The sequence below is a fragment of the Lactuca virosa genome, chromosome 6, assembly GCF_052849685.1.
Source record: "Lactuca virosa cultivar CGN04683 chromosome 6, Lactuca_virosa_CGN04683_v6, whole genome shotgun sequence".
NCBI classification, from domain to species: domain Eukaryota; kingdom Viridiplantae; phylum Streptophyta; class Magnoliopsida; order Asterales; family Asteraceae; genus Lactuca; species Lactuca virosa.
The window spans coordinates 239,016,078-239,088,166 of record NC_136431.1 but is presented as its reverse complement, the minus strand read 5'-3'; positions in this window follow the sequence as shown (position 1 = coordinate 239,088,166).

Here is a 72,089-nt window from a genome sequence, read left to right as displayed (position 1 = left end):
CGGGAGTTTGTGTGACATAATCACATCTTAAAACTTAATATCTCTAGCTACAAGCCTTTTTAGCGACAATCGCGATACTTCTATTGATCGCTTTCATTTCAATCTTTTGGTTTAAGTCGGACGCTACATCAAACTTGGTTCTCTGAACCACGTAACCTACTTATCGTAGTCGAACTTAATTTGATATGACCACTAGGGTCGGAATAACAATCATCTTCGATGGTAACGACATACTCGAATTAAACGAAATCAATTACTAGCTTCTTGGTAAACTTGTGACTTTCCCTGATCCAAGCGTTAGTCCTGTGCTTCCGGTAGTATAGGCCTCTACTACCATTCACACCTACTCATACTCGTCCCAAGTAATGTCTCGCAGTTTTTCCAAGTTACCATACAAGAAAACCACACAATAACTTAACACATCAGATAACAAAACAAAGGTTTTATATTATTTCTTGAAATGATTACATAGGTGTTCAAGTTCACCCTAGACTATGCCTCTACTAGGCTACATCATACGAAACAATGGCTAGTGCATAATCCGATCTTCGGGTAAGAAGTCCTCATTCTTGATTCCTCGCGTTGTTGTCTGCTTCATCGAGGATCATTTGAAATGCTCTCGCCTTTGGCTTTGGCGACACATTTGGCTTTGTAGCCCATTCTCTCTTTGGGCAGTCTTGCTTGAAGTGACCTTCCTCGTTACATGCGTAACATACCCTTTTGTTGAATGTACAGTCGTTGGCGTAATGCCCATGCTTTCCACACTTGAAACAAGTCACCTTTTCACCGCATGTTCCAGAGTGTTTCTTTTTGCACTTCTCGCACCATCTTGCTTCACTTCCTCTTCCTCCTCCAGACTTCAGGAATTTGGTCTCCTTGTTGGACCTTGAAGATCCTTCAAACTTCCTCTTCTCGCCAACTTCAGCTTTCTCCAGACCCTTTTCCCTAATATGAGTCTCAACATTCCTGGCTGCCCAGATGGCGGCTTTCAAAGTGGTTGCTTGCTTGACCATTGGACCAAAGTCTGCTGGTAATCCATGGGAAAACTTGTTGACCTTGGAGAGCTTAGTTGGAACTAGGTAAGGAACAAGCTTCATCTTCTCCGTAAAACTTGCAGCATACTCAGTGACACTCATCCTTCCCTTCTTAAGATTTTGAAACTCATTGTTGATCTCTAGGAGATCCTGCTCAGAGCAGTACTGTATTTTCAGTTGCACCACAAAATCTTCCCAAGACATCTTGCTTGCTTCTCCCTTGGTCATCGTGTTAGCTAGTAGCTTCCACCAGCTTAGTACTCCAGACTTTAACAGAGGGATTGCGAGAGCGGTCTTCTGTTTGTTGCTACACTCGCAACTCTCAAACATTGTCTCCATCTTGGAGATCCAGTCCATAACTTCCACCGGTGTTGGGCTTCCAGAAAGACTTGGGGGTTTTGATGCCATGAAATCCTTGTACTTGCATCTACGTCCGTTATTTCCTCCATCCTGATTGTTTCGTCTAACTATCGGTGGGTCGGCTCGACCAACCGTCCCACTGTAGTTCCCTCCTTCTGACTGCCCATCACTGAGCTCGGGCTGTTCAATAGGCACCGTAAGTTCCTCTCGATTTTGTTGAAGTAAACGCCTTGTTTCCTCCATCTAAAGATCCAACATCATTTGGATCATCGCTTGTTCTCCGGCCATGGTTATTGGCTCAGCAGCGGCTACCACAACCGGTATTTGCTCAATCACTGGGGGTTGGTTTCTATTCTCATTAGCATTCTCCGCTCCACTGCGGGTTCTTGCCATTTTGATCTATACACCGAATAAGGTGAATCTAGATCTTTATTAAGGATAGTCGTTTAAATCGTCCTTATCACTCCAAAACGTTTACATGTTAGTTCTAATATCGTAGTCGTACGTTTAGAATCCTAAACGCATAAGGTTTCCAGATCCGGTCGGCAACAGACCATAGATCCGAACAAATAACAACATATGAGGCATAAATCATTTAGCACATAAAGCATATTAGGCATACTTTCCTAAATAAGCTAGTGCTCACATCTCACAATCATCGCTTAGCATTCTAAGTTTAAGTCTAGAAATAAATCCATATTCCTAGTTCGCTTAAACCAATGCTCTGATACCAACTGTGACATCCCCATTTTCACGGCCAGAAAAGACCGATTTTTGTTTATGCTTTATAAAAATCAGAGTACTTCTTTTAATAAAAATGTTGCGGAATTTGTTCCCAGAAAAACATGATAAATACGTTATCAAAGCATTTCCGAAGAAATGTATTTTTATTCATTTAAAACATTTGGGATGTCATCGTCAATACAGGAACATAAGCATAAACATAACTTACATTCATTTACACTAGTGATCTACATCTCTTTTAAATCTCTCAGTGCAAAGTAGCTTCGTATCGACAGCTGTGATACAAATAAGCTGGAGTGGGTCAGGTTGGGAAACCTGGTGAGTAAATAGGGTTTTCAACCCACAATAATATAATTATTATATTTAAACATCAAACAATCAACCCGATTACCCGTCCCCGTTATCTTCTTTAATATTCCTTAAAGAATTATCTTAAGGGTCATCTCTTATATCATATTTACGTCTCATCTTTCTACCTCACATTTCTTTATATGCTCGTTCCTAAGGCATGAATACGTAGTTACAACGTCGCCTAAACTCGTAATTCATAGTAAGGGTTAGAGTATCATCGCATGAATATAGAGTCACCACATCACCTGGACTCGTAATTCATCACCTACAGGTTATAAGTCTGCTGGTGTTTCCACGGGTTGTCTAGAATATTCCGTGGTCGCCATCTATACTCTAGTAGATGACTACATCTCCAAATTGTCGGACAAGGTTATAGTATCTTTCATCCTACATCACCGATTCATCATCACCTATCCATCACCTAATTATCATCACCTTCCTATCATCACCTATCTCTCATCATTTTATTTCATCACATACCAACTATTTCATCTACCCATGTTTTATCCCAACGTATTTGTAGATATACAATAAATATATATTTAAATCATTTAAAACATGTATAAAATCATTCATCCATCATAGACAGCAAGTATTCAGATAATATGCACACATAGCACGTAATTTATATAAAATACTTCATATCTATGTGTAAGATGAGAGGGACCATGCACTCACCTGTTAAAGTGATGATTCCAAACTCAGACAGCGCTTCGTTACTCTTAAAACAATTTCCTTCGACAAAACCTAGTATCAATACCACTAGGGTTTAGTCTAACGTTAACCGCGACTAATTAATAGTCTAGCTATTATTATTATTATTATTATTATTATTATTATTATTATTATTATTATATAAGCGTTAAACAACACTCTTATATAACTCATAATAATATCCCAAATAATTGTTTTAAGGTCCTAATAATGTTACTATAATTAATTAGAAGTTATATTAAAAATAGCGTAGGCGTAGCTCACTTACAACGAGTTTTTATTAAAAACCGGGCTTCGCTGGAGCAGCGTTTCCGAGCCGAAAGCTTTTCTTCTCGGAGCCGTCGGGCGCTCCGGGGATTTCTTCTCGTGCTAAGAAGGTTCCCTAAACTTGGGAGGGGTTTAGGGAGGTTAGAGAGAAGTTAGAGAGAGAAAGAAAGGTTTGAAGGTGTGAGGAAATTATGAAGAGTTCATCTCTTATTTATAGGAATTCTATAGTAAAGTAGTCTCCAAGCTTCGTCCGTAACTTTCGCATACGAGCTCCGTTTTTGTCTGTCTTTTTACCGTTGAGTTCCTATTAATGAGATCTTCAACTCTCATTTAGACCTCGTTGGCTAATTCTCATTCTATCTCGGATTTACAAAACTGTATCGAATTCGCCGCGCTCGAAAAGTAGAGACTAAGCTTCGTCCATAACTTGCGCATACGAGCTCCGTTTTTGTCTGTCTTTTTACCATTGAGTTCCTATTAATGAGATCTTCAACTCTCATTTAGGTCGCGTAAGCCAAAAACCGCTCGAACTAAAATTCGAGTTTCGGGCTGTACACTGCTAAGCCGAAATTTCGAAAAATCATAACTTCCTCATACGAAGTCAGATTTGGGCGTTCTTTTTATGGACGCTCTCGGTTTAACGTTTTCTACGAATTTTGTTTAGATCACTAAGGCTAAAAGTCGCTCCATCGTAAATTCACTATTTACGCTTCCCGGTGCCGTGCCGGTTTTGCCGTAAAACTTCGACGGGCCATAACTTCTTCGTTATAACTCGGATTTCGGAGTTCTTTATATGTACGAAAACCTTGAGAAATATTCTAAAACTTGGTTAAGATTATTTATTATAAATAATCTTTTGCCGAAAATTCGTTTTCGACACTCAATGCCTCTAAATTGACTAGCCCGGATCTACGGGCGTTACATGAAGTTAATGGGCTCAAACTACTCCACCCTTTCTTCTTGGTCCAAAATCTCGGCCCATGTACAAAACAAAAAAAAGGAAAAGAAGAGATTAAGGTGGGGTTGACTTTGGAGGTGCCACCTCTATAAAATCAAACATGCATCTAGGCTTTAAACCATCATGCAACCAAGCTAGTCACCTCACCCCTCTCTCTCCCCTCTCCTCTTCAATTCTCGGCCGAAGACAAACAAACACACACACACACACACTACACCAAATTCTCTCAAACACTCTCAAGGATCATCCTACTCCTTCCATCAAAAATCTCGAAATTTGGTTGTGTTTCAAGAAGGTTTTCACAAGACAATCATCACTTCTTGGTAAGTCTTTACACATCCAAGTTTATAACTCCATTCTCATGTTAGATCACTCTTTTAAGCAAAGTTTTTAGTGATCATACTCCTAGAAATCTTCTTAAGTTCGAGATCTACTCAAGGGAGTTTGCTAGGGCCAAAAATCACTTCATCTCTTTCCACTTCTTCTTCAAAAACCGAAACATCAAGCAAATGTGAGCTCATACCCCTTGTTTTCGGTTTTCATATGATTTTTGGGGGAGAATGCAAGTAAAATGTGTAGATCTATGTGTTATATGCATGTTTTGTGTGAATTCTTAGTTTGTTTGGTAATAATGGGTTAAATCTTAGCAAATATCGAAACTTTAAGTATTATTTAACAAAGATCTATGAACTATGACATGATACACATTACAATAACAAGCCAAAAGTGAATACATGTTTAAGATGCAAAAGAATTCAACAAAAACCTTGTAAAAGGTAAAAAATGTCAAGAAAACAAAAGATAAGGGTAAAAAGTGAAAAATATGTTTTTAAAGGGGCCAAACAGGTTCTACATGTATAAAAAGGTATTTTTATGCTAAACATACTTTTAAAAGAGCCAAAAATGCAAATTTTAGCTTAATGGGCCAAAACTTTAGGGCCTCACGGTTTTGGGCCCAATTTGCGAAGAAAATGAGTTTTGGGGTTTAAAAATGGCATTTTTCCAAAGTTTGAGTCATAAATGTAAATAAACCAAAATTTAGAGGTGAAATATCATTTATTTTCAAATTGGACCAAAAATGTAAAGTTTTCCAAAAATCGTGCCGAAAGTGTAATTTTTTACAAATAAGGGGCTGAAAATATATTTTTCTGCAAAACAGGGCTCTAAATGTGAAAATATAACATTCTGGGTTAATACCGTAAATTTATAGACATTTGGGACAAAATTGCAAACTTTTATAAATTTTGGACTAAAGTGTCATTTTTACAAAACTTTGGGCCTAATTTAAAATTTTGAGGATGATTGGCAAAAACGTCGTTTTTACAAAAAGAAGATTTTTATCACCAATCTATTGAACTTCGAGCTAAAACAAACAACGGAATAAAACAAAACGAACGAAATACAGCAATAACTATTTATTGGGCATAATATACATGTTACTTGGCCATTGGACCCTAAGGGCCCAATTAAGTGCATATTGAGCCCAATGTTTTTCCATGACGTGTTTATTGGGTCTTTTGACTCACTTACATGTTAAGTTGGGCCTTAGTTATGGATTACATGTTTATTGGGCTTTTGTGGCCCATTTACATGCCTATTGGGCCTAAATTACCATCTTACATGTTATTTGGCCTTTGTGGTCTAACTACATGCTAATAGGGCTTGGAATGGAAATTTCACATGTTAATATGACCGTAACTATACCTTTGCGAAAATCATTAAACGTCGTATACTTATATATGTACCTTGTGAATACAAAAACATACCACAAATACGTAAACATTAAACGTAGTAAAAAGGGGTTAAGAATCTAGTGAGACATGTCGGTTGGCACCTCTGAGTGTACAATCATAGTCTGTAGTTATAATCAGAGTTTCCTGGTAGGAAAGCGGGAGTTTGTGTATAGATATATACGGGGTGACCCCCTACACCTTAGCTGTTTGCTACAGCTAGACTAGGCCAGTCTAGGGCGACAACATCCTTAGCAAGACCGGCATTTGGAAAAATACCAAGACGGGCGACCTAGTCATTATCATGCATGGTTATAACGGCTCATATAGGGATTCAATACCAAAAGATAACCTTTTGAAGATAAACTCTTTAATTGTGTTAATGCAAAACGACTTATTTAACGATACAAGAATTTAGACGTTGTTATAAAACAGAAAATATCGGATTTTCTGGGGAAATTATTCATATACAATTATCATTTATTCAAAATACAATGAATCTAAACTACACTCATACAAGTTTTATCTATTAAATTCACACATGCATTTATACTCAATTTTCACATCATTTTCAAAACATTTTACAAAAAATATCGGATTTTCTGGGTTTTTATGAAAGATACAAAGACTTTTACTCAAATATACTTATGAACTCACCAACATTATATATGTTGACTGTTTTCAAAATAACTTGTATTCTCAGGTAATCGTTATGCTGGAAGATATGCAAGTGTGTATGGTTTTGTTTATGTAACATCACTTATCGTACTTTGAACAATTTGAACTTATGTACTTTGTTTATGCAAGTGTTAAGTGCTTTTGTTTAGACTCCATTGGCTAATTTTGAATTTATTTTTAAAGTTATATTTTAACTGACTTAGACAGTTAAAATCCGTTTAAAATTCATAAAATTTTCATCCGACGTCCATTTTCGACTATCTTTATATCATTGAGCTCCTATTAATCAGATCTTCAATTATCAATTAGGTTGTGTCGGCTAAAAATCGATCGATCTAAAATTCGATTTTCGGGCTATATACTGCTATGCTAAATCTTAGAAAAATCATAACTTCCTCATACGAAGTCAGATTTGGACGTTCTTTTTATGTACGCTCTTGGTTTAATGTATTCTACGACTTTCATTTAGATCACTAAGGCTAAAAAGTAGTTTCTCAAAAATTCAATTTTTACGATTCCCGATGTCATGCCGGTTTTGTCGTAAAACTTCGACAGGTCATAACTTCTGCGTTATAACTCGGATTTTAGCGTTCTTTATATGTACGGAACCCTTGTGATATACAATATAACTTAGTTAAGATTATTTGTTCTGAATAATCTTCTATCAAAAAGTCATTTTTGAGACTTATTGTCTCTAAATTGACTAGCTCGAATCTGCGGGCGTTACAATTATCTCCCCTTAGGATGATTACGTCACAGAATCATCAATGAAACAGGGCTTATATAATGACTCTATAAGTTATCTTTTCATCCTAGGTAATAACCGTAACTCCTATGATCCTTCGAATAAGTATCTAACTCTTGGACTTCTTGTCTGCAGGCAATGCTCCATCTTGCAACTGCTCTCCGTACTATGTTGGACTTTCAATCGTAACCATCAAGTTACAAAATCAATCCTTATTGGAGACTCCTTCTTCTTCTTAAAAAACTTTAGATAAGTTCTTTCCTTCGATTACCATAATAGATCGATGGGTCATGTTCTAATGACCTCTCACCGTATGATGCAACGCTTAGACTCATGTCTTTTAGAGTCAACTTCCAGAATTGAAGATAACTTCCTTCATGTTCTAATGTGATATAATCACATTCTAGCATGTAGCACTTCTAGCTACAAGCTCTTACAACGATCACGATACTTCTATTGATCATTTCGATCATCTTTCACTTCAATTGTCCGGCTTAAGTCAGATGCTACATCGATCTTGGTTCTCTGAACCACGTAGAATACATATCTTAGTCGGACTCGATAGATATGACGACTAGGGTCGGAATAATAATAATCTTCTTATTTATTACCAAAACGATGGTAACGACATACATGAATAAAACGAAATCAAATACTAGCGTCATGGTTACCGTATGACTTTCCATGATCCAAGTGCGAGTCCCGTGCTTCCGATAATATAGGCCTCTACTACCTTTCACACATACTCATACTTGTCCCAAGTATTGTCTCGCAGTCCCCAAGTTCTTATTTCCTAAAATCATAAAACGATTTAACACATAAAAATTTGTTCAAATAATCATAAAAAATTCCCTAAACTCTACTAGGAATTCTTCCATGCGTATCTGCAATCATCAATTCTACTTCAACTCGGTTGGTAGTTGAACTTCCAGACCATAAGATAACTTTATGGATTATACAAAAAATTCTTTCTTTCTGCCAATCGAAAGTGTACTTCTCCGTACCAGACGTATTATCTATTTAGACGTATTCTAAAGGCAAGATACCTCTCTTACGATATCTTCCGATAAGTATCATTTACTATCGTAAGTCTTCTCCATTCCTCCATTTACTCAATTCTCTACGAGTCTTCACCATGACATTATATTCACAGAAGCATACGTTTAGTGTATCGAGGTGAGAATATATAGAGAGAAAGTTTATACGTGCAATCCTCCTTATTACTCCAAAAGTTACAGGCCTGTTTTAATACCGTAATTAAACGTTTAGAAATCTGAACACATAAAATTTCCAGATCCGATCGGCAACAAACTATAGATCCGATCAAATAATGACATCATAAAGCATCATAAATCATTTAGCACATAAAAGTAGTTTAGGCATCTTTCCTAAAATAAGCTAGTGCTCGTGTCTATTTAGGCATACTTCCTAAATATAGAAGATACTCATCTCAAAATCATCGCTTAGCATTTCTAAGTTCAAGTCTAGAAATTTCCTATAAATTCCTAGTTCGCTTAAACTAATGCTTTGATACCAACTGTGACATCCCCATATTCACGGTCATTTTAAAAATTTTATTTATGCTTATTTGAAAATCAGAGTATCCATTTTAAAGAATAATATTGAGGAATTTGATCCTAGAAAACATGATAAATATATTATCATAGCATTTCCGAAGAAATGTATTTTGGTTATATTAAAACTTTGGGATGTCATCGTCAATACAGAAACATAAGCATAAACAGACCTTACATTCATTTACACTAGTGATTTACATCTCCTTTAATCTCTCAGTGTAATGTGTCTTAGTATCCCAATTACCCATCCCCATTATCTTCTTTATTTCTTAAGGATCTATCCTAAGAATCATCTATCAAACACTCATTCATTCCTAAGGATTGTCCTAAGGAATAGGCACGAAGTCCATCACTACCCAGGTTTATCTAATAGGCACTAAGTCCATAGCTGCCAATGTTATCTATTAGGCACAACTGCCAATATTATCTTTTGGGTGTAGTTGCCAGGGTTATGATGTTCTCTATTAGGCTCAGCTGCCGATATTATCCTTTAGGCGCAGCTGCCATGGTTATGATGTTCTATACTAGGTGCAGCTGCCGATATTATCCTTTAGGCGTAGCTGCCATGGTTATGATGTTCTCTACTAGGCGCAGTTGCCAATATTATCCTTTAGGAACATCTGATAGGTTGTTTAGAGTTCATCTTGTGGACATGTAGTTCAAAAACATCTACAGGTTGTGGCGCAACTGCCAATGTTCATCAATAGGACACTAAGTCCATTGCTGCCAATGTTCATCTATATTATCTTTCATCTCTCATCATTCATCTACCCATCTTTACCCAATATTTTTATAGGTATAAAATACATATATAGTTTAAATGAAATAAAACATCTATATTCGGTTCATCCAGCATAGATATCAAGAACACAGATAATATGCACACATAACACATAATTTATATTAAATACTTCATATCTATTTGTAAGGTGAAAGTAACTATGCACTCACTTGTTAAAGTGATGATTCCAAACTCGGGCAGCGCTTCGCTTCGAACAATTCTATTTTCCTTGGATGAAAGCTAGTATCATTACCACTACACTTTAGTCTAATATTTATTGCTACTAATTGTTAGTCTAGATTTACGAGTGATATTGTTTTATACGTGTTAAATAATACTTTTCAACCACAATGTACAGACAGGGGCCAAACATGAAGCACCGGAGGGCATGACCATTTTGGCATTATAGCACTTCTGAAATCCAACAACCCTATGCGGCCCTTCAAACTAGATTCCCCGTACCACGTGTAGTTAAAAGATATTATAATAACACTTTGTATACTTTATTCTATGATACATATATTGTTTATAAGTTCATAATAACGATATTGAACTTAAACATAAGCTATACTTAAAGTAGGGTAAGTATAACTCACTTACTAGGAGGTTTGGCTAGGAACCGGGCTCTGCGGGGGCAGAACTTCCGAGTCAAAAGCTCTTCTTCTCGGATCCTTCTGGTGCTCCGGGATTTGTTTGGGAAGTACTAGGGGTTGGGAGGGGTTTAGAGAGAAGTTTGAGAGAGAAACAATGGGAAAGGTGTGAGTTATTGGGGTGATTTGCTCCTCTATTTATAGGTTGAGTCCAGTTTGAACACGGAGTATTCCCTTGCTGAACGTTGGGCGATCGTGGCCAGGTGTCATCATCTGGTGCCAAGCCGTGGTGAGGAAGCAGTGGCTCAGATCGCACCACGTGTCGCTCGTTTGTTACTTCAAAAACTAATTATCGTCTAAAATCTGTAACTTTTGCATACGAGCTTCGTTTTTGAATTTATTTATATCCACACGTAGGTATCGACGAGATCTACAACTTTCGTTTAGACTCTGTCGGCTAATTTTGAATTTATTTTTAAAGTTCTATTTTAACAGAGTTAGACAGTTAAAATCCGTTAAAAAATCATAACTTTTTCATCCGCCGTCCATTTTCGACTATCTTTATATAGTTGAGATCCTATTAATGAGATATTCAATTCTCATTTAGGTTGTGTCGACTAAAAATCGATCAATCTAAATTCGATTTCCGGGTTGTGCATTGCTATGCTAAATCTTAGAAAAATCATAACTTCCTCATACGAAGTCAGATTTGGATGTTCTTTTTTATGCACGCTCTTGGTTTAACGTATACTATGACTTTAATTTAGATTGCTAAGGCTAAAAATTAATTTATCAAAAAATCACTTTTTACGATTCCCGGTGTCGTGCCGGTTTTGCCGTAAAACTTCGACAAGTCATAACTTCTTCGTTATAACTCGGATTTTAGCGTTCTTTATATGTATGGAACCCTTGTGACATATACTATAACTTAGTTAAGATTATTTATTCTAAATAATCTTCTTTCAAAAAGTCATTTTTGACACTTATTGTCTCTAAATTGACTAGCCGAATCTGTGGGCGTTACATAATCATAAGTCATTATTATGAACATGTAATTAAGAGTTATTAGTGATTCTAAGTTGTTATACTGATTGATCAACTTACGAGAATTATGTCTAGGATGGATTTTATGAGGTGGTTAAAGTGGGATTTCCAAACAATATACTTTATATACCAAACAGACCCTACCTCCGATAGAATCCTACCTGGTTATTCCTTATTTGATAGATCTTGATGTATACATTGAGATCGTCGAGGAATCTAAACCCTTAGGTTGATAGTTCATGAATTATGAAACTAGACTAAGATTTAGCGTTATGTACATCTAGGTCTTTTGGAAAAGAGTTACAACGAAGCGCTACCCTAACTTCGAGTCACCTACTTTGTCAGGTGAGTGGGTAGTTACTATCAAGAACATAATCTTAATTTAAAGTATTATTACTTAAAAGCGATATTAAATGTTTACATGTATTATCTGTGTTATGTGCTACATGTATAAATATAATTGTATCGTTGGGTTAGGAACTATATTTAATATAGATTGCCTTTAGCATATGTCTGGAATGGTTATAATAAGACTTGAAAGAGGTTTTTAGTTCCTAATAAATTGGACATTAGGTAGGTGTCGTTTTGGGGTAGAGTGTGAGATCAGATAGTAGAGTGTCATATTCCTCCTCTTTCTTGGATGACCAGAAATAGTGGGTCCATATCAGATAACTGGAAAGTATGTTTGGGTCATTGACCAGAGTAGATGACAGAACTAGACTATTCTAGGCAGTTTAGTGAATTACGTTGCTAGCATGGACTTATAACCCATGGACATAGATAAAATGGGATACTGTATTTATCAAATCTCTAAGCATTAGTTGCCTTACATATGACTTACACAAGCCAAGGACTCCCCAGGATGTATAGTCAAACAGATACTCAGACAGTTCATCAGGTAAGTTGATTCTTCCAAATGATTGTCGAACTAGGATATGTGAGGATAAGTTGGATTGGGTAGTTGGACTTAGGTCAGATCTTATATATATATATATATATATATATATATATATATATATATATACACACACACACACACACACACACACACACATATATATATATATATATATATATATATATATATATATATATATATATATATATAATTTGATATCATTGCTTGTAGGAATGATATTATTTGTTATCATTAAATTATTATGGGCTTTAAAACCCTACGCATCTCACCAGGTTTTCCTAAACCCGATACACTCATTTTAAGCATCACATGTAGCGGATGTAAGGCTGTCGTAGTCTAGTTAGGAAGCTGAGTGTAACATCCCAAAAATCGTAACAAATTTAAACTTTTAAAAACAACCCGTTGTCATGAAATGTTTACAAAAATCATTGTTTCCAAATTGTTTATCCATTTCAGAGTATACCAGAATCATAAAGCCATAAACAAAGGATGTGTACGGTCACACCTTCGCCTTCCCGCGATCATCAGAAGTACCTGAAACAACAACTAAAAACCGTAAGCCAAAGCTTAGTGAGTTCCCCAAAATACCACCATAACAACATGCATAACCGAGACTTCAACCTGATTGGACTGCCTCCCAGGCCCTACAACCTATCTGGATTGCTGCTGAGCCTTTGGCATGACTGGACCGCCTCACAGGGCCTACAACCTATCTGGACCGCTCGTCGGGCCTTCGGTCTGACTGGACCGCCTCGCAGGTCCTATAGTTTATCTGGACCGCCTCGGGTATCTTGGCCTTCAGCACAAAGCAGGACCACCTCAACCCAACCACACATAACATGTCGACATATACATAATAGATAAACATATAACCAGTCAACAGAAAAACAGGCAGATATACAGATCACTACCGCATGCTAACATTCCATATACCAGGATACCGATCTAACATATCACTATAGCATAACAACATCCTATATACCAGGATACAGATCTAACAGATCACTATAGCATAGAAACATACGATAAACCAGGATATCAATCCAATGGGCCGGCCATGGTGCCTTCGACCCGTAAGTACAGTGAGGAAAACTCACCTCACAGTCTGAATAATAGCTGATGCGGTCCCGACTCCGAATCTCTGCTCTAACCGTCACCTATTCATGCAAATGACGAATTCTCAAACACCATTCAAAATACCTAAAGTGAAAGTCAAACTGGTCAAAGTCGACTGAGTTAACTGAGTCAACCAAACTGAGTCAACCCAGCCGAGTCAACACAGAGAGCGTACGCGGGGCGTACTGAAGCGTTGCCTACCATTGGGGTGGTGTACCTCGTAAACGATGTGTACTCCAGGTATGTGGGGCGTACTCCCAGATTTCCCAAACGCTCATTAAGAGCTTAATGGCTTATGCTCTCACATCCATCTTTATGATCCAAGGCTAAAATACCGTCAAGAGTCATAAAGTTTCAAACTTTATGACTTTGCATGTCCATTAAGTGCTTAACTCAACTTCTTTATCCTTTAAGACCTTCTAAAGAATGCATGGAGCAAAACCAACCATTTAGACCCCATTTTTATGACTTATGTAACACCCTTAAAATTCAAGCCAATTTGAAACTTTTTAAAACATTCAAAAACCAAGAATTATTACAAATTGTTTTCAAAATAGTTTCATGTCAGAGTATCCCAGAAATCAAATCAAAAAAACATAAGGAGGTGCACGATCACGCCTTCGCCTTCCTACGATCATCTGAAGTACCTGAAACAAAATCAACAACTGTAAGCCCGAAACTTAGTAAATTCCCCTAAAAAACCAACGCCATACAAACCATATCCATATCATACAAACAACATGCATAATGAGCCATCAACCTGACTGGTCCGCCTCGCAGGGCCATTAGTCTATCTGGACCGCTCTCCGAGCCATCGACATGTCTGGACCGCCTCGCAGGGCCTTCGGCCTATCTGGACCGCTCGCCGGGCCTTCGGCCTGACTAGTACCCCCTTACAAGTTTTGTAGTCTATCCGGGCCGCCCTGGGTATGTTGGCATATTGCACAAAGTAGGACTGCCTCAACCCAACCCCCAATCAAACAATCATATGCACATAAATATCATACGTTAGCTAGCATGTACAAATAATCAATCAAATCTAACAGATCACTAATCGTAGCATCATTCTATATACCATGATATCGATATAACAGATCACTAACATAGTATCATCATATAACCAGGAGATAAAGCATAAAGGGCCAACCTTGGTGCCTTAGACCCTTTTGATATAATGAGAAGAACTCACCTCTCAATGTCGATCGGAACTGAAATATCAAACTCCCAAAACACAGTTCCAAACACCAACACCTACATCTACCAATGATCCACTTCAATAAATTCCCAAATTACTAAAATACCCCCAAAAATCAAACTAGTCAACCCTTGGTCAAAGTCAAAGTCAACAGTCAAGGTCAACAGTCCATGTTAACCCCACTCGTCGAGTGTAGCTTACTGACTCGTCGAGTTCCTTCAGAACTCAAAAAATCGTGAAAACCCCAGTCGACTCGCCGAGCTTCCAGACAACTCGTCGAGTCTATGCAGTGTCCAAAATGCCGGGAAAACCCTAACCAACTCGTCGAGTTACCTTTATAACTCGTCGAGTTCATGCAAAATCCAGAAAATGGGAAACCCTCATCCAACTCGTCGAGTTGACAATGCAACTCGTCGAGTTCCTTCAGTCCATTTCTTATTCAGACGCTTTTAGGCAAAACCAAAACTCCAAACTATAGATCTAGGCTCCTAGAGTGTAGTTATAACGTAAAGTTGCTAACTTTACGTGCATGCAGGGCTCCAAGAAGCTAAAACACTCATAACTATCCTTATGAAGAGGTTTAGCACATGGAAAAGGGCTAGGGGTAGATAAAGTCGATAACTTTATGTTCATGAGGCCTAGGGGAGTCCATATATGAAACCACATTCTCATGACAAGCTAAAACCCGATCATGAGCCTCTTTTTGCACCAAAATGCCCATATACTAACATACAAAGAGATCTAGGAAATGGAAAGCCAAGGTAAAGACTTTTTACCTTCTATTGGATGTTAACACGATGTAGATACTGGATCTACAAGCTTCTTCCCGTTCCAAGCCTCTTGAAGGAATGCACCAAAATACACACTTAGTCTCTCACACACTCAAAAATAGGGTTATATCTATTAGGGTTTGCTTCTGGACGTCAAAAGTGGCAAGGGTGGATGTGGGAAAGGACTTAAGTTCCTTTAAATAGGGTGCAAACCCTACAACTTAGGGGTTTCATGAACAACCTCTAGTTGTCGAGTTGGGGTCCTCCAACTCGTTGAGTAGATGCCATAAACCATGCATGCTGACCAGGTTCTACACGATGAGTTGGGGCCTTCAACTCGCCGAGTTTCCACAATAATATGATTATAAAGCTTTAAAATTTATACCTAGGAGTCGGGATGTTACAATTCTCCCCCATTTGAACTAGACTTCGGCCTCGAAGTCTGCTGCGGTAAACAACTCCGGATAATGCTCCTGCATCTATGCTTCCGACTCCCAAGTCCACTCGGATCCCCTCTGATGCTCTCATTGTACCTTTACCAAAGGTACTTCCTTGTTTCGTAGAACCTTCACTTTCCTCTACAGAATGGCCGCTGGCCTCTCCACGTAATTAAGGAGCTCGTCCACCTTAATGTCATCCAATGACACGACCACATCCTCTTATAATATGCCCTTTTGCAACTGTGAAACGTAGAAAGTGTTGTGAATCTGACTGAGCTCCTATGGGAGATCCAGCCTATACGCCACCTTGCCAACCCTGGCACTAGTCCTGAATGGCCGAATATATTAGGGACCCAACTTCCCCCTCTTCCTGAAGCGAATCACACTCATCCAGGGTGAGACCTTAAGGAGTACCATGTCACCAACCTGAAACTCTAACTCAGATCGGCGCCGGTCGGCGTAACTATTCTACCGATTCTAAGCAGTCTATAGCCTCCGTCTGATCTGCTGAATCATCTCGGTAGTCTGCAGAACTACCTCGGTCCGTCCCATCAACCTGTGACCAACTTCGCCCCAACAGACTGGGGTACGACATCTCCGTCCATACAAGAGCTCATAAAGCGGAGCACCAATGCTGGAGTGATTGTTGTTGTTGTAGGAGAACTCTGCAAGGGGTAGGTAGGAGTCCCAGCTCCCACCGAAGTCAATGACGCAAGCCCTCAACATATCCTCAAGGGTATGAATGGTCTGCTCGCTCTGGTCGTCTGTCTACGGATGATAGGTTGTACTGAAATACAACCACGTGCCCAGTTCCTCGTGGAACTTCTGCCGGAAACGGGAGGTGAACTGAACATCACGGTCTGAAATGATAGAGACCGGCAAGCTTTTCGGCCGATGAGCTCTCCCAGATGGGCAGAAAATGGGCACTCTTGGTCAATCGATCTACGATCACCCATATAGCGTCAAAACCCTTTGTCGTTCTCAATAATTTGGTGATGAAGTCCATCGTGATCTGCTCCCATTTCCACATGGGAATCTCTAGAGGTTGCAGCTTGCCATGCGGCCTCTGGTGCTCGGCCTTGACCATCCTGCAGGTCAAGCACCTATCGACGTACCAAGCAATCTCTCGCTTCATGCACGGCCGCCAATAACTCAAACTCAGATCCCGGTACATCTTGGTGGCCCCCGGGTGAATAGAGAAGCGAGACTTATGAGCCTCCTCTAATACCATCTGTATGACTCCACCAGACATCGGAACCCAGAGCCGACCGCAACGGGTCATCAATTCCCGATTATCCTGCACGAATCTGATGATCTCGCCCCTAATCCTTTCAAGCTTCCAGTTCTCCTGCAGTACACCCTCAGCCTGAGCTTCCTTGATCAAGCTCACAAGTGGAGAATCCACTGATATCCTCAAACATGTCGTTGGAGAAGAAGATCCAACCGACTTGCGGCTCAGGGCATCCACGACAATGTTCGATTTAATGGGATAGTAAAGGATCTCCCAGTCATAATCCTTGACTACGTCCAGCCACCTGCGCTGCCTCATGTTTAAGTTCGGCTGATCCATGATGTGTCTCAAACTTTTGTAGTCCGTGTATATGGTACAACGGACCCCGTAGATATAATGTCTCCAAATCTTGAGAGCGAATACCACCGCTCCCAACTCCAAATCGTGTGTGGGGTATCTCGTCTCAAGCAGCTTCAACTGTCGCGACGCGTAGGCGATCACTCGTCCTCTCTGCATGAGGACCACTCCTAGTCCTGTGATGGATGCATCACAAAACACTATGAAATCCTCAACTTCCTCCGGGAGAGTCAAGACTGGAGCATCACAAAGTCGCTATTCGAGGGTCTCAAATGCCCTGTGCTGCTCAGGGCCCCACCAGAAATCCACCCCCTTCCTCGTCAGATGAGTAAGGGGTACTGCAATCTTGGAGAAATCATGTATGAATCTCCGGTAGTACCTTGCCAATCCCAAGAAGCACCTGATATCCGAGGGAGATTTCGGAACCTCCCACTGCATAATGGCCTCAATCTCGGTCAGATCGACCAAAATCCCCTCCCGGTTAACGAGATGTCCAAGGAACAGAACCTCTCATAACCAAAACTCACACTTCGAAAACTTGGAATAAAGTCATTCTCGTCTCAAGACTCCTAATAGCTCTCGAAGATGCTCCTTGTGCCGCTCTCTGGTCTTGGAATACACCAAGATGTCATCTATAAACAAAATGTCAGTGCGATCGAGCATCGGTCTGCATACCCGATTCATCAGGTCCATAAATATAGTTGGCGCGTTGGTGAGCCCAAACAGCATCATCACGAACTCGTAGTTTCCATAACAAGTCCGGAGCGCGGTCTTCTCCACGTCCTCCTCCCGTACCTTGACCTGATGGTACCCAAACCTCAAATCTATCTTGGAGAACCAAGATGCTCCTTGCAACTGATCAAAAAGATCATTTATCCTCGGGAGTGGATAACGGTTCTTCACCGTCAACTTGTTCAACTCCCGGTAGTCAATGCACATCCGGTGTGAACCATCCTTTTTCTTCACGTAGAGAATCGGTGCTCCCCACGGAGAACTGCTCGGACGAATGAACTACTTGCCTAGCAGCTCCTGCAGCTGAGATGACAGCTCCTGCATCTCCGATGGTGCTAATCGGTATGATGCCTTGAGATGGGGGCCGCACCTGGCACAAGGTCGATCGTGAAATCGACCTGTCTCTCCGGAGGCACTCCGGGTAACTCCTTCGAAAACACGTCAGTGAACTACCTGACAATCAGAACGTCCGAAACTGAAACCTGATCCCTGACCCGCGTATCCACCATATACGCTAAGTAACCCGCACACCCGTGCTGAATATACTGCCGAGCCCTGGCAGCTGAGCAAAATCCTGAACCCACTCTAGTGCCCTCGCCGAAGGTAACCAGTTCTCCCCCACTTGGGGTTCGAACTACCACACGCTGACCCTCACAGTCGATCATGGCACCGAATCGACTCAGCCAGTCCATACCCACTATCACACAAACTTCCCCCATGGGAATCGAAATCAAATCAATCGGGAAGGACACCCCGAAGATCTCCAAAACGCAGCCCCGATAAACTGAAGAAGCAAAGATCCCGTGTTTGTTGGCAATGGAGACTCGCAACGGACACTCTAGCTCTCCTACAGGAAAACCGAACTCCCTACTGAATGATCGAGAGACAAATGACCGACTCGCCCCGGAGTCAAATAATACCAAAGTAGGTAAGGAGTTCACTAAGTATGTACCTAACATGGTACAATACATATAAGCATAAAACATATATCATCAGTAAGATAAAGGATAGAAACATACCAGCAACCACATCTGGTGCTGCCCTGGCCTCCTCGGCTGTAAGCTGGAAGGCGCATCCCAAAGCCATCGGGGCCCCTACTCTACCCTGACTCCCATCAGTAATCCTCAGTGTAGCCGGCGTTGGAGCCTATGCCGGCCTGGCAGCGAGCACTGTACAATTGGTCTTCACGTGACCAACATGATTGCAATGGTAGCAAATACTCATATCCTGAACCGGGGCCGGATGGCGACAATCCCTTGGAAAGTGCCCCTCTTTGCCTTATTTGTGGCACGCACTACCAGATCTACAAACTCCCAAATGGCTCTTCCCACACTTCTCACAAGTACGGCCCCGCTGGCCCCCACACCTCGAATCGGTGGTCTTGGGCCGCTTCGGCGCAGGCTGTGAATGCGCCGGGGCCTGCCTCTGCTCCCGTAACTGTAACTCGATCTCAATATCACGTCGCCTAGCGGGCTCCTGGAACTCCAGCAGTGTATCGCAACGCTGGGTAGCAACAAGTTGACGGATGTCAGTCTTGAGCATGCTCAGATAACGTGTCATCTCAGCCTGCTCGGAAGCAAACTCTCGGGCAGAACATCACCCTCTCAATGAACATACGGGTAATCTCAGTCACTGACTCCGCATCCTGCTCAAATCTAGAAACTCCTGTGCCAGCCGCTCGCGCTCAACTCGTGGAATGTAGTGAGCGCGAAACATATCCCTGAACTGCTTCCAAGTAACCTCAGCTCTCTGATCATCTGTATACGACCCGGTCATCAACCTCCACCAGTCCTTGACTACGGACCTTAGCAGGTTCAGAGCACACCTGACCTTCTAGTTAGTAGGACATGAACATATGAAGAAGCATCCCTCCACGTCAGATAGGCACCTCATTGATATGATAGGGTCCTGAGTCCCATCAAAAGTCCGGGGCTTCGTGTTATCAAAGTCCCGATACTGAAAAGCCCGAATGGTCCCACTACCAGCGGTTGCTACAGCTGTGGAGGCTGCAGAGGCAGCCGTCTCAGCAAGAGCTGCAGAGCGCTCATCGAAATACTCCACCATAGCGGTCTTGATAGACCCAAACATCTATGGTAGATGTGCCCGGAATAGTGTAGCAACCTCATCATGCAAGATCTCTCGATTCCTGGCGTCCAACTCATCCGCCTGTTGGATTAATGTCTAAGTCCATAACTATAATTGGTAAGACTTGACCCAACCTGGCATGGTCCATTTGGGTTGCATGGCATCATGCATTTGGATAGACTATAATGAGAGAAATAACACTTAAGGTTGGTTAATATATTATAAGTTCTAATATATTAATAAGGTTATTTAATTAGTATTGATCAAGAATTAATTTTGAATTAATTAAGTGATCAAAAGGAGACTAATTAAATATATGGGTTGATTGTGTAAATCATTCATTCTTATATATGTGGGCTTGTGATCCAAGATTCCTTATGTTGGACTAAGTCCATGGATACTCCATGGAGGTTAAAATCCATGGAGCATAAGGAATGGGTAAAGTTATGAGTTACATGGTGTAACCCTAATAGCCACCATATAAAAGAATCCCATGGCTCAAGAAATCGTGTACTAATGTGTGAATATGAGGGCTAGACGATTTCAAGGAGTGTTCCATTTCTCTCAAGTCATTCCATGTGAATTTGGTGTTGTGTGAACCATTTGAGTTGTCACACTTGGGGCACTAGGCACTCAAACTTCATGGAGACAAGCTACATCAAACAAAGGTATGTATTCTATCCATTTGATTACCCAAGTATCAAGTATTGTATGCTAGATAGGGTAATACCTTGGAAAGTTCATAATTGTATGTATAATAGAGAAAACATAGATCCAAGGTATTTAGGGTTGCATGTACACTTAGGAGTGTTAGAATGCTCAAAACCCATCAGTGGTATCAAAGCCAAGGCTTGTTTTCTTGTTATACTTGCAAAATTAGCTGAAAAATCGAATTGTATTAGTTTAAAAGTTATGCTAATTACTTGAAAAAAAAATTTGATGTGAATTATCTTTGTTCATATGAGTTTATTAGATTAATAGAAAAGTTAATTGATTATGTGTTTTCAATCCATTTTAATCTAAGAGTTGATTCTAAAATGTGTTTTTGTAACTTGTCCTCAAGTTATATGAAAAGTCACATTTAAGTTTCATAAAACTCATAAAACGTTGGCAATGGTTACAAAAATGAAGAGTCTTGTCCTCATTAAATGGTTTTATGACTCCATAACTTGTCCTCAAGTTATGGAGGTTCAAGAGTCACTTCATTAAATGATAAAATGTGTAACCTTAATTAGTTCCATAAGTTACAAAAATAAAGAAAAGTTACATTCTTTTATTAGTTTAAAGTCTTCCATAACTTGTCCTCAAGTTATGGAACTTGAAGAGTTTTTTTTAATTAAAACTACTTTAAACACATAAGTTATGAAATTAATTAGTTTTGAATATTTTCAAAACTTGCCCTCAAGTTTTGGAATTTGTAAAGTTTTCCCCATGAATACTTTAATTCCAAGTTAGCCCTTAGAATTTTAAAAGTTAAAATTCAACCCTTATACTTTATAGTATTATAAGTTAATAATAAATATATGTATAAGAGCAAGTCAGTTTTACCGTTAGTAGGCCTCATTCACGAAGCCGGTCTATAAGGGGGGTATAAGGTTACTGCCTATAAAATGGCAGTTTAATGGGTGTCCACTCTCACCCACCGCTTCCTTGACTGGTGGAGGGTCGTTAGCCGAACGGGTAGGAGAAGGACTATAATTCTCCCTTCATTAAAAGTATTAATGATAAATACTAAGTAACTAAACACTTATAAATTCCCAATCTTAGTTACTTAGGAAAATGTGAATAAGGTGCTAATCCATGAAATTACACTTTGCACTTTGTTTAAACCGTTAGTGGAGCGTGTGTGGTTAACCGGCACACTAACCTGGATTTAACAAAGTAGGCAAAGGGTAACTTAATATTTATCATAGTATCGGTGGAGCTCATGTGGTTAACCGGCACATCGATTGAGGGGTAAATATTAAGGGTACCAAGTATATTTGCATGGTAACTTCACACCTTGTTTTGTGATCCTCGTCATCCCAGTCACAAAACCTGAAGGGCACACTCGAGATTGAAACATGCCATTGAAAAGTTCAATGAATCTCAAAAGATCTAGGAGTTTCAAATCCAATTAAAAACCTAATTACATTATTTCGTTTTTCATGGTGGAAATTGGTAAATCGTCATTTACCTACCTTCAACTATTTTATAACTCGGATTACGGCATCCCTCTTCCAGTTATAAATAGGTTGTTGGATCCTAGCCTTAATATTTCATATTGGGTGTTATATTAAGGACTTTAGATCAACTATCTTGAATATCTCCTAAAAGATGTCTAGTTCAGACATCTATGATCTTCCCAAATCTCTTGGAACTTTACTTCCTCCACCTCCTCTAATTATTCTCCCTAACCCACAAGTTCAAAGGTCACTCAATCCCTATTGGCAAGCAAGGTCTATGTGTGATCACATCTTGGAGATGAAGTCACATATTGACAAGCCGGGAGAGTTGGGTGTCAAAGTCTTGAGAAAGTTGGATGTTCAATCACTTTCTAAGTCACATAGTGAGTTCCTTTGGGACTACTATGAAACAGACTATGACATGAACCTTAATGATCATATCTATTTGCTTGGTGCTGCTGAATCATCAATGATTTGGAACGATAGTAAAGCAAATTTGATTAGAAGATCAACTTCCCAAAAACTTTATGGACAGTGACAATGGTGACACTGGAAATCCAGAAAAAGCATTCTCTTCCCAATGGAAAGGGATTGGCCATAGTCAACTCGGTTGACCAAATGGTAAAGAGAAAGGCTAAGTCTGAGATAGTCCCATTACCAAAGGGTCCATATGTTTATTTAGCCAAAGGAAGGGGCGTTGATTGCAAAGCTGCCAAATTTACCTAAGGATGTTAAAGTCAATAAGTTTGACTCTACATCAGGTAGAGCCCATTATCTAACTCTGTTTAAGTTCTATTCTGAGATCCTCATTACATGATGTGACTGGGTCACCTGTTGATGTTTTAAGAATCACAGAATAGAGAGAAATCTTAAAGGAAGTATATGCTGATTCTGATCGCGAAGGTGGATTTCGATCGCATCAGAATTTTGAGCAGTTGCTTAAGAAGTTATGATATATTGCTAAGGAATAGATAACAACAATTTTCCATGTGGATTGTAAGGATAAGTTTTTCCGCAAAGTTTTAAAATAAAAGAAAATTGTTTAATTTTTATTTATTTGAAGTATCCTTACAATGGCATTTGTGGAAAATAGTTGCTTATATGATTCCACTGACAGCAATATTGGAAAATGGATTTGATTCTTTCATTTGTGGTAGTGTCTAAATTTACCAAATCAGGAAAGTTCCTCATCACCCAAGTTTCAATTGGACCGAAACTTGGAATCATGCAAGTTGAATAGTATGATGAATGAGAACTTTCAAGCATTGGAAAATCAAGACTAATTACTTGTTCACATGGATGTGTGAGTCAAGTGAAGGACTAAAGGGATTGAGTACACATTCTTGTGCACTGGTCATGTCCACCACAAAGCTCGTTAAGACTATTTGATTTACTAAAGTTTAGTAAATATGGTTATACTTACAAGTTTAAGTATAATTCTGAAACATTGGAAAAGTCTCAATGTATGGCAGAACGAATGGGAAGAAACAAATTAGGCAGAAAGATAAAAGTTTCTCAAATCTGAAAAGATGGGAGAGTACTTTAGTATCATGTTTGTGATCATCTTAATGATTTAGAAATCATATCACAATTAGTCCTCTAAAGGTCATCTTAGTGCATTCTTATTACTAAGAAGAGGAGTCATGAATTGTTGAAATGGTTAGATCAGGAAGATGAGTCATACTTCGTTCCAAAACAATTCTTAGAGTCATACTCCAAGATTGTAACTTGAGTGACATATCTTAAAGAAAGGTTTAAAACACTTGTCAAATGTAAGAGTAAAAGTGTCCTACTCTTGTACATTTGAAATTGGTAAGTTGTGATGTTTTGGATAAAACAAAGACCAACTAAGGCCAATTGTGTGAAGTGTTTGTCTTGATAAAGAATCCGCACTCTCTCTTGAATATTTGGCAAGATAGTGTTATATGTCAAGAGGATAGTGGGAGTCTTAAAGATCCTAAAAAGATTTTCAAGAACTAATCAAGAATAAAACCTGAGGTTCTTCACTAGCACACGACTTGAGGTTTATAACCTATCGTGTTGACATATTCTGTGCCCATTCCAGTTAAAGTTGCCTTTGCATAGGAGTTCTGAAAGTTCTCAATTGGTTGCATAACAACTTGTAAGCAATGGCAGGCCCTGTACTGCCAGGTGGCAAGAAGTTAAGATTGCATAAGTTCAGTCCATATGAGTTTGGATTTGTCATTATCCTTGTCTTGTGACCATGGTTTTGACGATTCACATGGATAAGAACACATACACCATAAAATCTAAGGGTCATAAGGTTTCTCTCCGATTCATGAAAATGATGGTGAGGAAACACTTCCACCAAGTAGATTTGAAGCAGATGGCAAAAGGTCTAAACAATTGAGACTATGTTTACGGCATCCCTTTTCATAGTTCTGAAATTGTTTAGACACACATGCATGCTATCTAAGGAAAGGTGTATGATTTTGATAAAGTTTTATCAAAGCATCTCGTATCAGAAATCTGAACTTTGGTAAGAAAGTCAATAAAGTATTGATTTCTAGAAGGCCAGCTGATTTCTGAGTACATGTCAAAGCTAGTGGGAGCATAAGTGTTATGCTAATAATCATCATGTTAGTGGGAGCATGATAATTATTGTTAGTGTTGCAAGTTAGCAATGTTAATTATAGAAAACAAAAGTTTCAATTCGTGAGGCTGCAGGGATTGAAAAAGTTGTTTTGCTATAATTAAGGGAGAGGATATACTTCATTTTAGTTCTAAAGGCTTAGATTGAGACCTTAATCATCTTTAGTCAAGAATATATATATGAATTTCATGTTGGATTGGTTCAACTTAAGGAAATTCTATATATTGCGTTCTCAAAATTCGATTATGATTACGGCATCCCTCTTCATAGTCAAATTTTGAAAACATGGCAAATAAAAAATATTGTAGCAAAAGACTGGTCTAAAATCATGTCTTTATGTGAGACATCATGAATCGTGTACCCTTTGCTTTGGGTACATGATCGATTGCATGTGCTATAATATTTGTCATTTCTAAATTTTTCCAAATGCCCAGAGGCATTAAGAAGGGAAAAGGTCTAGAATTGGATATGACTAAAATGATTAAGCAATTGTCGAGGATAATCTGAGGTTTACCAAAGATTGGTTGCTCAGGGACAGTTGGAAGTATAGTGCTAATTTTTGGAAGGACCATATTGACATATTCTGAAAAGAGGCATCTCTTATTCAGAAGTGATAGTCAAAATGAGAATATGGAGTTGTCTCCATAGGTGGAAGTTATCTGTGTAAGATTAGAAAACTTAATGCAAGAAGCATGTCCAAAGCAATGTACTTTGAATATGAGACTTAGTTTCCATGGAGTTGATCTCCATTGGAATACCTTATAATGACTGTTGACAAGTCTTTGTGACTTTGTACATATTCATTATAGGAGGGTCAGTGCATATAAGTTTAAAATCTAAACAGATTTCGATAAATGATAGGAATTTGAAATTCTCACATTTTTCGATAAGGATTTGGGAGTGTGAAATTAGAATCATTGAAATTATGTTCAATTGGTTTATTTCACAAAGTAAGGATCATAGACAAACATAGAGTGCATACTTGGTGTATGGCAAAGCTATTGTTTAAGAAAAACATAGTGTACATGCTTGGAGCATGGGACAACTAGTGTTTTTAATTCAAGTATAAAGTTGATAAAACCGAAACAATGAATAATGAGTAATCAGTATGGTGATAAATAAAAGTGTTTATTTATATTCATAGGGTTTGATACCATATTTGATTCATTTATTCTTGTGTTTCACTTTGCATGTTTTGACTTCCAGAATAACTAAGTCGCTCTTCCTGAATGATTAAGTTATTCACACCATCCACAGTCGGTCATATGTTGGAAGTAGATATGAATCAAGACTGTCATGGGTTGGTTTGTAGAGATCCAAGTTGGTGGACAAAGTGGTGCTACAACACTCATGAGTGCTCATAAGTTCTGAGTATTGGATTCAACCCACGCTCATTTGAATCACTTCATGGATTTTATCACGAGTGATCATGAGACGATAATATCTTATATTCTTCAAACCTAGAGATATGAGTTGTTACTATGAGTTGGTTATACATTGATTGCATGAAAAAGCATTGGTAACTCGATGTTATAAAACATGCCTTTGTGTATGATTCAACAAGTAGTAGAACAATCCATATGAGTCGAAGTTTATCCATTCCTTTTACCTTCGGGATAAAAGCGATATCTGTGGGCCCCTCGATGATTTAAAGATGATACATGTGAGTGCTTGGCCAAGCCAGGACTGATTTGATTTGTTCAATCAGTCAGTCATCATGAATCGGAAATCGGGAAACAACAAATAGACAGAGAGAATGATTGATAATCCATGTCTCAGTCCATATGATATCTAGAATGGAGGAATATATGATCCCTTATCTAATGGACAAGACATTGACAAAGGTCAGAGATCATCGGCAAGGTCAGAGTTCGACAGAAGCTTTTGAGAGCTACGATTGCCAGTCGGTTCTTGAAGTCATACGCAAGAATAGTTTTAGACTTATCCAAGTGGGAGACTGTTGGATTAATGTCTAAGTCCATAACTATAATTGGTAAGACTTGACCCGACCCGGCATGGTCCATTTGGGTTGCATGGCATCATGCATTTGGATAGACTATAATGAGAGAAATAACACTTAAGGTTGGTTAATATATTATAAGTTCTAATATATTAATAAGGTTATTTAATTAGTATTGATCAAGAATTAATTTGGAATTAATTAAGTGATCAAAAGGAGACTAATTAAATATATGGGTTGATTGTGTAAATCATTCATTCTTATATATGTGGGCTTGTGATCCAAGATTCCTTATGTTGGACTAAGTCCATGGATACTCCATGGAGGTTAAAATCCATGGAGCATAAGGAATGGGTAAAGTTATGAGTTACATGGTGTAACCCTAATAGCCACCATATAAAAGAATCCCATGGCTCAAGAAATCGTGTACTAATGTGTGAATATGAGGGCTAGACGATTTCAAGGAGTGTTCCATTTTTCTCAAGTCATTCCATGTGCATTTGGTGTTGTGTGAACCATTTGAGGTGTCACACTTGGGGCGCTAGGCACTCAAGCTTCATGGAGACAAGCTACATCAAACAAAGGTATGTATTCTATCCATTTGATTACCCAAGTATCAAGGATTGTATGCTAGATAGGGTAATACCTTGGAAAGTTCATAATTGCATGTATAATAGAGAAAACATAGATCCAAGGTATTTAGGGTTGCATGTACACTTAGGAGTGTTAGAATGCTCAAAACCCATCACCGCCCTCATCTGACCAATGACCTCGTGCACTGCCGGTCCACCCTCACCGCTATCTCCTGATCCTGATCCGGATCTAGTCACAAAGTGCCTCGTAACCACCATACTTAAAATATACGAGGAAGATATCAAACATTCCATACAATAATCGGGGAACCAACTCCCAACCAAGCCCTAGGGGTTGTGACTTCCTTGCTACGCATATGGGTCCTGTGCTTTCAGTAGTATGGGCCCATAAAACCTTCCACACCTACCCATATTTGTCTCAAGTATCATCACAACGCCCTAACAATATACATAAGCATAGGCGAGAGCTCAATTCTCACTCCTAGAGGAAGGCTACATATCTCATAACTGGCTGACTGACCCCGCACAACTTATCCATGAAACTTCCACCAACCCTGCAGCACTCGTGTATGCTAGCCATACACAACGCTGGACCCTATAGACATTCGAATTTCTGATCCTACTCTAAGCCCTTCATCAGACAAGAACAGGAAATAAGGCCAAACCAAACATTCTCAGGGTATAAGATCTTAGTTATATACAACCGTGATGCATACACTAAGCAATTATAGTAATGACGTCAATTTCATATAAAGAAAAACCATAGGCTATCAGGCATCATATAATCAGGAAATTCTATCATGCAATTCCTAAAGATCCCTAGCCTATCACTAGCATGCTGTTCTACGATATCACAATATCAAATAACCGTATGGTATTTTGGGGTCTACTTACTGGCTCCGGCTGATCGTACACTTCGCATCCTCCTTTAGTATTTTGAAAACCATTTGAAAATCATTTTGAAAATCTTTTCCTTAATTTGACACTGGATTCACACGACTGTTCCTCCAATTCACTCAAACCAAGGCTCTGATACCAACTTGTAACACCCATAAAATTCAAGCCAATTTAAAACTTTTTAAAACATTCAAAAACCAATAATTATTACAAATTGTTTTCAAAATAGTTTCATGTCAGAGTATCCCAGATATCAAATCACAAAAACATAAAGAGGTGCACGATCACGCCTTCACCTTCCCGCGATCATCTAAAGTACCTCAAACAAAATCAGCAACTGTAATCCCGAAGCTTAGTAAGTTGCCCCAAAATACCAATGCCATACAAACCATAACCATATCATACAAACAACATGCATAATGAGCCATCAGCCTGAATGCTCCACCTCATAGGGCCATCAGTCTATCTGGACCGCCTCGCAGGGCCTTCAGCATATCCGGACCGCTCGCCGGGCCTTCAGCCTGACTAGTACGCCCTTACCGGGTCTGCAGTCTATCCATGCCGCCCTGGGTTTGTTGGCATATTGCACAAAGCAGGACCGCCTCAACCCAACCCCCAATCAAACAATCATGTGCACAAAAATATCATACGCTAAGTAGCATGTACAGATAATCATACAGATCTAACAGATCACTAATCATAGCATCATCCCATACACCAGGATACCGATCTAAAATATCTCTAACATAACATCATCCTATAACCAGGATATAAACCATAAAGGGCCGACCTTGGTGCCTTAGACCCTGTTGATATAATGAGAAGAACTCACCTCTCAAGGTTGATTGGAACTGAAGTATCAAACTCCCGAAACACAGCTCGAAACACCAACACCTACATCCACAAATGATCCACTTCCATAAATTCCCAAATTACTAAAATACCCCCAAAAATCAAACTGGTCAACCCTTGGTCAAAGTCAAAGTCAACGGTCAAGGTCAACAGTGCATGTTGACCCAACTCGTCGAGTGTAGCTTACTGACTTGTCGAGTTCCTTCAGAACTCAAGAAATCATGAAAACCCCAATCGACTTGCCAAGTTTCCAGACAACTCGTCGAGTCTAAGCAGTGTCCAAAATGCCAGGAAAACCCTAATCAACTCCTCGAGTTACCTTTCTAACTCGCCGAGTTCATGTAGAATCCAGAAAATGGGAAACCCTCATCCAAATCGTTGAGTTGCCTATGCAATTCGTCGAGTTACTTCAGTCGATTTCTCATTCAGACGCTGTTACGCGAAACCAAAACTCCAAACTGTAGATCTAGGCTCCTAGGGTGTAGTTATAACGTAAAGTTGCTAACTTTACGTGCATGCAAGGATCCAAGAAGCCAAAAGACTCATAACGATCCTTAGGAAGAGGGCTAGATAAAGTCAAGAACTTTATGTTCATGAGGCCTAGGGGAGTCCAGATCTGAAACCACGTTCTCATGACAAGCTCAAACCCGAGCGTGACCCCCTTTTGCACCAAAATGCCCATATATTAACATACAAAGAGATCTAGGAAATGGAAAGCCAAGGTAAAGACTTTTTACCTTCTACTGGATACCAACACGATGTAGATACTGTATCTACAAGCTTCTTCCCATTCCAAGTCTCTAAATCTTCAAGCCTCTTCAAGGAATGAACCCAAATACACACTTAGTCTCTCTCACACACTCAAAAATAGGGTTAGATCTATTAGGGTTTGCTTCTGGACGTCAAAAGTGGCAAGGGTGACTGGGGGAAAGGACTTAAGGTCAATTAAATTGGTTGCAAACCTTAAAAATTAGGGTTTTCATGCACAGCTTCTACTCTTCGAGTTGGGGTCCTCCAACTCGTCGAGTAGATGCCATAAACCACGCAGGCTAACGAGGTTCTACGAGACGGGTTGGGGCCTCCAACTCGTCGAGTTTCCACAATAATATGAGTATAAAGCTTTACAATTTATACATGGGAGTCGGGATGTTACAACTTAAGACCATTCCTAAGGTTTGAAAGGACAAATTAATGGGTCAAGAACATGCCATGTTCATGAATCTCCACACTTGGGACAAAAAGGACAAAAAATCAACCCAACATAAGATCTAAATGAAACTTCACCAAGTTTGGGACTTTATACCTTCAAATGATGCCAAAAGGTGGTGTGATTCTGGATCTAAAGAGCTTCACTCCTCCAAGATGGTCTCTATTTCCTTCCTTCTTCTTCAAAAGCACAAAACACACACACTCAAGCTTAGAAATGCTTAACAAGGTGGATTAGCGTTGCAAAAACGTTTTAAGAGGATGGAGGCTGATGAAGTGAGGGGAAATGAGGCTATAATGGGGTTTAAATATGAGCCAACCCCAAAAAATTAGGGTTTGTATGTCTGGAATGTCCGCGTACACACGTACGCATGGTATACTCCCCTAAAACCCAAATTACAAAAATGCCACTAGGTCTGTCATTGCACTCTTTCTATTACTTAGGGTCCAAATTGAAATATAATTAAATTATAGGGTCAAAATTAGAAGTACCTCATCATCGGGATGTTACAATTCTCCCCCAGTTGACTTAGACTTTGTCCACGAAGTCTGCTGTAGCGAATAACTCAGGGTAATGGTCCCTCATTTTAGCCTCCGGCTCCCAGGTCTACTTGAAGTCTCTCCGATTCTGCCACTGAACCTTTACCAAAGGTATCTCCTTGTTGCGCAGGACGTTCACCTTTCTTTCCAAAATAGATACAGGCCTCTCGATATAATTCAAGAGCTCATCAAACTGAATATCATCCAAAGGAACCACTGTCGCGTTGTCCTGGATACACTTCCGCAACTGAGAGACATGGAAAGTGTTGTGGATTTAACTAAGCTCCCTTGGAAAATCCAACCGATAGGTCACCCTACCTACCCTGGGGATCACCAAGAAAGGTCCAATATACCGGGGGACCTAATTTGCCCTCTTCCTGAAGCGTATCACACCCTCCAGGGTGAGACCTTTAGGAGCACTATATCGCCGACCTGAAACTCCAACTCTGATCGGTGCCAGTCAATATAAGTCTTCTGTCGACTCTGAGCGGTCTTCAATCTCTTCCTGATCTACTGAATAAGCTCTATGGTTGGAAGGAGTACTTCGGTCCTTCCCATGACCCTATGACCAACCTCTCCCCAACAAACTCGGGTACGACATCTCCGACCATTCAAGAGCTCAAATGGTGGGGCACTAATGCTAGAGTGATAGTTGTTGTTTTAGGAGAACTCCGCAAGAGGTAGGTAGGAATCCAAACTCCCACCGAAATCAATAATACAGGCCCACAACATATTCTCAAGGGTCTGAATAGTTTGCTTACTATTGTTGTCAGTCTGCGGATGATATGAAGTGCTGGAATGTAATCTCGTGCCCAATTCCTCGTGGAACTTATGACAGAAAAAGGGAAGTGAACTGGACATCTAGGTATGAAACAATTGAGAATGGAACCCCATGACGAGCAACGATCTCCCGGACATACACATCGGCCAATGTTTTTCCAGAAGAGCTCTCCCGGATGGCCAAAAAGTGGGCACTCTTAGTCAATCGATCCACGATGAGCCATATAACATCAAAACCCTTGGCCGTCTTCAGCAACTTGGTGGTAAAATCCATGGTGATCTGTTCCCACTTCCACATGGGAACCTCTAGAGGCTGCAGCTTGGCATGCGGCCTCTGATGCTTAGCCTTGACCATCCTGCAGGTCAAGCGAATCTCGACACACCAGACTATATCCATCTTCATACACGGCCACCAATAACTCAATCTCAAATCCCGATACATCTTGGTGGCCCCCTGAGTGTATAGAAAAGTGAGACTTATGAGCCTCCTCCAACAATGTCTGCCTGATCCCACCAGAAACTGGAACCCAAACTCGATCACATCGGGTCAATAACCCTCGACTATGTGTGACAAACTTGTCGATCTCACCCCTGATCCTCTCCTATTTCCAGTTCTCTTTCCGAACTCCCTCTACCCGAGGCTCTTTGATCAAACCAAATAGCAGAGAATAAACGGATATCCTTATACACATCTCCCCAACTGAAGACCCGAACAAATTGTGGCTCAATGCATACAGTACTACATTTGCTTTACCGTGATGGTAAAGGATCTCGCAGTCATAATCCTTGATTATGTCTAGCCACCTGCGCTGCCTCATGTTAAGGTTCGGCTGATCCATAAGATATCTCAAATCCTTGTGATCCATGTGGACAGTACAACGGACCCCATAAAGATAATGTCTCCAAATCTTTAGGGCAAACACCACTGCCCCCAACTCTAGATTATGTGTGGGATATCACGTCTCATACGACTTTAAATGCCGCGAAGCACAAGTGATCAGTCGTCCTCTCACATAACCTCCTTTGCAGAGTCATAAACGCCAACTGCTGCTTAGGGCCCCATTGGATATACACTCCCTTCCTCGTCAGACGATTGAGGGGTAATGCAATCATGGAGAAATGCTTAATAAATCTCCAATAGTATACTGCCAAACCCAAGAAACTCCTGATCTCTGAGGGAGATTTCAGAACCTCCTTTACATCACAGCCTCGATCTTATCCGGATAGACCAAAATCCCATCCTGGTTAATGAGGTTCCCCAGGAACTGGACCTCTCATAACGAAAACTCACACTTCGAGAACTTGGCATAAAGCCGTTCCTATCTAAAAACTACTAGAAGTTCTCCAAGGTGCTCCCCATGCTACTCTCGGGTCTTAGAATATACCAATATATCATCAATAAACACAATGACAGGTCGGTCGAGCATCGTCCTGCACAACCAATTCATCACATCCATAAACACAACAGGCACATTGGTGAGCCCAAATCGCATCACCACAAACTCGTAATGACCATAACGAGTCCATAACATGGTCTTCTCCACATCCTCCTCTCTCACTCTCACCTGATGATACCTGGACCTCAGATCGATCTTGGAGAACCAAGATACACCCTGAAACTAATCAAAGAGCTCATCAATCCACGGAAGGGGATAACGGTTCTTCACCATTAACTTGTTCAATTCCCGGTAATCAATGCACATCCGGTGTAAACCATCCTTCTTTTTGACAAACAGTATCGACGCTCCCCACGGAGAACTGCTCGGTCTGATGAACTATTTCCCTAATAACTCCTAAAGCTGAGAGGACAACTCCTTTATCTCAGGCGGTGCCAAGCGTTACAGCGTCTTGACAATCGGAGCCGCACCTGGCACTAGATCAATTCTTAACTCATCGAGAGGCATACCGGGTAACTCCTCCTGGAAAACATCAGAAAACTCCCTGAAAATTGGTACCTCTGAAACTGAAGTATGCTCCCCAACCCGAGTATCAACCACATAAGCCAAATAACCCGCACACCCACACTGAATATACTGCTGATCCTTGGTTGCTGAATAAAACCCTGAACTAACCATGGTGCCCTCTCCATAGATAACCAGTTCTCCCCCACATGGGGTTCGAACTACCACTCGCTAGCCCTCATAATCGATCATGACACCTAACCTGATCAGCCAGTCCATACCCACTATCACGCATACATCCCCCATGGGGATAGGGATCAAATCAATCGGATAAGGCACCTCGAAGATCTGCAATACACAATCCTGATACATTATGGATGCAGAAACTCCGTGTTCGTTGGAGATAGAAAACCACAAAGGACACTCCAACTTACTAAGGGGCATGCCAAAATCCCTACAAAAAGATCGAGACACAAAAGACCAACTCGCGCCCGAGTCAAATAACACAAAAGTAGGCAAAGAGTTCACTAAGAACGTACCTATCATAAGCATAAACATAAGCATACCATAAAATGTAATTGACAGAACAATAAATAAAAACATACGGGTCACGACGTCTGGCGTTGCTCTGGCCTCCTCGACAGTGAGCTGGAAAGCATGCCTCGGAGCCCTTGGGGGCACCAACCTACCCTGGCGTCCATCGGTGATCCTAATAATGGATGGCACCGGGGCCTGCGCCGGCTTGGCGGTGAGTAATGGACAGTTGACCTTCATATGGCCAACTTGATCATAGTGGTAGAAAATCCTTGTACTTGATACTGAGGCCATCTGGCGACTAACCTTCAGATAGTGGCCATCCTTTCCAAATTTGTGGTATCCAAAAACAAGCCGACAAGAACCCTCAAGCACCTTGCCGCACTTACCACAAATGCGACCCCTAACATCAGCAGCCTTGAACCGCTTCGGCGCAGGCTGCGAATGCACTGGGGTCTGCCTCTGCTCCGTATTCTGGGGCTCCATCTCAATCTTACGCGTCTCGCGGCCTCCGGCAAATCAAGGAGTGATCCATAGCGCTGAGTAGATATGAACTGGAGGATGTTCGTCTTGAGCATGCTCAAGTACCGAGTCATCTGAGCTTGCTTAGATGAAGAAAACTCAGGGCAAAACATAGCTCTCTCTGTAAACATCTTGGTGATCTCTGTCATCGACTTGGTCCCCTGCCTCAAATCCAAGTACTCTTGGGCCAACCTCTCCAAATGGGACATATCTCGAGTGGAACATATCAGAGAACTGCTCCCATGAAGCTGCAACTCGCTGCTCTGGGGTGTAAGAACTATTAAACAACCTCCATAATTCCTTCGCTCCGGACCGAAGAAGGTTCAGAGCACACTTGACCTTCTTGTCAGCTGGGCAAGAGCACGTGAAGAAACATCCGTAAACGTCAGACAACCACCTCATGGCTATGATCGGATCCTAAACTCCGTTAAATAGCGGGGGATTCATATTGTCGAAGTTCCAATACTGGAAGGCTCTCCCAACGCCAATCACTGTGGTAGCAACGACCGCGAAGGCAGTATCAGCAACAGTCTCTGAAAGTGCAACATGTTGGTCGTTAAAGAACTACATCATAACGGTCTTGATAGATCCAAATAGCTCCGGTATCTGCTCCCGGATAATGGAAACAACCTCCTCCCGAATGATCTCACTGACCCGATCCTCAGTCCATCCCGACCTATCTTGGCCACCTGTCCCATCTCCTGATCCGGATCCCAACTCAAATCGCCTCATAACCACCATACTAAAAAATAAACCAGGGAGATATCGAATAAACTCATATCATACCGTGGGAACCAACTCCCCACAAAACCCTAGGGGTTGTGACTTCCCTGCTACGCGTACAGGTCCTGTGCTTCCAGTAGTACGAGACCATACTACCTTCCACACTTACCCGTATTTGTCTCAGAGGATCATCACAACCACCCTAACAACACTTCCTAGAGAAAGGCTAGACATTCCTCGACTAGTCGGCTGACCCCACATAACTCATCCATGAAACTTCCACCAACCATGCAGCACTCGTGTATGCTAATCATACATAATGCGGGGCCCTATAGACAATCGAATAACTGAATCTACCCTAAGCCCTTCATCAAACAAAAACGGGAAATAAGGCTAAAGCAAACATTCTCAGGCTATAGAATCTTAGTTATGTACAATTTTGATGCATACACTAAGCAACTACAGTAATGATGTCAATTCCATATAAGGAAAACCCTAGGATATCAGGCATCATATAATTGGGCAATTATATCATGCAATTCCTGATGATCCCTAGCCTATCATTAGCATGTTGTTCAAACATATCACAATATCAAATAACAATGTGGTAATCTGGGGTCTACTTACTGGCTCCGACTGATCGTACACATCACATCCTCTCTTGTTTATTTTGAAAACAATTTTGAAAATATTTCTTTTAAACTCTTTTCATTTACTTAGTTTGAGACTGGATTCACACGGGTGTTCCTCCAGTTCACTCAAACCAAGGCTCTGATAGCAACTTGTAACATCCCAAAAATATAACAACTTTAAACTTTTTAAAAACAACCTATAGTCATAAAAAGTTTACAAAAATCATTGTTTCCAAATTGTTTATCCATTTCAGAGTATCCCATAATCATAAATCCATAAACAGAGGATGTGTACGGTCACGCCTTCGCCTTCCCGCGATCATCAGACTTACCTAAAACAACAACTAAAAACCGTAAGCAAAAGCTTACTGAGTTCCCCCAAAGTACCACCATAACAACATATCAAACAACAACATGTATAACCGAGCCTTCAGCCTGACTGGACTGCCTCGTAGGGCTTACTGTCTATTTGGAAAGCTCCCGAGCCTTCGGCATGACTGGACCGCCTCGCAGGGTGTACAACCTATCCAGACCGCTCGCCGGGCCTTTGGCCTGACTGGACCGCCTCACAGGGCCTACAGTCTATCCGGACCACCCCAAATATCTTGGAGTTCAGCACAAAGCAGGACCGCCTTAACCCAACCACACATAACATGTCGAAGTATACATAACAGATAAACATATAACCAGTCAACAGACAAACAGGAAGATCAACAGATCACTACCGCATGCTAACATTCCATATACCAGGATACCGATCTAACAAATCACTATAGCATAACAAGATCCTATATACTAGGATACAGATCTAACAAATAACTACAACATAGTAACATACGATAAACCAGTATATCAATCCAAAGGGCCAGCCTTGGTGCCTTCGAACCGTAAGTGTAGTGAGGTAAACTTACCTCACAGTCTGAACAATAGCTTATGAGGTCCCGACACCGAATATCAGCTCTAACAGTCACCTATTCATCCAAATGACCAATTCTCAAACACCATTCAAAATACCCAAAATACCACTTCGTCAAACTTGGTCAAATTCAAAGTCAACCTGGTCAAAGATAACTGAGTCAACCCAACCGAGCCAACTCAACCGAGTCAATACAGAATGTGTACGCGAGGCGTACTCGAGCATTGACCACCATCAGGTTGGTTGACCTCGAACGCGATGCGTACTCTAGGTACGCAGGGCGTACTCCCAGATTTCGCAAACTCTCATTAAGAGCTTAATGGCTTAAGCTCTTACGTCCATCTTTCAGATCCAAGGTTAAAATACCCTCAAGAGTCATAAAGTTTCCAACTTTATGACTTTGCATGTCCATTAAGTGCTTAACTCAATATCTTAATCCATTAAGACCTTCTAAAGAATGCATGGAGCAAAACCAACCATTTAGACCCCATTTTTATGACTTATGACCCTTCCTAACGTCTGAAATGACAACTTAATGGGTCAAGAATATGCTATGTTCATGAATATCCACATTTGGGACAAAAAGGACAAAAAATCAACTCAACATAAGATCTATATGAAACTTCACCAAGTTTAGGACTTTATACCTCCAAATGATGCCAAAAGGTGGTGTGATTCTGGATCTAAAGAGCTTCACACCTCCAAGATGGCCTCCATTTCCTTCCTTCTTCCTCAAAAGCACAAAACACACACACTCAAGCTTAGAAAAGATTCACAAGGTGGATTAGGGTTGCAAAAACGTTTTAAGAGGATGGAGACTGATTAAGTGAGGGGAAATGAGGCTATAATAGGGTTTAAATATTAGCCAAACCCTAAAAATTTGGGTTTTCATGTCTGCACGTACGTCCTGTATACAGGTGTACGCCCAGCGTACTAGGGCGTGCCCTAGTACGCTCAGTGTACATACGTATGCATGGCGTAATCCCCCAAAACCAAATGATGAAAATGCCACTAGAGCCCTCATTGCCCTCTTTCTTTTACTTAGGGTCCAAATTGCAATATCATTAAATTATTGGGTCAAAATTAGAAGCACCTCATCATCGGGATCTTACACTAAGTGGATAAAGAGATATGCTTGTAATAAGTAGTTTCAGGATCTTTAATATTTATGTTGTAATGTTTGTTTGGATGTGAATGGTGAGATCTTGAAAGTTTCAAATAAATAAAATAACTATTGTTTTCTCAATAATGTTTTGTTTAACTGGGAATTCTCGCATCTCAATTTATAAAGAGTAAAGAAATATGTTGTAATTGGTTCTCAAAATGGGGGATCTCTCTCTGTCTCTCTCTCTCTCTCTCTATATATATATATATATATATATATATATATATATATATATATATATATATATATATATATATATATATATATATATTTTGGGAGGATGAAAAGAAAATACATAAACCTAAAAAACACTAGAAACCCTAGAAATATAAAAAATACTTTGAGATATCTAATCTATATTTGACTTCACAAACCTAAAAATTGCTACTTTTTATTCAAAATCGCTGAAAAAAATTAAAGGAAAAAAATAATTTTTTTTATAATTTGTTTTCAAATTTTTTTTTTCAATGAATTAATTGAAAAAGTTGCAATTTTTAGGTTTGTAAACTCAAAAAAAATAAAAAGATTAGATATCTCAAATAAATTTTTTTATTTCGAGGATTTCTACGGTTTTTTTATGCTTAATAAATTTTTTATTGATGATTCTTATATATATATATATATATATATATATATATATATATATATATATATATATATATATATATATATATATATATGGGTTCGCAAAAGTTCAACAAAAAAACTATTTTATGCTATAGAACCAAGGAAATCAGGAACATTGTGATCCATAGAATTTTATCATTTACGGTGGATATATATATATATATATATATATATATATATATATATATATATATATATATATATATATATATATATATATATATATATATATATATAACAAAAATTTACTCTTTTTTTGTTTAAACTTTATAACTAACGTTTTATCGAAAAAAAATACCGAATCTACTGAAATTCATAATTTTTTATCCTGTTTTCATACACATCCACATAGATATACAGAAAATCATTTTTTTCGTCATAAAAATCCACTTTGTTTTGTTAGTCCTTTTTTATTATTTATTATTTTTTATATTTAGCGTTATTTTTTATCGAAAAATAAAATAAATGTATCAGAGTTCATAATTTGAGTACACTTTAAATATACATTCATAATGATGTATAAAAAGTAATTTTTTTTCCTGAAATTTTAGCTTAGATTCACGCTCTGAATGCTGAATATGAAGTATATATAGGTTTAGATTCACAGTGTGAATAATAGTAAGTCAGATTCACATTTGATTAAACTAACACCCAACTAGTAAGTGTAACACCCGACTCAAATAAAGTACACCCAATTTTAAGTTTTTTTTATAAACAAACCGAGTGTACATTATATTTACCTAAGATATAATTCATTATCATACATATTAAAAGAAGATAAACAGGATCAAGCCGGGATTTACAAAATATCAAAAATATACCATTAAAGTTTAGTTATCAAAAGCTTATATGGCTACTACATCACGCTCTTTCCAGAAGTCTAAAGTAGGTTATGGATCTAAGTTAGCTCCTTGCTTCCTTGCACCAAAATGGAGTTCGTTCTCCCTCAAGTTTCACAAAATCAAGATAAGAAGCACATAAACCAAGTATAGAGGCTAGAGTTTGGGATGTTAATTTTCTCATAAGATGGGGGCTGCCAAATGAGGCAACCCTAGGAGTTAGAGCTTTAAATAGGCTCAAAACACCGGGTATAGGGTTTTGAACCCCATCCACTACCATGTCGTGGCCACTTAAATGACACGACCTATTAAATGTCGTGGTCGCGCAGTGGTGGTCCTCCATCATCATGACGCGGTCAGTCAAAATCCAAAAAACTTCAAGACTTAAAATAATTAACCCAAAAGAATAATACCTGAAAATCAGATGTTACAATTCTCCCCCACTTAAACTGGATTTGTCCTTTAAATCTTCCTTAGGAAGACATCTCAAGTGCAAGTCATACCATTCGAAAAAGGATAATCCAAACACACATGCCATTCCACCAAAAACTGACCACCCAAAGTCCATTCTAAATACCATTTCTTTGCAACGAAGAATTTTAATACATGAAAAGTGATCCCTTAGGAATCCAAAGTTAAGGCTATTCTGAGGTAGATGTAAGGCCCATTATTTATCAGGTATTGTATTGCTTTTATTCAAGTTTAATTTTTAAGTATTGGATTTTTGGGACAAAGTGTACGCTGGGCGTACAAGGTGTACGTGCGGCGTACACATATGAGGCGTGAATCGGGGGACTTCCATGCGTACGAGGGGCGTACTCGGGCATACGCTGGGCGTAAGGTGTCCAGATGCAAACCATAATTTTTAGGGTTTGCACCCTATTTAAACAAATTATGAGCTTCAAAACCCTAATCCTCTCAACCTCCCTTTGCCTCTCAGTGCCCCACTCGAATCCTTCCCTCATGTTTTCATTTGGAGCTTACTTTGAGCATCTTGGTGTTGTTTTGGTGATTTTGAAGAGAAAGAAGTTTGAAGGAGCAAAGACTTGAAGAGAGCTTGTAGATCCAGGGGATTAGCACCATTTCTGACTCATTTGAGGTACGCCGTGTGTACGCATACATAATGTCAAATATGGGCTTTTGGGCCCTATAGGATTGGGCCTGGATCGTTGGGCCTCATGGCCAACTGTGGAATAAGGCCTCTAGGCCTAGAACTGATATTTATAGTAATTGGCCTTTTTGGGCCATTGGAAATTATTTATTTTGGGCTAAGGGTATGTTGGACTTAAATTAAGGCCCATTTGAGGAGTTGTGCCCAATTGTGGAAAATTAGGCCATTGGCGGGCCACTAATGGGCTTGGAGAGACAATTTAGATTTGGGCCTTTCATGTTATGGTGTTGGGCCTTGGACATTAGCCAAATTAGATTAGGGGTAAAATGGTCATTTTACCCTAAGAAGGATTACTAGTTTTTGACTAAGTGTTATTGTGGTAATGATAGCTTGGGGAGTCGTCGGAGCAGCTGCTAGAGATTCTTGCCGTGATATTTTGCATCTAGCCTTACGAGGTGAGTTACCTTCCTATAGAAGTGGGTCGAAGGCACCAATGACGGCCCACTAGTAGCTGATTATAGTAGAGATGATTGTCTTTGTGATAATTGTCTGGTATGCCACTATCTGTTATGCTTTATGTGCTAGTATGCTATGATATTATGTGATAGTGGTAAGAGGGGTGGATTAGACCCCATAACCGGTCGAGCTTAACTGGAGTGTAGGTCGGGCACCCAGATATGCCTGACAGTATGTTTATGCTATGTTATTATGTGGTAGAGGTAGGGGTGAAATAGTCCCCTTAACTAGGTGAAATAAACCGGAGGGTAGGTCGGGCACCTAGGTATGCCTGGCAGGGGTAGGTCGGACACCCTGGTATGTCTGACGTTGGTAGGTTAAGCACCCATGTATGCTTAGCAGGGTAGGTCGGGCACCCAGATATGCCTCACAATATATTATTGTATGGTGTGTGGTATGATGGGTGAACTCACTAAGCTTCGTGCTTACGATTTTCAATTTTTGTTTCAGGTACATCTAGCTCGAAGGGGAAAGGGCCGACATGATCGTATCGCATCACATCATGGATTTTCCGCACTAGTGTTTTTGGCACTTGGACTCTGAAGATGATTTGATATGTATCATGAATTGCACAACTAAACTATTTTATGTTTTTATGGTTTTTGGGAAAAATGGAAAGGTTGTTTTATGATTGTTAAACTTAAAAAAAATGAAAATTTCGGATTGTGAATTTAAGGGTGTTACAAGTTGGTATATGAGCCTTGGTTTCAGGGATTCGGACACACCTTCGGGGGTGTCTGAACTCAAATCGAGGGTTTGAAAGATTTTTACAAGAAAAATAATTTTTCTAAAATTTAAAATAAGGATTTTGAATAAAGAACAAGGTGTGTGATGCGTGCAATTAGCCGAGCTCAAGTAAGTTTCCCCAAGATACCCATACATGTTTGATATGATATATGATATGATTATGAGAATTGCATGCTAGATTAGGGCTAAGGATCTAGGAAGGATGCCTTATATGCCTACTATATGTGTATGAGAACTGCATGCTAGATTAGGGCTAAGGATCTAGGAATGATGCCTTGTATGCCTATTATCTGAGCTTATTGAACTGCATGATAGTGCTGATTAAGTAGTGATATGATGGCATGATTAGGATATTCTTGGTGTTGGGTACTTTACGCTCGAATGATGCTTCCTTTGTGCTTTTAGGAGTCTTAGTTATCTTTAATTAACTAGTTAACAAATACGTTAAGTTACATATTACGAGGACTACATAATTTAAGAAGGTTAGGTCTAGCCCTATTTCGCAGCTCTTTTTTGAGTCCAACCATTGTAGGGTAGGACCTCTCATTCGAAAAATTATCTGGTCTTAGTAATATGTAATGGTATTCGCAAGCTAGTTAGGGAGAGGTAGCAACGACTTCTTATGCAGCTGATGGCGAAGAGTGGGTCGGAGATTACCCTAGGGTAAGCTTAGGATGAGGTGGGCATGGGAAGCAGTAGTAGTAGAAGGGACTTGGTGAAGTCGAAACAATCCTTGAGGAAAGTACGGATAGATGTGGAAGGTAGTATGGGCCCGTACTACAGAAAGCAGAGGATCCGTACTCGATTCAAGGAGGCTAAGATACAACCAGGGAACTTGTAGTGTGTGTGAAACCTCTCGAGGTTATGTATGACCCTAACGATTGTTTGTTTTGTTTTAGAATGGTGGTGACATGTCACTGAGCAGGAGGTTCAGTGTCTGGGTCAGGTTCGGGTATGGGTTCCGAACCTGTCGATGATGGATTGCGCGAGTTCATAGCATCCGAGATTACGAGAGGCATCCTTGAGGCGACCCCGATGATTTTCAGGTCGATCAAGGAGGTAATCATTGAGCTTATGGAGGATCGCCTTAGGGCATTCAGGAGCGACATGGCACCTAGCCAGTCGGGGACTCGCACACTCTCCTTCGAGGACTTTAGGGTAAGTCGAGCACCAGACTTGAACGGGGTGAAGGACCCCATTGTGGCCAGGAGATGGATTGCAGACATCGAGTCTGCACAGTTGATGAGCTTCTGCCCTGAGGGGTCGAAGGTCACGTATGATGTTGGGTGTTTGAGTGAGAGAGAGAGAGAGAGAGCAAGAGACTGGTGGGAGGCAGTCAGTGACACTTTGGGAGCCCAAACCATTGATGTTATGACATGGTCGGAATTTGTGACCAGATTCCAGGCCGAATTTGTGCCATCTGTGGAGATCCAGTAGCTAGCCAGGGAGTTCTTGGATATGAGACAGGCTACTGAGACAGTGGCGGAGATTACCGCCAAGTTCAGGGAGAGGGCCTTGTTGGTGACTCAATACGCGGGTGATGAGGAGAAGAAGAAAACCCGGTACCATGAAATGTTGAGAGCTGACATTCGGAAACATGTCAGTTACTCGACATGCCCGACTCTGGATGACAAGATAGCCAGGGCGCGCGAGAGGGAGATTGGTATAGAGCACATCCGGAAGAGGAAGGCGGAGACTGGGCAGACGACTGGGGTTTCGGAAAAGAAACCAAATGGATTCGAGTCGAGGTCGAAGGGCCACCGAGGCCGGAGCCGCTGTGGGAAATGCGACAGGCCATACGAGGGAGTTTGCAGAGCTGGGGGATCGGGCTGCTATAAGTGCGGCAAGACTGGGCACTTTGGAAGGGAATGTACTGCCCCTACCCCCAACATTCAGACATCAGACCTGATTTGCTTCCATTGAAATCAGAAGGGACATAAAAAGGCCAACTGCCTGAGTTTGGTATCAGGAGCGCCAGTGGTGGCGCCAGCTCCAGCGACCCTGCGGATCACAGATGGCCGACAGTGCAAGCCAGATGCTCCGGTGGTGAGGAGCCGATCCTTCCAGCTGACCGCCTAGGAGGCGCGTGTCGCACCGGATGTGGTGACGGGTATGTTGTTGGATAAGGTGTCTAAGTCCATAACTATTTCTGGTATGCACTTGACCCGACCCTGCATGGTCCATTTGGGTTGCATGGCATCATGCAATTGGATAGACTAAAATGAGAGAAATAACACTTATGGTTTATTAATATATTATAAGTTCTAATATATTAATAATATTATTTAATTAGTATTGATCAAGAATTAATCTAGAACTAATTAAGTGATTATCTAGTTGGGCTAAGGTCCATAGGATGCTTCATGGATGCTCCATGGGAGTTACAAACCCATGGGTCATGGAAATGAAGAGCCATGTTACATTAGGGTTTACATGGTGTAACCCTAATGCAACATACTATATAAGCATACCTATAGCAACCAAAATCGGCTACACTAGTGAGACAAGAGGGAAAGCCGAATTTCAAGTGTTATACATTCTCTCAGAGTTTATTCCAAGAGCATTTGGTGTTGTGTGAACAATTTGAGGCATCACACTTGGGGTGCTAGGCTCTCATGGTTTACAAGGAATCAAATCAACAACAATGTATGTAATTCTAGCCATCTTTTATGTTTAAAGTTCCCCATGTATGCTAGATAGGATTATGAACCTTGGAAAAAGTATTTTGCATGTATTTTAGACAAACATAGATCCAAGGTTTTCTAGCGTTGCATGTACACTTAGGAGTGTTAGAATTCTCAAAACCCATCAGTGGTATCAGAGCCTAAACTTGTTTGTTTGATACTTGATACAAAATTGTGAAAAAAAATCGTTTATTATGCATTCTGCAGCATGAACTCGCCGAGTCCATGGGGGGACTCGACGAGTCCATGACCAAACTCATCCTACTCGTCGAGTAGGTTCTTGCCCTCGACGAGTAGGAGCCCCTGAATGCAGTTTTTCGAGTTTTGCTGCTGGAAATGGACTACTAACATTACCCTAAACTGTTTTGGTGTTTTAAAACTTGTTTTAGATGGTGTAATGGTTGGTCTAATCCATTTTCAATGGCTAATGTCAAAATTACATGATTATATGTGTTCATATGTTCTTGAAATTTTGATATGTTGATTCATGTTCTTATGAGTTCTTGATAGATCATAGGAATTACTTGTTTAATGCTTAATTCATGATCTTTATGTGTTTTAATGGAGTCCATAACTTGTCCTCAAGTTATGGATAACCAAAAGTCACTTTGTATTAATTCCATTAAAAAAACACATAAGTTACAAAAATGAAGAGTCTTCATTTTAATATCTCATAAGTTATGAATTGAAAGGTTTTGTAAAGTTACAAAACTTGCCCTCAAGTTTTGGAACATGTAAAGTCATCTAATAAACTTTAGTTCCAACCCCTAGAATTTTAAAAGTTAAAATTCAACCCTTATACTTTATAATATTATAAGTTTAATAATATATATATATATATATATATATATATATATATATATATATATATATATATATATATATATATATATATAAGATCAAGTTGTTTTACCATTAGTAAGCCTCATTCACGAAGCCGGTCTATAAGGGGGGTATAAGGTTGTTGCCTATAAAATGGAAGCTTAATGGGTGTTCACTCTCACCCACCGCTTCCTTGACTGGTGGAGGGTCGTTAGCCGAACGGGTAGGACAATGACTTAAAATTCTCATTAAAAGTATAATGATTATTACAAAGTAACTAAATGTTTTTATAAATTCCCAATCTTAGTTACTTTAGGAAAATGTGAATAAGATGCTAACCCATGAAATTACACTTTGCACTTTGATTAGGTCGTTAGTGGAGCTGTGTGGTTAACCGGCACACTAACTTGGACTTAACAAGGTAGGAAAAGGGTGACTTAAGGTTTTTCATAGGTCGGTGGAGCACGTGTGGTTAAACGCCACATCGATTAAGTGAAAAAACGTTAAGGGTACCAAGTAATTTGCATGGTTACTTCACACCTTGTTTTGTGATCCTCGGTATCACAGTCACAAAACATGAAGGGCACACTCGAGATTGAAACATGCCATTGAAAAGTTCAATGAATCTCAAAAGAATCTAGGAGTTTCTAAGAACCAAATAAAAGCTAATACTTATATATTTTGTTTTTCATGGTGGAAATTGGTGAATCGTCATTCACCTACCTTTCAAATATGTTATAGCTTGGATTACGGCATCCCTCTTCTAAGTTAAAATATATTGTGATTGGATCCTAGCCATAATATTACATTTGGGTGTTTTATTAAGGACTATCTTTATATCTAAACTAAACTTGACTTTTCTTCTTTTCAGATGTCTTCCAACAATGCTGCTACTAGCTCAAATCCTACCGGCTCCTTCTCTCTCATGAACCTTTGTGGGAGAGTCATCTTTGATGGATCTAACTTTACAGATTGGATCAGGAACAGCAGGATGGTCACCCGGTATGACAACAAAGAATATGTTCTCGACAAGGAGCTTAAGGTACCCGAGCCAAATGCTACACCTGAGGAGTTTGCTGAATATGAGGCACATGAAAGAGATGCTACCAAAGTGGCATGCATCATGATGGCCACTATGACAGCCGAGCTCTAAAAGTCCTATGAGGACTACTATCCTTCTGAAATGCACTAGGATTTGATGGACCGCTACCATCAGAGTGCTCGTCAAGAGAGATATGAAATCATCTCCTCCATGATAACAACCCGAATGAAAGATGGTGAACCCATCACGGGCTACATGCAGAAAATGCAAAGGTATGTGGACCATTTGATGAAGCTGAATGTGAACTTCCCAGAGGAGTTAGCAATAGATATCATTTTGCGCTCCTTACCATCGTGCTACGATCAATTCCGCATGACATACCACATGAACAAGGAAGAAGTCACCCTCAGCAAACTTCAAGGACTCCTAAAGACCGCACAATCAGGTCTTCAAGGTAAGTCGGTTGTTACCACTCCTATTCCTACTCCAAACTCTGCACCTGTCCTTGCAATCGGGAAAGGTAGAGGGAAGAAGAGGAAGAACCCTTCGAAGGGTACCAAGGGTAAGACCCTTGATGGCTCCTCTTCAAGCGGAACCAAGAAAGGTTTTGTCACTCCTTCTTCTGATCCCAAAGAGGCTGAATGCTTCTATTGCCATGAAAAGGCGCACTGGAAGCGGAACTGCCCAAAGTACCAGCAAGATTTGAAGGATGGGAAAGTGAAACCCAACCATGCAGGTATTTACACTATATTATCTAATAACTCACCTTATTCTAACTCTTGGGTCCTTGATATCGGCTGTGGTATTCATATTTGTTCTGATTTGCAGGGACTAAGAAGAAGTGACAATGTGGAGCATGGAAAGATAAAATTTATCATGGGAAATAGGAAAGTTTCACATATCACCAAGATTGTAATTTATACTTTGTTGGTAAGTAGTGGGTTTACTTTAGATTTGAAAAAATGTTGTTATTCGCCTGAAATGACAAGAAATGTTATTTCCTATCATGCTTTGTACAAACAAGGGTTTACCTTTTCTTTTGATAATGAAGTTGATGGAATAAATGCTTTCTTTAATAATGTGTTTTATTTTAAAGCATTACCTTGTGATGGTGTGTATGAAGCTGTGTCTGTTGTAGATAACTTAGGAAATAATGTGTTGTGTATTGATTCTACTAATGATAATAACTTGGATAAAGCATCATTATGGCATTTTCGTCTTGGACATGTAAGCAAGAAACGCATAGGCCAACTCCAAAAGGATGGAGTCTTGGAGTCATTTGACCTAAAGTCAGATGATAGTTGTGAATCATGCTTGCTTGGAAAAATGACAAAGTCACCCTTCACAGGTTCTTGTGCTAGGGGTGAAGGTTTGTTTGATCTGGTACACACGGATGTGTGTGGACCCTTCAAAATTGCCACAAGGGATGCTAATCGTTATTATGTGACTTTTACAGATGATTATAGTAGATATGGATATGTCTACTTAATCAAGCATAAATCAGAGACTTTCGAAAGGTTTAAACAGTTTAAACAGGAAGTCGAGAATCAATTGGGCAGGAAAATTAGGATGCTTCAATCCAATCATGGTGTTGAGTATCTTAGTACAGAGTTGCTCGACTATCTTAGGGAATGTGGGGTTGTCTCATAATTGACACCTCCTAGGACACCACAGTTGAATGGTGTAGCTGAGAGGCGTAATCGAACCTTGTTCGACATGGTTCGTTCCATGATGAGTCAAGCTTCGCTACCAATCTCATTCTGGGGGTATGCCTTAGAGAGTGTCACCCATATCCTTAATCTGGTCCCTACAAAGAAGGTTACCAAAACACCTCACGAGATGTGGACTGGAAAAGTTACTAATCTAGCCCACATCAAGATTTGGGGTTGCGAAGCTTTCGTGAGACGTGACACTCACGATAAGCTCGAACCTCGATGTGAGAGGTGTATTTTCATCGACTACCCACATAAATCCTTTGGTTACCTCTTCTACAGACCTAGTGAGAATGTGGTCTTTTTAGCAAGGAGGGTTGTCTTTCGAGAGAGAGAGAGAGAGAGAGAGTTCATAAGCCAAGGAAACAGTGGGAGGCAAATTGACCTTGAAGAAATTCAAGAGTCAAGCGGTGAAGGAACCTCAAACCCTAGCACTCAACTTGAGGAGGAAACTCCTGTTGATCCAATTGACAAGTCTGTACCTCTGAGGCGTTCCACAAGGGTTAGGAATGCACCTGAGCACTACTATGGCTTCCATATTACTGCGGAAGGTGAGACACTTATCAATGATGAGACACTGGTAAGTCTAGATGAACCTAACAGCTATGTGGAAGCCATGACAGGCCCCGAGTCTGCTAAATGGAAAGAGGCAATGGACAGCGAGATACAGTCCATGTATGACAATCAGGTTTGGGACTTGGTTGACAATGTACCAGGTCGTAAGACAGTTGGGTGCAAATGGATCTTCAAGAAGAAGACCGACATGGATGGTAATGTACACACTTATAAGGCATGACTGGTTGCAAAGGGCTTTTCTCAAACTCCAGGAGTTGATTATGACAAGACCTTTTCACCAGTAGCCAAGATTAAGTCTATTAGGGTATTATTAGCCAGAGCTGCATTTCATGACTATGAAATATGGCAAATGGATGTCAAAACCGCTTTCCTTAATGGAAAGTTGGCTGAGGATGTTTACATGAATCAGCCAGAGGTTTTTGTCAGCACAGAGTACCCTAATAAAGTGTGTAAGCTTGAGAAATCCATCTATGGATTAAAGCAAGCACCTCGCAGATGGAATCTTTTCTTTGATGAGAAAGTCAAAGAGTTTGGCTTTTCGAGGAGTGAAGATGAATCTTGTGTATATGTCAAGGCTAGTGGGAGTATAGTCAGCTTTTTAGTACTGTATGTGGATGACATACTACTCATAGGAAATGACATCCCAACCTTGCAGGAAGTGAAGTCCTGGCTTGGGAAGTGTTTCGCTATGAAGGACCTTGGAGAAGCTGCCTATATCCTAGGGATAAGGATTCTGAGAGACCGGGTAAAAGACTAATTGGACTTAGTTAGAGTACATACTTAGATAAAGTGCTGAAGAGGTTCAGCATGCAAGATTCCAAGAAAGGAGAGTTACCCATCCAGAGTAACACTAGATTGAGTAAGACTCAGAGCCCAAGTACCGAGGCTGAGATAGTAGAAATGAGTCCAGTACCTTATGCTTCAGCTATAGGCTCGATCATGTATGCCATGACGTGTACTCGTCCTGATGTAGCCTTTGCTTTGAGCATGGTTAGCAGGTATCAGGGGAACCCTGGTAAGGCTCGTTGGACTGCGGTAAAGAACATTCTCAAGTACCTGCGGAGGACTAAGGACTGGGTCCTTCACCTTGGTGGGAGTGATGACTTGAGAGTTATAGGGTATAGTGATGCTAGCTTCCAGACTGATAGGGATAATTTCCGCTCTCAGTCGGGCTGGGTCTTTACCTTAAACGGAGGAGCAATTTCTTGGAAAAGTTCCAAGCAGGAAACAGTGGCTGATTCAACTTGCGAATCAGAGTATATAGCTGCGAGCGAGGCAGCAAAGGAGGCGATATGGCTAAAGAACTTCATTGGAGACCTTGGAGTTGTACCAGCTATAAAGTAGCCCATAGAGATTTTCTGTGATAGTGAAAGTGCAGTTCCCTTAGCGAAGGAACCAAGGGATCACGGGAGATCCAGACACATTGATAGAAAATACCATTTCATCAGACATCGAATAGAAGAAGGACTCCTCGTGGCAAAGAGGGTATCATCGGATGAGAACCCAACAGATCCCCTCACGAAGGGACCGGGTAGGGTTAAGCATCTCCAGCATGCAAGGAGCATAGGGATGAAGGATGATATTAGTTTTAGTAGTTAGATAATTTTTGAAATTTGTAAAGTGTAATTGACATTTGATGATGAATAAAGTTGTGTTTATTTATAAGTAAAGTGTTGCTATCGTTTGTCAATCGTTTACTATTATTTCTTTTGCATGTTTTGACTTCCAGAATATTTATGTTGTGTTTTACGTATTATTCAAATTATCCACAGTCGGTCATATGTTGGAAGTAGATATGAATTAAGACTGTCATGAGTTGGTTGTAGAGGTCTAAGATGTTGGACATGGCGTCAACACTCATGAGTGCTCATAAGTTCTGAGTATTGGATTCAACCCACGCTCGCTGGAATCACTTCATGGAATTTATCTCGAGTGATCGCGATACGGTAATATCATATAAGTCTTCAAACCTAGAGATATTTCTTGTTGTCTATGAGTTGGTTATACATTGATCGTGCGAAAACGCATTGGTAACTCGATGTTATAAAACGTGCGTTTGTGTGTGATTTAACAAGTAGTAGAACAAGCATATGAGTCGAACTTTATCTGTTCCTTCTTGGATTAGAAGCGATATCTGGGCTCTCGATGATTTTGTTTTGACCTATGTACCAGGCCCGGTCAGAACTAAGTTGATGTGTTCAATTAAGTTCTATGTCAAACAAATCGGAAATCGGGAAACAAACATCTGGACAATAAGCAAGACATTGTTCCATGTATTTGTCTGGCTGATATCTAGAACAGAGGATTATATGATCACTTATCTTAAATGGCGTATCATCATCTTCTCAGTTCCGAGAGACCTTGAAAAGAGCTACGATTGCTGATCAGTTCCTGAAGTCATACTTGCAGTTATAGTTATTAGACTTATCCAAGTGGGAGACTATTGGATAAGGTGTCTAAGTCCATAACTATTTCTGGTATATACTTGACCCGACCCGGCATGGTCCATTTGGGTTGCATGGCATCATGCAATTTGATAGACTAAAATGAGAGAAATAACACTTATGGTTTATTAATATATTATAAGTACTAATATATTAATAATATTATTTAATTAGAATTGATCAAGAATTAATCTAGAATTAATTACGTGATCAAAAAGGAGACTAATTAAATATATGGGTTGATTGTGTAAATCATCCATACTTGTATAGTGGGCTAGATGCTCCATGGATTATCTAGTTGGGCTAAGGTCCATCGGATGCTCCATGGATGCTCCATGGGAGTTAGAAACCCATGGGTCATGGAAATGAAGAGCCATGTTACATTAGGTTTTACATGGTGTAACCCTAATGCAACATACTATATAAGCATACCTATAGCAACCAAAATCGGCTACACTAGTGAGACAAGAGGGAAAGCCGAATTTCAAGTGTTATACATTCTCTCAAAGTTTATTCCAAACGCATTTGGTGTTGTGTGAAACATTTGAGGCATCACACTTGGGGTGCTAGGCTCTCAAGGTTTACAAGGAATCAAATCAACAAGAAGGTATGTAATTCTATCCATCTTTTATGTTTAAAGTTTCCCATGTATGCTAGATAGGATTATGAACCTTGGAAAAAGTATTTTGCATGTATTTTAGACAAACATAGATCCAAGGTTTTGTAGGGTTGCATGTACACTTTGGAGTGTTAGAATGCTCAAAACCCATCATATGTTTCTTCTCCCTATCTTTTAATATGTTTTAATTTTTATATATTTATAATTTATGTATTCTGTTTAAGGAGCGTTCCATGTGAACGGTATCCCAGTATTGATGTTATTTGACTCGGGAGCTACCCGATCTTTCGCTTCTCTTGCACTCAACAAGAGGTTTGTTGAGTCTTCAGGCACGTTAGATTGTCCTTTAGAGGTCGAGATTGCGGATGACCGTTCGATCCGAGCATGATAGGTTTATAGAGATTGTGTACTGAGGATGCATGACGAGCGTTACCTCATGGATTTAGTTCCCATTACTTTATGTGGGAACAAGGTCATCATAGGAATGGATTGGTTGAGCCGTAATGGGGGCGGTGATCGACTACGAGCAGCAGTTGGTTTTGGTCAGGACCCCAAGTGGGGGAGAGCTGGTGATTCAGGGTAAGAGACCGCAACGTGGACCGATCATGTGTTCGGCAGCGAGAGCTAGACGCTACCTTCATCAAGGATGTGCAGATTTTGTCGCCTACGTCATGGATACGCGGGAGGAGGGTAAGGTGACCGTGGATGATATGCCAGTTGTGTGAGAGTATTTGGACGTGTTCCCGTAGGACTTGCCTGGGGTACCTCCGGAACGTCAAGTGGAGTTCAGGATTGACCTAGTTCCGGGGGCGGCTCCGATAGCCAAGGCACCGTATCGATTGGCTCCTCCCGAGATGCAGGAGTTGTCCACACAGCTGCAGGAGCTGTTAGACAAGGGATTTATAACGCCGAGCAGTCACCATGGGGAGCCCCAATACTATTTGTGAAGAAGAAGGACGAGTCACATCGGATGTGTATAGACTACCGGGAGTTGAATAAGGTAACCGCGAAGAACCGTTACCCATTCCCGAGGATTGATGATCTCTTCGACCAGCTTCAGGGGGCATCTTGGTTTTCCAAGATCACTTAGCGTTTAGGCTACCACCAGATGAGAGTCAGAGACGATGATGTATAGAAGACAGCCTTTCAGACTCGATATGGTCACTATGAGTTCATGGTGATGCCGTTTGGGCTCACCAATGCTCCTGCCGCGTTCATGGATCTCATGAACCGCGTATGCACAATGATGCTGGATCGGTCTGTGATAGTCTTTATTGATGATATATTGGTTTATTCTAAGATGTAGGAGCAGCACGAGGAGCACTTGAGGGAGGCGCAGGAGACACTAAGGAGGGAGAGACTTTTCGTAAAGTTCTCCAAGTGCGAGTTTTGGTTGTGTGAGGTGCAGTTTCTGGGACACCTCGTCAACCAAAATGCTATACTGGTCGACCCCGCCAAGGTAGAGGCCGTGATGAGATGGGAGGTTCCGAGGTCTCCATCCGAGATCCGGAGCTTCCTCGGTTTAGCAGGCTATTATTGGAGATTCATTCAGGATTTCTCCACGATAGCGGTACCACTGACACGAATGAGCAAGAAGTCGATGACTTTCCACTGGGCGCTTGAGCAGCAGGCAGCTTTCTAGACTTTGAGACAGAGGTTGTGCGAGGCGCCAATCTAAGCCCTACTAGATGGCGTAGAGGATTTTGTAGTGTGATTTTACGCGCCCATCTTGTGTTTGGGCGCAGTGTTGATGCAGAGAGGGAACGTCATTACTTACGCCTCGAGGCAGTTGACGCCTCACAAGGCGAATTACCCGACGCACGACCTGGAATTGGGGGTGGTCGTCTTCGCCCTCAAGATTTGGCGACACTACCTCTATAGGTCTGTTGTACCATTTACAAGGATCACAAGAGCCTGAGGTACTTGATGGACCAGCCAAATCTGAACATGAGGAAGCGAAGGTGGTTGGATGTGGTGAAGGATTACGATTGCGAGATCCTCTACCACCCGGGGAAGGCCAATGTTGTGCCCGATGCACTTAGCCGCAAGGCATTCGTGGCCCCGATTAGAGACATCTGTCTGAGGATGACAGTGGTGACTCCACTATTGGAGTAGATTCGGGAGGCTCAGCAGGAGGCTATGAAGGAGGAACATCGAAAGAGCGAGCGTATAGTGGGTCGAATTTTGTGACATCCCCAAAATCACGGCCAGAAAAGACCGGTTTCATTTATGCTTTTAAATAAAATCAGAGTAATCCTTTGATTAAAAGAGTTGCAGAATTTGTTCCCAAAACAAAATATGATAAGAATTTATCAAAGCATTTCATAAAGAAATGTATTTTTCATTATATAACAAAATCTCGGGATGTCATGTTCCGATACAGACCAAAAGCATAAACAATACAAAATAGACCTTGCAACAATTACATATAACAATATGTCTATAATCTAAAAATATCTTGACAATGTCATCCAACTTATGCCCTTGCGCCACTACCTGTAATACAAAGAAACTGAGTGGGTCAGGCTTGGGAGCCTGGTGAGCATATAGGGTTTTCAACACACAATAAATAACTAGATTTAATTTCACCAACCAACAATAACCCGATTACCCATTCCCGTTATCCTCACTTTATGTCCCTAAAACAACAACTATTACAAGGGACCTAATCTAGGATTTTCATCGGGACTGACATTACTGCAAAGGGGCTTCCTTAGCAATAGATGTCCTAAAGGCAACCATGAGGGGGATAGAGTACACCGGTGAACACATCGTTCACAACACCTACAGGTTATGAGCCTACTAGTGTTCCACTGGACTGTCTAGAATGAGTCCGTGGTCGTCATCCATACTCCGCTAGATGACTAGATCAACAACGACATCAAGGCCTCTCATCATTTTATTTCTTCACACATCAACTGTCTACCCATGTTCTACCCAACATATTAGTAGATAAAATATATACATTTATATAGAGCTTAAAACCTGTACAAAACATCCATTCAACAACTAGTTCAAATAAGCAAATAATATATAAACACAAAGCACGTATTTTATAAAGAATACTTTATATCTATGTGTTAGAAGAAAACAAATATATACTCACTTGATAAGACAATGATCGGACAGCACCTCGTCTCTTAAAATAAACTTTTCCGATAAAACCGGGATGTTTTTCTTGAAAACCGGGCTTCTCGCCGGCAAAGTTTTGGCTCGGAAACTTTACTTCTCGGGATCTTCGGGGCTTCGGAACTTGCTTCGGGGCTCGGGAATGATATCGGGGCTCCGGGATAATTCTGGCACGAAAAACGAGACAAAACGAGAGAGAGAGAGAGAAGAGAAAAAGAGCAAAAAGATCGGCTGCCCTCGCATCCTTTATATAGGGGCAGAAGCCTCGCATTACGCTGGGCGTAATGCTCAGTAAGCGGGGCGTACGCTTCAGAAATCGTCACTGCATGCGTCATCGGAGCACTCGAGTGCGAGGCGGGTCACGCTTCGGTGTACGTTGGGCATACTCAACTACGCTGGGCGTAGTTCGGATCAGATCAATGACTCCTTCGGATATTATCCGAAATTCTTAATTAAATATATATTTTAATTATTTATAAAACTTCCGAAATTCATATCTTCCTCATACGAACTCCGTTTTCGACGCTCTTTATATCCACGCGTAGGTGAGACAACGCTCTACAACTTTCATTTAGACTTCGTCGGCTAATTTTGAGTTTATTTTTATTATATTATTTTTAGTAGGCCGGGACAGGAAAACTTCGTTATAAAATCATAACTTCTCCATCTGACGTCTGTTTTTGTCTGTCTTTTCACCGTTGCACTACTAATAACGAGATATTCGATTCTCGTTTAGATTGTTTCGGCTAGAAATCACTCGATCTCATATTCGAACTTCGGGCTGCGTACTACTAAGTCGAAACTTAGAAAAATCATAACTTCCTCATACGAAGTCAGATTTGGGCATTCTTTTTATGCACGCTCTCGGTTTAACGTATTCTACAACTTTCGTTTAGATCACTAACGCTAAAAGTCACTCTATCGCAATTTCACATTTTACGTCACGCAGCGTTGTGCCGGTTCCGTCGCGAAACTTCGACAGGTCATAACTTCTTCGTTATAACTCGGATTTCAGCATTCTTTATATATTCGGAAACCTCGTTTCAAGTACTACTACATTATCCATAGATCTCGGCTTTATCTAACATTTCATTTTAACGCTTATTTTTATTCTTAATTAAATTAAGACACACAATTAAACACAAAACACATAATACTCAATTAACACATGCTTATTATTTAAAAATGAGTTTACAAAGGTTAACCTAGACTATTACAACAACATTAATGCCTAGCCCTAGAAACACGGGCGTTACAGATTTCCTCCTTCGACTATGATAGTCGCGGGCTATTGACACTCCATCATAGAGTGTAGGTTCCATATCTTGGGGTTGTGCGCCAGGTTCTGATGGAGGAGGCGCACAAATCCAAATTTTCTATCCATCCCGGGACGACAAAGATGTATAGGGATCTTCGTCCTGACTATTGGTGGCCCTAAATGAAGCGGAATGTAGCCTGGTTCGTTGAGAGATGCTTGACTTGCAGGAAAGTCAAGGCAGAGCACCAGAGACCGCACGACAAAATGCAACCGTTGGATATCCCTGTGTGAAAGTGGGAGGAGATCACTATGGACTTCATTACGAAGTTACCTCGGAAGGTGCGCGAAGTTGACGTGATATGAGTCATCGTGGATCGGTTAACGAAGAGCGCCCATTTCATACTGATTCAAGAGAGCATCTCGGCCAAGAAGCTGGCAGACATCTACATCAGAGAGGTAGTAGCTTGACACGCGGTTCCAGTTTCCGTGATCTCTGACGATTTGGGTACTCGTATGCACTTCAACACAACTTTCCACCTGCAGACAGACGGTCAAAGCAAGCGGACCATCCAGACCTTGGAGGATATACTGTGAGTGTGCGTTTTAGACTTCGGTGATAGCTGGAATACCTACCTCCCTTTGGCAGAGTTTTTCTGTAATAATAACTACCACGCCAGTATCAACCATCCTCCCTTTGAGATGCTTAACGAGAGGAAGTGCAGGACCCCAATATTCTAGGGTGAGGTGGGCCAGAGAGTCATGGATAGTACCGAGGTGGTACTCAAGACGACAGAGAAGATACAGCAGGTCCGGAGTAGACTCCAGACGGCCCAGAGTCAGCAGAAGAGCTACGCCGACAGACGCCGATCAGAATTGGAGTTCCAGGTCATGGATATGGTCCTTCTGAAGGTGTCACCTTGGAAAGGTGTCATCCGTTTCAGAAAACGGGGCAAGATGGGCCCAGGTATATCGGACCTTTTAAGGTGGTAGCCCGGGTGGGCAAGGTAGCATATCGATTGGATCTTCCGGAGGAGCTTAGACACACCCACAACACTTTCCATGTCTCGCAGCTACGGAAGTGCATAGTCGATGATTCCATAGTGGTTCCTTTGGAGGACATTCAGGTGGACGACAACCTGAACTACATCGAGAGACCAGTAGCCATACTTGACAGGAAGACAAAGGATCTGAGGAACAAGAGGGTAGAGTTGGTGAAGGTGTAGTGGCATCACCACAAGGGCTCGGAATGGACGTGGGAGCCGGAGAACGAGATGGGGGAGCATTACCCCTAGTTATTCCTAGCAGAGGCAGCAGACTTCGAGGACGAATTCTAAATCAAGTGGGGGAGATTTGTAACACCCAGGATTTATCAGGTATTGTGTTGCTTTTATTTAAGTTTAATTATTAAGTATTGGATTTTTGGGGCAAAGTGTACGCTGGGCGTACAAGGTGTACACGTACACATATGAGGCGCGGATCGGGGGACTCACATGCGTACGCAGGGCGTACACAAGCATACGTTGGGCGTAAGGCGTCCAGATGAAAACCCTAATTTTTAGGTTTTGCACCCTATTTAAAAACCTTATGAGCTTCTAAACCCTAATCCTCTCAGCCTCGCTTGCCCTCTCAGTGCCCAACTCGAATCTTAACCTTCTTGTTTGCATTTGGAGCTTAATTTGAGCATTGTGGTGTTGTTTTAGTGATTTTGAAGAGAAAGAATTTGAAGAAGGAGCAAAGACTTGAAGAGAGCTTGTAGATCCAGGGGATTAACACAATTTCTGACTCATTTGAGGTATCAAGCTTCAAACTTGACTAATGCATGCTTACATTTGGGTTTTGGGGTGTTTTATGTCACTTTTGGACTCCATTATTGAGGTTTCTTGAGTCTTGGTAGTTCCAGACCATATGATATGTCCCTTTGAGCTCTTGGAAGCAATTAGAGTCATAAAAATCAGACCGTGATGGCTAAGCCACAACCATGTAAGTGTTTGATGGTCAAAAAGTTTGCTTAAGGACTTAAATCATGTTTTAACCCCCATCCATGCATGCAAAGACATAAAGTTTGTAACTTTGTGGATTAGGACGTCTTAAAGGACATGGAACTATGTTTTGGACGTTAGGACTTAATGGAATAAGTCACAAAAGAAGACTTAAGGAAGCTGGCCAGTACGCTAGGCATACACCCTGGTACGCTGCATGTACTGGGTCAACTTCCCGCTTATGGTCAAGGCCAGCATACGCTGGGTGTACGTTTCAGGTATGCCGCGCGTACGCATAAAGAATGTCGAATATGGGCTTTTGGGCCCTAGAGTATTTGGTATGGATCGTTGGGCATCATGGCCCACTGTAAAATAAGGCCTATGGGCCTAGAAATGAGATTTATAGTATTAGGCTTTTTTAGGCCATTGGAAATTATTTATTTTGGGCTAAGGGTATGCTGGGCTTAAATAACGGCCTATTTGAAGATTTGGGTCTAATTTGGAAAATTGGGCCATTCGCGGGCCACTAATTGGCTTGGAGCGACTATTTAGATTTGGGCCTTTCATGTTAAGGTGTTGGGCCTTGGACATTGGCCAAATTAGATCAGGGGTAAAATGGTCATTTTACCCAGTGAAGGATTACTAATTTTCGACTAAGTATTATTGTGGTAATGATAGCTCGGGGAGTCGTCAGAGCGGCTGCTAGAGATTCTTGCCGTGAGATTTTGCATCCAGCCTTACGAGGTGAGTTACGTTCCTGTAGAAGTGGGTCGAAGGTGCCAATGCCGGTTGACTAGTAGCTGATTATAGTAGAGATGTTTGTCTTTGTGATAATCGTCTGGAATGCCACTATTTGTTATGCTTTATGTGCTAGTATGCTATGATATTATGTGATAGTGGTAGGAGGGGTGGATTAGACCCCGTAACCGGTCGAGCTAAACCGGAGGGTAGGTCGGGCACCCATATATGCCTGACAGTATGATTATGCAATGTTATTATGTTGTAGTGGTAGAGGTGAAATAGTCCCTGTAACCGAGTGAAATAAACCGAAGGGTAGGTCCGGCACAATGGAAACTCGTCTATGATTTTTTGCTCCAAGATGAATCAACCGATGATGAAATTCTGGAAGTTGACACTCTTGAATATCTTGAAATAGACGATGAAGAATATGAAGACTTAATTAAAGATGTGATCTTAGGACTTCAAGCAATCAGGGAACAACCTATAAAAATTATTTATGACGCAGAGAAGATGAAATGGTCATTGATCTCTTGGCCATCATATTTAATAGAGGAGTTGAAATGGAGTCAAGACAAGGATAAGCTCAAAACCAAACTGGCGATAGACACATTCCGAGCCACTCGGTCCATGCTTCCTCTAATTCCTGATCCACGGATCGCTCAAATTGATGAATGTTTTCCCACCCGGACACCAGATGATATCCCTGATGAGCCTCTGATTCCTCCTCAATCCAAAATATCCATCGCTGAATATGTTCGTCAAATCATCTCCTCCATTTTTGGCAAAAGTGACAATCCCCAAGATAAATGAAAAAAGATTGCTACAGATTCGGACAACCCAGTGAAGAAGTTTAAAAATCTGAGGGCTGGTCTCAGGAACAAATTGATCAAGCATTGGAAGAAATCATTCGGATTCAGGCGCTTAAAGACAACCCAAATCCGATGTTGGGCATTTCTCCTGTTTTCCGAGAAGGGATCATTCATGATATAAACTTCATGCCCTTTATGTATTTTGATCTTCCAACTTCAAATGTTGATCAACTAGACTTGCCAATCTCTCCACATGGACACTACTACATCAAGTTCCCACCTATGCATCCTAATGATGATCCTCAAACTATCATCCAAATTGTGCATTAGAGATTGAGCACTTTCTATTCTACCAACACACGACCCCAAAAGGAAGTGTTGTATCGAAACTGAATCACCAAGATAGTTGGTCATAGTAGACAAATCCAAAGCAAGTCTGACGTCAATTGTCTCTTGCACAAATATTACATCTCTCGGAACAAAGAATCTACCATCACAATACAGATGCATAATTTCCTTCGATTAATTAAATGGCATTCTCATCATTGCTGCTCACCTTCGAGATCGTTAATCAAACGATTCAAGCATCGGAGCCTACGAGTTAGCTATCTGCTTCTTGAAGGACTACATCGCTGAAGTCTGTCGATCAGATGTAGAGTTTGCTCATATATTTGGAATAAAAAAACTCCTAGCCAAAATCACTACCGAACTTCCTGAAGCTCAGATTTTAAATGAAGTACTTATCGAAGAACCAGAACTTGGTTACATACTCAAGAAGAAAACCAATCAAAAGGAATATTTTCGAGTGCTACAAAAACAACTCATTCCTACCAAAATACTTCAAAAATTCATCTCTAATGCAACCAAGAGTGATTCTTCGGAACATTTGAAAAAGAGATTCATTGAGCATCTCAGAATGTACATTAAGGTCCGAAGTTGGCTTCAAAGTGCTTACCTATTTGTGTTTGATGAAGAGAAGTGATAAGTCAATAAATTGCTATGGTCACTTAGGGGGAGATTGTTGATACATGAAAAGTGATCCCTTAGCAATGCGAAGTGAAGGCTATTCAGAGGCAGAAGAGTTACGAGATGATACCTATTCCGAAAAGAAGATATGTCTGAGATACATCCTTTTTATTACTTTCTATCTGAGTCTGTATAGTGCATTAATTGTTCCTAGTACTAGTCTATCTTTTAGTAGTCGTTTTAATGTATAATACATGGGACAAGATCAACCGATGCCGCTTTGACAGTCTGTTAATCTTCAGTTGTTTTCTAGTCCATGCACTTTACGTGATTTGTCTTATTTTTCAATACCAAGAATCATTCTCTATCATATCAATACCAAGAATCATTCAGTCAAATCAATCTCTCTCTCTCTCTCTCTCTCTATCTATCTATCTATCTATCTATCTATCAATCAATCTATCTATCTATCTATCTATCTATCTATCTATCTATCTATCTATCTATCTATCTATCCATCTATCTATCTATCTATCTATCTATCTATCTATCTCTTACATTCTTATTGTTCTTAAGTTACTTTACTCTACATTTTTCATACTTATTAATCATTTTATATCCTGAATACTTTGTCGAATATCTATATTCCGAGACAAGACTGGTTTACCATACTTAACTAGATCTTTTTAGCAGCAGATATTGATCTTAAGTTAATTCAAGGTTTGAGTTTTCAAACCTTATCCACGCAGATCGTTTCTTGCTTTCACAAAGAACTAAATTTTTCTAGAAACACCTTAAATTATTGGGAGGGCTTCAATCAATATCTTCACTCCGGAAATCATGGATACCATCCATTTGAGCAACCCACTTACACACTCATCATGGGTTCCCATAGTCCTTACACAGCCATACCTGAGCAAATCTTCTGGTCCTACAAAATAGTAATTCTCCTCAACCTGAAGAAACCCATTCCAAAGAATCACAGAACAAGCCAAGCATTAGAGCGAATTACCAAAACTAGAAACTCGTTGATCCAAGATCCAACTTATACATGCAACTTTGAAAATCATCCTACCAACTTACCCATCAATCGCTTAGAAGGAACACCACAAATTTGCCAAATCATAGAAATTCGAGCTTATCTCGATCCTTAAACCCGGTCCGTCAACCAATAATGACTTTCGGGCCCACCCCAATCTGTCTACCACTAATGACTCTTGGACACACCCTGATCCATCAACCACTAATGACTCCCATGATTAACGCGTTCTATCAACCACTACCATAGCAATTCAAACTGAGATAAGGCATAAACAAAACATAAAAAGCTTAACTATCTCTATCAGGCTTTTGGATTGTGACTCAAACCCCCAGATGCCAATCAAACAAGAAAAAAGAAGGAGATCTTTATCACAATCCTCCACTTGAGCTTCCTTAACATCCTAGAACCATATACACGATAACTTCCTTACAATCTAAGGAAATACCTTCACAACCTAAAACTAAGACATCTCAAATGGAAATTATATCAATATGGACAATGTGACCAATGTAGAACTCTGAAGGTTTCGCAATCGTGTGAAAGCCCTCAAATTGAGCTATCTGACAAAAGATCGATCGACTTAATGCTCTCCCTCTTTAAAATCTCCACTCTCCCCCACTTGGAATTTATGAATCATCAAAACGATGTCGACTTGTCATCAAGAGCTCTAAATCGACCCACCCAGGATAATAATAAGCTTGATTCTAAGAATTAAATAAAAAATGTATATAAATAGTCCTTTGAACTGTCCAATTCACCCCCAAAACCTTCATCAGACAATAACAGGTAGAAGAGCCAACTTAGAAGTTCTAAGTGTATGTAACTCCAATACTGCAGTCTACCAAAAACCTAAGAATGTCTAAATCAAAAAGCATTCACAAGAGAAAAATCACCACGAAATACTCTTAAAATCAAAGCTCAATACATAATCATAAAATAATATAGTTGGAAACATACCAGTAGTCGTTATAGTCACCGCTCCCGAATCCCCTACAAGAAGTTGGTAGACTCTCCCCTCAACCCTAGGAACCTTACCTCTCCCTTGATGTACATCCGACATCTACCAAGTTAAAGGTGTAGGATTTTGGACTGCATCTGCAACTAGAAGGAGACTATTGGCCTTGATGTGGCCCACCTGATCGCAATAAAAGCAAAATCACGTACCCTGCCTACAGTCCCCGTCATAGTGTCTCTCTTTTCCATATTTGTGGCATGAAAATGATCGACATACCCCATAATGAAACTTGCCACACTTAGCACACCTAAGGCCCTTCTGGTGTAGCATTCCTGACCTAGAATCAGTGTAATTAAACCGCTTGGTCGCCGGCTGCGACTGAATTGGGACTGACCTCCTCTCTTTCCATTAGGTATCTATCTTAATCTTTATCCTCCTAGCATTCAACTGTATATCAGCCAAGGACCGGTATTCGCACTTTGTCATGGATTCCCTAATATTAATCTTAAGAATACTCAAGTAATGGGTCATCGGCACCAGCTCCGAGGCTGTGTACTGAGGGATGAATGAGGCCATCTTGGTGACCTCAGCCACCTACTTTGTCGTCTGTTTGAGTGACAAGTACTCCTAAGTTAGCCGCTTCCTCTCCACAAGAAGAACAGACTCTATCTAGAACATCTCTGAGTACTTCTCCCAAGTCATTATAGTTCGCTCCATAGGAGAAAAGGCCTGAGTCACAAGCTTCCACCAATCCTCCACTCCCAAGCGCATAAGTTTCAATGCAAATATGACAATCCGGTTCTCCGGAAAAAAACATATGTAGAAATACCCCTCCACATAATAGATGCACCTCATGGAAACGATTAGGTCCTTCACCTCGTCGAACTTTGGGGGCTTTGTGTTACTAAGTTTTGGGTAATACGTAGACTGATCCCCAGTGGTCCTGCAACAACAATGGCGGTATCAACATGGTAGTATCTGGAATCTCCTCTAAGATCTTCATGACTACCTTAGTGGAAATCAACCCACAGATATCCTCATCACTCGGACCTGGCACCTCATGGTCGATGGTGCTCGAACCTGAACTTCTACTCATAATCATACTGAAAATATACAGGAGATCAAGTCAAGAAAACATGTCTTAGGTAACGTAGGTTACACATTTATCTACCAGATCCTAAGCTACCCTGGGATTTTTCATGAGTCTCATATAGATCTCATGTTTATGGTAGTACGGGACCAAACTACCTTCCGCACCTATCTATATTCGTCTCAGGGATCATCCCAAAGTTTTAAGTCACCATGTGTACAAACACACACCCGTACGATGAGAAGAGCTACAAGCTAAACTTCCTATATTCTCAGCCCAAGAGTTTCCTCTACCACACTCCTGCACGACTAGAAATCTCTACCAACATTACTAGTCACCTCGTGTATGCAAGCCATAGATGATACATGATCAAATAGATGGTCGAATAAATGATTCTACCTTTATCCCAAAACCAAAGAAGGAATGATAAATAAGGCTAAATCAAACATTATAAGTATATTCAATCCTAATCATGTACAACTACACAGCATACACTTAGCAATTAACACTATCAGTCGAAATTCGGGTAGCACATAACAAGCAATTTCCTAGGGTACAAGGAATCATAGATATGAAGCATTTCTAAAATCCAATTCCTGAAGATATCCTTAGCCTATTCACTATCCTGCATTTCTAACAGTCCACATATCAACATATATATAAAATAAATATGGATATATTAGGAACCACTGTCCTGTTCGATCTCCGACCGACTGTATATTGCATCTTCCCTGTTAAAAATAAAGTCGAGTCAGAGGCCACATTCACGGTTGTGATCCAACAATCAAACAAAAACATGACAAGAGATAGAGTTCATGTTTCTAACCCAACTAATTTCTTAAAACTATTTTTGAAAACCCTTTTAGAAATTTTCGGATCCTAATTTGAGTTTGGATTCACAAGAACGTTTATCCAAATCCATCAAACGAGGGCTCTAATACCAACTTTATGAAAGTAATTTTTACGATTCAAAAAATGGAAGTACATCATCTCAGGAAATATTATCAAAGCCATCAAAATGGATTCAAGAAAAAACAAAACAAAGTCTAAGTTTTCAAAGTGCAAACTTGAAACAGAGAAAATCAATAATGATGCTCTGATGTCAAATAAATACGTTTCTTTGCCTTATAGTATTGAAGTTGATTTGATTGATAGAATTAAATTCAAATTTCAAAATTGTATTTTTAATTCTACATTTCACTCTACTTTTCACACTAATGTTCAAGCACCCTAAAAATCTTTGGGTACCTAAATCTCTCTAATTGATTGCAGGTACTATGTGCCGACCAATGTGATGGAAAATTAGTATATTGACAGTGTTTGCTCACGTGACATGATTGTACGGAAGGAGTGTTTAAGGGATTTTAGGAAACTAACAACTATTGGAGTAGTGAATTTTTGGAATAATAATAAGTTCAAAATCAAAGGATATGGAAAAATTATAAATGGAAATTTTACAATAAATAGAGTTGCCTATGTTGAAGGTCTGAAACACAATCTCACAAGTGTGTCTCAATTGGTTGTTGTCACACCCCAAAACTGGAACGGCGGAAATGTTCGGGGGCGGAGGACGTCATGTTTAGTATCACAAGACATGCATCATAGTAATCAAAGTAATAAACAACCATTTCATTAGAAAGAAAGTGTTTACAAAGTATGTGGTTCACATAACATAGACTACAAAGTAAATAACAAAACAAGACACGAAGCTACTATGCTCCATCTTCTGAATTCCCAGCGCGCGTACCTGTCTACTAGTTACCTGAGAATACAAGTTATTTTGAAAGAGTAGATCAGCATTTAAGCTGGTGAGTTCATAAGATTTTAGTGATGTAAGTAAGTTGTAAGAAGTTGTAAGTTCTTTTTAGAAAAGTTCGCTTGTTCCTCCAGAAAATCCTATATTTCCTGCTTTGGTGAAAGATAAGTAAAAATGACTCTACAATCCTTTCTATGAGTACTAAATGGATACGAGTTAAATAAAACCCAGAGTAAACAAACAATCGATTGTGTCTATCTGCTCTAAGCCCACAACCAAACAAGGAACAGGGAATGAGGCGGAAAGCACACAGCCCATTGGGACAACCCGAAATTTTTTTGCTTTGAAAGCTCAGTCAGTCAACTCAACTCAGTGTTAGACTCACTCCTGCTATCGTTTAGCACGATTTAGAGTCTGTTTGAGTGTTCAGAGCCTAGTACATTCAAATTATCAGTGTTAGGAAATACCTGTTAGCTTCACTGTACAACACTAAAGCCCTAAACTTCAACATGTGGAGTTTACGGCCGTAAACTCAACCCTGGCCAGAAACTACCCTATAAGACTTCATCCCTTCATTTTCTTTCATTATTTCATTTCCAACTCAAGAACACTTCCAAATCCTCTCAAGTATCATCGAGTTCATCATCTTAGATCATCAAAAACGTAAGTGTTTTTTCCTTGATTTGTTGTTACACTTCATCTCCTAGTTACACTCTTTGATTTCATCCATGAAAACAGTCATTTTAACTAGATCTTCAAATCTTCAAGTTTCACCAAGAACACCAAGAACACACACTAGTGTTCTTGGCCAAAATCGACCATTTCAAGCCTCCATATCGTAAGTACTCTTCCCTATACTTGTTATCTAGTTAAGACTCATGCTTAGAGCCTTGAAAACATCAAGAATGCAAGCCAAAAGGAGCTTACGGCCAAGCTATCTCCCATGGCCGTAAACCCCTATAAAGGTGCCATTTTGGCCATAAACTCTTCCTAAGGCTTGGATTTGAGGCTAGAACACTCCCTTGTGCTTTGTAAGACCTTGAATCATCACCAAACTCATCATTTAGAGAGTTTATGGCCCAAGAGTAAATACCCTTGCCCGTAAAATCCAATTATGGTCAAGTTTTGGACCTTAAACACATCTAGGCTCTTGCTAAACCTTAGAACACTTGAACCCTTGAGACTCCCTACCTTTAAGACCCTAAATGTGACCATTTAGAGAGTTTACGGCTAGGAGTAAACTCCCTTGGCCGTAAACACCTCAACACTCTCCATTGAGTTGGTATTTCTCATCCTTGTGTAGATCAAAAGTCCCTTAAGCTTCCCTAGCCTTCAAACACCCTCATATGCATCTTTGACCATGAGTTTACGGCCGTAAACTCCCTTGGCCGTAAACACATTGCCGTGAACACCAAACCATGGCCATAAACACCCTTTAGGTCAATCACATCTGATTCCAACACTTGGTCAAAGTGTTTCCTAGTCCCGTGAGGTGTTTACCTTGCATTTGGTTGCTTCAAAACACTATATTCATACCATATATGTCATTTAGGATTTGTTGTATCTCGGGACTTCATTCGTGGAACCTCTCATCCTTACGCGCATATTAGTTTGAATCACCCACATCAGGTGAGTTCATACCCCATAATGAATCTTTTAACTGTTTTTACATGCTTTAAGAGGGGGAATACAAGTTGAACACAATGACAATTGTGTAAATGTTTGCTATAAACATCTTTCAAAAGATTGCTTATGTCTTTTATAAGTGATCAAAACATTTCAAAAACTCTTTTAAAGTTATGTTACTTTATAGTTTCACAAAACTCCGTTTTTAAAGTGCAGGCATAACTTAGTAGATAAAAGAGTCTTTTCAATAACAGTTCAAGGAAAACATTAGTAAACTATAATAGGTATAGTTTAGGAAGACACTACTCATTACTTCTAATACAATGAAGCATACAAAGAGTCAGTTCATACATGAGTCAGAACACACTATTTTGAGAAACATTTCACACTATACACTACATAACAGAGTATACTATACACTAGTACAGAAAGAACATTACTACACTAGGAATTACTATACAAACACTGTTATACGATAAATTAATGTGACACACTATTTAAGGATACAATAATACAATGTTGTATCATATTGTTACCATAGTCTCTTGGAGGGAGAGCGGACATCTTGTGTATAGATCTATACGGGACAGAAACTCCCACACTCTGACTGCTAGCCACAGTCCCAGCCGATAAGGCCAAGGGGTGACAAATGTCACCTTACTACATATGACACCGGAGGGTCATCTTTTATTCAGTCGTCGATCAGCATGGTTACATACGGGTTCACATTTAAACCTTTAATTAACCAACTTGGGATTAAAGGCCACTTTAGACTCCCCGAGGTGTATTGTACATTTAATACTACCTGGAGCCTGTATTTTATTACTTTATAGCCAGCAGTGTCACTGCTGAGGTAAAATATTATTTTCCCTATTACATTTACTTTGTGATCTTCTCACATAATCATTAATGTATAAACTATATTTAGTTAATGATAGTCTCACTCTGGAAAATAGACACTAATACAAGAAACAAACATACAGAATATTTTACGCTTTGGTAGAAGGCTACGTTTAGTAGAAAAGGGCCATAATGCTAACCTTATGATTCCTTAATGTATACATCAATGGATACATATATATCAATAGGATCCGACAAGTAATAGGATGTGTGCTCTCCGCTTCATTTCATGTTCCTTGTTTGGTTGTGGGCTTGGAACAGATTCACCCAGTCTATTATCTATTCGATTCTAGATATATATGTCCAGTATACATTGAGTCATCATAAGGGTACCAGGTATGGGTCAAGTCATAGGACACAGAGTCAATGCACAATTTTCTAGTACAGAACATACGTTCCAAATCAGAACTTTTGGTATACAACACTAAAAACTTACCAGTTAAGGGTTTAATCCATTTTATTAAACCATTATAAACTTAAAGGACCTTAGGTGATTAACTTTATAATACTTTAGTTTATACATCATGGGTATATATCATTAATACCCAATAGGTAGTTGGATGTGTATTTTCTGCCTTACTTCCTGTTCCTTGTTTGGTTGTGGGCTTAGGGCAGATTCACCCAATTAACTCTCTATCCGATATTAGATCATATATAGCCAGTATAAACTACTGATTATAGAAGTAATCACTGTGGTCACCATTTTATTATAAGAAATAAGGGTTTTTCTTAAAGAATCTTTTCATTAAATATAAAGAAACCATTACAATTAACTCCATGAGTAACAAGTGAACACGCCTAAATTATATACAACAATGATCTAACAAACAATGGGATGTGTGCTATCCGCCTTACTCCCTGTTCCTTATTTGGTTGTGAGCTTAGGGCAGATGCGCACAGTCGATTGGTTGTTTACTCTGAGTTTTATATCACTTCTATCCATTTAGTACTCATAGAAAGGATTGTAGGATCATATTTACTTATCTTTCATCAAAGTAGGAAATATAGGATTTCGTAAGAGGAACAGGCGAACTTTTCTAAACAGAACTTACAACTCACTACATTTTTCAACTACATTTTCAACAGCATTTTACCACAACATTTTACAACTTACTTACATCACTAAAATCTTATGAACTCACCAGCTTCATTGCTGATCAACTCTTTCAAATAACTTGTATTCTCAGGAGCCTAGTAGACAGGTACCCGCGCTGGGAATTCAGAAGATGGAGCAATATAGCTTCAAGTCATGATTGTTATTTGCTTATGTATTCTATGTTTTGTGAACATACACTTTGTAAAGACTTTATTTCTAATGAAATGGTTGCTCATTACTTTGATTAGTATGATACATGTCTTGTGATACTAAACATGACGTCCTCCACCCCAGAACGTTTCCGCCGTTCCGGTTTTGGGGTGTGACAGATTGGTGTTAGAGCATTGTTTATAGTGAACTAAGTATATCAACCGATAAAAGATATACAACTATAAATACAATGGGGCTTAAGTGCTCTGGATAATGGTATATTTTAAGAGTATAACGATAAGTTATAAAAATATACCTACTTGCTTATACATGTACATACTAGACCAAGTATCACAAGAAGAACAGAACTAAAGTGTTTAAAGGTTGAACACTATCGTCAAACCTGAACAGTTATGTAATCATAGCTAGGATCAATATAGCCTGATCAACTATATTCATTCGAGATGTGACCGACATGTGTTTGGGAGTGATGTGGTGTTGCAACAGTCTTAAAACTTACCTAAACACCAGTCAAGAGAATACTAGATCAAGTACATTAGAGTTAGAATACTATAGGAGTATTCTATGACACTATAACACGATAACAAGTTTGAAACATACCAAGAAGATTACATTAAAATACTATAGGAGTATTTTAGGCTCTATATAAACAACTTACATGATAACTTAAAGGACCCTTACGGATAGGTCTATAATCTTACAATGTATACTCCCAAGGTTTTATATAATTGAGATCTTATAGACTTAGAATTTGTGATCTACGCTCCACTACCTGTTCCTTGTTTGGTTGTGGTTTTGGAGTAGGATCACTTATTCGAAGATCTATTTAATCTTAAGTTATATACAATTTGTATACATTGTGCAATTATAGGAGGACTCTGTAAGGATCACCCCATAAAGTTACCTTAAATCTCATAGATTCTTTAGTCACTTCCATTCTCGCACGACAAACCCAGATAGATGTAACCACTTCCTCGTAGTAGACAACAGAAGAATCCAGGAGGAACAAGAGCAAGTTCAGGAGAAGTTTTTAAAGAAGGATCAACCGAAGTAACCAAAACGTCTTATGCGTCACACTAATAAATAATAATCTTGTTAACTTAATGAGCGGGTGGAAGCACTGCTCACATTATGTGTTAGGATTATTTTCTTACATGTAACTCGCAATAGTTATTCAGTTAACAGATATTCATTCGAGGATAGTCATTTCAAATTCATAGATTTTATTAGGTATAGACTCTTTTATGAATTGCTTCTAGAACCCTGTGAAAGGCAGGACCCGATACACTCAGAACTGGGATAACCTTGTCTTTTCAGCTTTTGGCTTGTGTCCACTGCTATAGACTTATTCCATCTCGTCTTTGTATTCTTTTAGCAAAGATTCCTCCTCGCAAATCGAACAGACGCACTATTCCGATAAATCCAACTCAATCGCCACTACCCCCACCACAGTTCGACCTAGGTGCTTTTCAGGCAACGGTAATAGCAGCAACGACAACCGCCCTAACCCAAATTCCCGCAAGTGGTATCGGTGGATTTGGTGGCGGTGCTCGCCTAAGCAACCACGAAGATACCCATGGACACCTAAGGGAATGTTCGTATAAAGACTTCATGAAATGCAAACCCAATTCCTTCGACGGAAATGGTGGAGTCATCGCTCTGATGCAATGGTTCAAGAAAACAGATTCGGTCTTCGAAATATATTCATGCCCAGAAGGGAGTAAAGTCAAGTTTGCTGCCTGCACCTTCTCCGGAAGAGCCCTAACATGGTGGAATGGCCATGCTAAGTCACTGACCCTAACAGTGACAAACTCTATGGGCTGGGAAAACTTGAAGGAAATGATGATGGGAGAGTACTGCCCAAGGGGCGAAGTACAAAAGCTAGAACAAGAACTATGGGAGCTAAAGATGGTTGGCTCAGACATAGTGGCCTACTCTGACAGGTTTAGCGACTTGGCAGCACTATGCCCCGAGATGGTTACCCCGGAGAGCAAGAAGATAGAAAGGTACATATGGGGTCTGACTGCCCTGACCCAAGGAAATGTGTTGTCTTCTAACCCAGCCACATTCTATAGTGTCAAACGCCTGGCCCAGCTACTCATCGACCATGAAGTCCACCATGGCGTAGAAGTCCCGGTTCCCAAGCCATCGAGGGAAGAGGACTATGGACAGAAGTCGGGGAACAAGAGGAAGAAGAAGCGAACAACACAGGACACCCCGCAGGAGGAACGAACGAGTACCATGTACGCCGCCACAACACCTGCTACTCCAGCACCTGCCAGTCGATATGCTGGAACCCTTCTGAAGTGTGGGAAGTGCAACTATCACCACACCGGAGTATGCCGGAAAATGCAGTGTCTGAACTGCCGCAGAAAAGGACACACAGTCCGTTTCTGCAGTGCGCCGGCTAAACC